The sequence below is a fragment of the Lissotriton vulgaris genome, chromosome 2_2, assembly GCF_964263255.1.
Source record: "Lissotriton vulgaris chromosome 2_2, aLisVul1.2, whole genome shotgun sequence".
Taxonomy (NCBI): domain Eukaryota; kingdom Metazoa; phylum Chordata; class Amphibia; order Caudata; family Salamandridae; genus Lissotriton; species Lissotriton vulgaris.
The window spans coordinates 175,791,245-175,863,333 of record NC_141688.1 but is presented as its reverse complement, the minus strand read 5'-3'; positions in this window follow the sequence as shown (position 1 = coordinate 175,863,333).

The window sequence follows — 72,089 nt, the reverse complement described above, 5'->3', positions numbered from 1 at the left end:
ATCCAAAAACGAAATTTAAATCAACTTTTTTGCAGTAACACACACACTTTTCATTAAACAAACACATTTTTTTGTCAGGAATCTACTCTCTGAAACCTAAAACTAGTTTTAAATAAACTTCTTTCTAGGCATCCACTCTCCCTAATCTTGCAAGAAAATTTCAATTAACTTGTTGAAATGATGCATTCACGCCTATCCTGAAACTAAATTTAAATCAACTTTTTTGCAGTAACACACTCAAATTTTTCATAAAACAAACATTTTTTTTTCAGGAATCCACTCGCTGGAACCTAAAACTAATTTTTAAAAAACATCTTTCTAGGCATCCACTCTCCCTAATCTTGCAAGAAAATTTCAATTAACTTGTTGAAATATGGCGATCACCCTTATCCAAAAACGAAATTTAAATCAACCTTTTTGCAGTAACACACTCAAATTTTTCATAAAACAAACACATTTTTTTTCAGGAATCTACTCTCTGAAACCTAAAACTAGTTTTAAATAAACTTTTTTCTAGGCATCCACTCTCCCTAATCTTGCAAGAAAATTTCAATTAACTTGTTGAAATGATGCATTCACGCCTATCCAAAAACGAAATTTAAATCAACTTTTTTGCAGTAACACACTCACATTTTTCATAAAACAAACACATTTTTTTCAGGAATCTACTCTCTGAAACCTAAAACTAGTTTTAAATAAACTTCTTTCTAGGCATCCACTCTCCCTAATCTTGCAAGAAAATTTCAATTAACTTGTTGAAATGATGCATTCACGCCTATCCTGAAACTAAATTTAAATCAACTTTTTTGCAGTAACACACTCACATTTTTCATAAAACAAACATTTTTTTTTTTGGAATCCACTCGCTAGAACCTAAAACTAATTTTTAAAAACATCTTTCTAGGCATCCACTCTCCCTAATCTTGCAAGAAAATTTCAATTAACTTGTTGAAATATTGCAATCACCCTTATCCAAAAACGAAATTTAAATCAAATTTTTTGCATTAACACTCACATTTTTCATAAAACAAACACATTGTTTTTTCAGGAATCAACTCTCTGGAACATAAAACGAATTTAAAAAAAATATCATTCTATGCATCCACTCTCCCTAAACGTGCAATAACATGTCAATTCACTTATTGAAATAATGCAATCAACCTTATCCTGAAACTACATTTAAATCAACTTTTTGCTTTAACACCTCACATTTTTCATAAAATAAACAATTTTTTTTCCAGGAATCCACTCTCTGGAACCTAAAACTAATTTTTAAAAAACATCTTTCTAGGCATCCACTGTCCCTAATCTTGCAAGAAAATGTCAATTAACTTGTTGAAATATTGCAATCACCCTTATCCAAAAACGAAATTTAAATCAACTTTTTTGCAGTAACACACTCACATTTTCCATAAAACAAACAATTTTTTTTTCAGGAACCCATTCTCTGGACCCTAAAACTAATTTTTAAAAAACATCTTTCTAGGCATCCACTCTCCCTAATCTTGCAAGAAAATTTCAATTAACTTGTTGAAATATTGCAATCACCCTTATCCTAAAACTAAATTTAAATCAACTTTTTTGCAGTAACACACACACATTTTTCATAAAATGACCAGATTTTATTTCAGGAATACACTCTCTGAAACCTAAAACTAATTTTAAATAAACTTCTTTCTAGGCATCCACTCTCCCTAATCTTGCAAGATAATGTCAATTAACTTGTTGAAATAATGCATTCACGCCTATCCTGAAACTAAATTTAAATCATCTTTTTTGCAGTAACACACTCACATTTTTCATAAAACAAACACATTTTTTTTCAGGAATCCACTCTCTGAAACCTTCTACTCATTTTTTTTAAATTTCTTTCTAGGCATCCACTCTCCCTAATCTTGCAAGAAAATTTCAATTAACTTGTTGAAATGATGCATTCACGCCTATCCTAAAACTAAATGTAAATCAACTTTTTTGCAGTAACACACTCACATTTTTCATAAAACAAACAATTTTTTTTTCAGGAATCAACTCTCTGGAACCTAAAACTAGTTTTAAATAAACTTCTTTCAAGGCATCCACTCTCCTTAATCTTGCAAGAAAATTTGAATTAACTTGTTGAAATACTGCGATCACCCTTATCCTAAAACTAAATTTAAATCAACTTTTTTGCAGTAACACACACACATTTTTCATAAAATGACCAGATTTTATTTCAGGAATACACTCTCTGAAACCTAAAACTAATTTTAAATAAACTTCTTTCTAGGCATCCACTCTCCCTAATCTTGCAAAATAATGTCAATTAACTTGTTGAAATAATGCATTCACGCCTATCCTGAAACTAAATTTAAATCATCTTTTTTGCAGTAACACACTCACATTTTTCATTAAACAAACACATTTTTTTGTCAGGAATCTACTGTCTGAAACCTAAAACTAGTTTTAAATAAACTTCTTTCTAGGCATCCACTCTCCCTAATCTTGCAAGAAAATTTAAATTAACTTGTTGAAATATTGCAATCACCCTTATCCAAAAACGAAATTTAAATCAACTTTTTTGCAGTAACACACTCACATTTTTCATAAAACAAACACATTTTTTTCAGGAATCTACTCTCTGAAACCTAAAACTAGTTTTAAATAAACTTCTTTCTAGGCATCCACTCTCCCTAATCTTGCAAGAAAATTTCAATTAACTTGTTGAAATGATGCATTCACGCCTATCCTGAAACTAAATTAAAATCAACTTTTTTGCAGTAACACACTCACATTTTTCATAAAACAAACATTTTTTTTTTGGAATCCACTCGCTAGAACCTAAAACTAATTTTTAAAAAACATCTTTCTAGGCATCCACTCTCCCTAATCTTGCAAGAAAATTTCAATTAACTTGTTGAAATATGGAAATCACCCTTATCCAAAAACGAAATTTAAATCAACCTTTTTGCAGTAACACACTCAAATTTTTCATAAAACAAATACATTTTTTTTCAGGAATCTACTCTCTGAAACCTAAAACTAGTTTTAAATAAACTTCTTTCAAGGCATCCACTCTCCCTAATCCGGCAAGAAAATTTGAATTAACTTGTTGAAATACTGCGATCACCCTTATCCTAAAACTAAATTTAAATCAACTTTTTTGCAGTAACACACACACATTTTTCATAAAATGACCAGATTTTATTTCAGGAATACACTCTCTGAAACCTAAAACTAATTTTAAATAAACTTCTTTCTAGGCATCCACTCTCCCTAATCTTGCAAAATAATGTCAATTAACTTGTTGAAATAATGCATTCACGCCTATCCTGAAACTAAATTTAAATCATCTTTTTTGCAGTAACACACTCACATTTTTCATAAAACAAACACATTTTTTTTTCAGGAATCCACTCTCTGAAACCTTCTACTCATTTTTTTTAAATTTCTTTCTAGGCATCCACTCTCCCTAATCTTGCAAGAAAATTTCAATTAACTTGTTGAAATGATGCATTCACGCCTATCCTGAAACTAAATTTAAATCAACTTTTTTGCAGTAACACACTCACATTTTTCATAAAACAAACAATTCTTTTTCAGGAATCCACTCGCTGGAACCTAAAAATAATAAAAAACATCTTTCCAGGCATCCACTCTCCCTAATCTTGCAAGAAAATTTCAATTAACTTGTTGAAATATTGCAATCACCCTTATCCAAAAACGAAATTTAAATCAAATGTTTTTGCATTAACACTCACATCTTCATAAAACAAACACATTGTTTTTTCAGGAATCAACTCTCTGGAACATAAAACGAATTTTAAAAAAATATCATTCCATGCATCCACTCTCTCTAAACGTGCAATAACATGTCAATTCACTTATTGAAATAATGCAATCAACCTTATCCTGAAACTACATTTAAATCAACTTTTTGCTTTAACACCTCCCATTTTTCATAAAATAAACAATTTTTTTTCAGGAATCCACTCTCTGGAACCTGAAACTAATTTTTAAAAAACATCTTTCTAGGCATCCACTGTCCCTAATCTTGCAAGAATTTGTCAATTAACTTGTTGAAATATTGCAATCACCCTTATCCAAAAACAAAATTTAAATCAACTTTTTTGCAGTAACACACTCACATTTTCCATAAAACAAACAATTTTTTTTCAGGAACCCATTCTCTGGACCCTACAACTAATTTTTAAAAAACATCTTTCTAGGCATCCAGTCTCCCTAATCTTGCAAGAAAATTTCAATTAACTTGTTGAAATATTGCAATCACCCTTATCCAAAAACGAAATTTAAATCAACTTTTTTGCAGTAACACACTCACATTTTTCATTAAACAAACACATTTTTTGTCAGGAATCTACTGTCTGAAACCTAAAACTAGTTTTAAATAAACTTCTTTCTAGGCATCCACTCTCCCTAATCTTGCAAGAAAATTTCAATTAACTTGTTGAAATATTGCAATCACCCTTATCCAAAAACGAAATTTAAATCAACTTTTTTGCAGTAACACACTCACATTTTTCATAAAACAAACACATTTTTTTTCAGGAATCTACTCTCTGAAACCTAAAACTAGTTTTAAATAAACTTCTTTCTAGGCATCCACTCTCCCTAATCTTGCAAGAAAATTTCAATTAACTTGTTGAAATGATGCATTCACGCCTATCCTAAAACTAAATTTAAATCATCTTTTTTGCAGTAACACACTCACATTTTTCATAAAACAAACACATTTTTTTTCAGGAATCCACTCTCTGAAACCTTCTACTCATTTTTTTTTAAATTTCTTTCTAGGCATCCACTCTCCCTAATCTTGCAAGAAAATTTCAATTAACTTGTTGAAATGATGCATTCACGCCTATCCTAAAACTAAATGTAAATCAACTTTTTTGCAGTAACACACTCACATTTTTCATAAAACAAACACTTTTTTTTTCAGGAATCAACTCTCTGGAACCTAAAACTAGTTTTAAATAAACTTCTTTCAAGGCATCCACTCTCCCTAATCTTGCAAGAAAATTTGAATTAACTTGTTGAAATACTGCGATCACCCTTATCCTAAAACTAAATTTAAATCAACTTTTTTGCAGTAACACACACACATTTTTCATAAAATGTCCAGATTTTATTTCAGGACTACACTCTCTGAAACCTAAAACTAATTTTAAATAAACTTCTTTCTAGGCATCCACTCTCCCTAATCTTGCAAAATAATGTCAATTAACCTGTTGAAATAATGCATTCACGCCTATCCTGAAACTAAATTTAAATCATCTTTTTTGCAGTAACACACTCACATTTTTCAAGAAACAAACACATTTTTTTTCAGGAATCCACTCTCTGAAACCTTCTACTCATTTTTTTTTAATTTCTTTCTAGGCATCCACTCTCCCTAATCTTGCAAGAAAATTTCAATTAACTTGTTGAAATGATGCATTCACGCCTATCCTGAAACTAAATTTAAATCAACTTTTTTGCAGTAACACACTCACATTTTTCATAAAACAAACAATTTTTTTTCAGGAATCCACTCGCTGGAACCTAAAAATAATAAAAAACATCTTTCCAGGCATCCACTCTTCCTAATCTTGCAAGAAAATTTCAATTAACTTGTTGGAATATTGCAATCACCCTTATCCAAAAACGAAATTTAAATCACATTTTTTTTGCATGAACACTCACATTTTTCATAAAACAAACACATTGTTTTTTCAGGAATCAACTCTCTGGAACATAAAACGAATTTAAAAAAAATATCATTCTATGCATCCACTCTCCCTAAATGTGCAATAACATGTCAATTCACTTATTGAAATAATGCAATCAACCTTATCCTGAAACTACATTTAAATCAACTTTTTGCTTTAACACCTCCCATTTTTCATAAAATAAACAATTTTTTTTCAGGAATCCACTCTCTGGAACCTAAAACTAATTTTTAAAAAACATCTTTCAGGGCATCCACTGTCCCTAATCTTGCAAGAAAATGTCAATTAACTTGTTGAAATATTGCAATCACCCTTATCCAAAAACAAAATTTAAATCAACTTTTTTGCAGTAACACACTCACATTTTCCATAAAACAAACAAGTTTTTTTTTCAGGAACCCATTCTCTGGACCCTACAACTAATTTTTAAAAAACATCTTTCTAGGCATCCACTCTCCCTAATCTTGCAAGAAAATTTCAATTAACTTGTTGAAATATTGCAATCACCCTTATCCAAAAACGAAATTTAAATCAACTTTTTTGCAGTAACACACTCACATTTTTCATTAAACAAACACATTTTTTTGTCAGGAATCTACTCTCTGAAACCTAAAACTAGTTTTAAATAAACTTCTTTCTAGGCATCCACTCTCCCTAATCTTGCAAGAAAATTTCAATTAACTTGTTGAAATGATGCATTCACGCCTATCCTGAAACTAAATTTAAATCAACTTTTTTGCAGTAACACACTCACATTTTTCATAAAACAAACATTTTTTTTTCAGGAATCCACTCGCTGGAACCTAAAACTAATTTTTAAAAAATATCTTTCTAGGCATCCACTCTCCCTAATCTTGCAAGAAAATTTCAATTAACTTGTTGAAATATGGCGATCACCCTTATCCAAAAACGAAATTTAAATCAACCTTTTTGCAGTAACACACTCAAATTTTTCATAAAACAAACACATTTTTTTTCAGGAATCTACTCTCTGAAACCTAAAACTAGTTTTAAATAAACTTTTTTCTAGGCATCCACTCTCCCTAATCTTGCAAGAAAATTTCAATTAACTTGTTGAAATGATGCATTCACGCCTATCCAAAAACGAAATTTAAATCAACTTTTTTGCAGTAACACACTCACATTTTTCATAAAACAAACACATTTTTTTCAGGAATCTACTCTCTGAAACCTAAAACTAGTTTTAAATAAACTTCTTTCTAGGCATCCACTCTCCCTAATCTTGCAAGAAAATTTCAATTAACTTGTTGAAATGATGAATTCACGCCTATCCTGAAACTAAATTTAAATCAACTTTTTTGCAGTAACACACTCACATTTTTCATAAAACAAACATTTTTTTTTTTGGAATCCACTCGCTAGAACCTAAAACTAATTTTTAAAAACATCTTTCTAGGCATCCACTCTCCCTAATCTTGCAAGAAAATTTCAATTAACTTGTTGAAATATTGCAATCACCCTTATCCAAAAACGAAATTTAAATCAAATTTTTTGCATTAACACTCACATTTTTCATAAAACAAACACATTGTTTTTTCAGGAATCAACTCTCTGGAACATAAAACGAATTTAAAAAAAATATCATTCTATGCATCCACTCTCCCTAAACGTGCAATAACATGTCAATTCACTTATTGAAATAATGCAATCAACCTTATCCTGAAACTACATTTAAATCAACTTTTTGCTTTAACACCTCACATTTTTCATAAAATAAACAATTTTTTTTCCAGGAATCCACTCTCTGGAACCTAAAACTAATTTTTAAAAAACATCTTTCTAGGCATCCACTGTCCCTAATCTTGCAAGAAAATGTCAATTAACTTGTTGAAATATTGCAATCACCCTTATCCAAAAACGAAATTTAAATCAACTTTTTTGCAGTAACACACTCACATTTTCCATAAAACAAACAATTTTTTTTTCAGGAACCCATTCTCTGGACCCTAAAACTAATTTTTAAAAAACATCTTTCTAGGCATCCACTCTCCCAAATCTTGCAAGAAAATTTCAATTAACTTGTTGAAATATTGCAATCACCCTTATCCTAAAACTAAATTTAAATCAACTTTTTTGCAGTAACACACACACATTTTTCATAAAATGACCAGATTTTATTTCAGGAATACACTCTCTGAAACCTAAAACTAATTTTAAATAAACTTCTTTCTAGGCATCCACTCTCCCTAATCTTGCAAGATAATGTCAATTAACTTGTTGAAATAATGCATTCACGCCTATCCTGAAACTAAATTTAAATCATCTTTTTTGCAGTAACACACTCACATTTTTCATAAAACAAACACATTTTTTTTCAGGAATCCACTCTCTGAAACCTTCTACTCATTTTTTTTAAATTTCTTTCTAGGCATCCACTCTCCCTAATCTTGCAAGAAAATTTCAATTAACTTGTTGAAATGATGCATTCACGCCTATCCTAAAACTAAATGTAAATCAACTTTTTTGCAGTAACACACTCACATTTTTCATAAAACAAACAATTTTTTTTTCAGGAATCAACTCTCTGGAACCTAAAACTAGTTTTAAATAAACTTCTTTCAAGGCATCCACTCTCCTTAATCTTGCAAGAAAATTTGAATTAACTTGTTGAAATACTGCGATCACCCTTATCCTAAAACTAAATTTAAATCAACTTTTTTGCAGTAACACACACACATTTTTCATAAAATGACCAGATTTTATTTCAGGAATACACTCTCTGAAACCTAAAACTAATTTTAAATAAACTTCTTTCTAGGCATCCACTCTCCCTAATCTTGCAAAATAATGTCAATTAACTTGTTGAAATAATGCATTCACGCCTATCCTGAAACTAAATTTAAATCATCTTTTTTGCAGTAACACACTCACATTTTTCATAAAACAAACAATTCTTTTTCAGGAATCCACTCGCTGGAACCTAAAAATAATAAAAAACATCTTTCCAGGCATCCACTCTCCCTAATCTTGCAAGAAAATTTCAATTAACTTGTTGAAATATTGCAATCACCCTTATCCAAAAACGAAATTTAAATCAAATTTTTTTGCATTAACACTCACATTTTTCATAAAACAAACACATTGTTTTTTCAGGAATCAACTCTCTGGAACATAAAACGAATTTTAAAAAAATATCATTCCATGCATCCACTCTCCCTAAACGTGCAATAACATGTCAATTCACTTATTGAAATAATGCAATCAACCTTATCCTGAAACTACATTTAAATCAACTTTTTGCTTTAACACCTCCCATTTTTCATAAAATAAACAATTTTTTTTCAGGAATCCACTCTCTGGAACCTGAAACTAATTTTTAAAAACATCTTTCTAGGCATCCACTGTCCCTAATCTTGCAAGAATTTGTCAATTAACTTGTTGAAATATTGCAATCACCCTTATCCAAAAACGAAATTTAAATCAACTTTTTTGCAGTAACACACTCACATTTTTCATTAAACAAACACATTTTTTTGTCAGGAATCTACTGTCTGAAACCTAAAACTAGTTTTAAATAAACTTCTTTCTAGGCATCCACTCTCCCTAATCTTGCAAGAAAATTTAAATTAACTTGTTGAAATATTGCAATCACCCTTATCCAAAAACGAAATTTAAATCAACTTTTTTGCAGTAACACACTCACATTTTTCATAAAACAAACACATTTTTTTCAGGAATCTACTCTCTGAAACCTAAAACTAGTTTTAAATAAACTTCTTTCTAGGCATCCACTCTCCCTAATCTTGCAAGAAAATTTCAATTAACTTGTTGAAATGATGCATTCACGCCTATCCTGAAACTAAATTAAAATCAACTTTTTTGCAGTAACACACTCACATTTTTCATAAAACAAACATTTTTTTTTTGGAATCCACTCGCTAGAACCTAAAACTAATTTTTAAAAAACATCTTTCTAGGCATCCACTCTCCCTAATCTTGCAAGAACATTTCAATTAACTTGTTGAAATATGGAAATCACCCTTATCCAAAAACGAAATTTAAATCAACCTTTTTGCAGTAACACACTCAAATTTTTCATTAAACAAATACATTTTTTTTCAGGAATCTACTCTCTGAAACCTAAAACTAGTTTTAAATAAACTTCTTTCAAGGCATCCACTCTCCCTAATCCAGCAAGAAAATTTGAATTAACTTGTTGAAATACTGCGATCACCCTTATCCTAAAACTAAATTTAAATCAACTTTTTTGCAGTAACACACACACATTTTTCATAAAATGACCAGATTTTATTTCAGGAATACACTCTCTGAAACCTAAAACTAATTTTAAATAAACTTCTTTCTAGGCATCCACTCTCCCTAATCTTGCAAGATAATGTCGATTAACTTGTTGAAATAATGCATTCACGCCTATCCTGAAACTAAATTTAAATCATCTTTTTTGCAGTAACACACTCACATTTTTCATAAAACAAACACATCTTTTTTTCAGGAATCCACTCTCTGAAACCTTCTACTCATTTTTTTTTAATTTCTTTCTAGGCATCCACTCTCCCTAATCTTGCAAGAAAATTTCAATTAACTTGTTGAAATGATGCATTCACGCCTATCCTAAAACTAAATGTAAATCAACTTTTTTGCAGTAACACACACACATTTTTCATAAAATGACCAGATTTTATTTCAGGAATACACTCTCTGAAACCTAAAACTAATTTTAAATAAACTTCTTTCTAGGCATCCACTCTCCCTAATCTTGCAAAATAATGTCAATTAACTTGTTGAAATAATGCATTCACGCCTATCCTGAAACTAAATTTAAATCATCTTTTTTGCAGTAACACACTCACATTTTTCATAAAACAAACAATTCTTTTTCAGGAATCCACTCGCTGGAACCTAAAAATAATAAAAAACATCTTTCCAGGCATCCACTCTCCCTAATCTTGCAAGAAAATTTCAATTAACTTGTTGAAATATTGCAATCACCCTTATCCAAAAACGAAATTTAAATCAAATTTTTTTGCATTAACACTCACATTTTTCATAAAACAAACACATTGTTTTTTCAGGAATCAACTCTCTGGAACATAAAACGAATTTTAAAAAAATATCATTCCATGCATCCACTCTCCCTAAACGTGCAATAACATGTCAATTCACTTATTGAAATAATGCAATCAACCTTATCCTGAAACTACATTTAAATCAACTTTTTGCTTTAACACCTCCCATTTTTCATAAAATAAACAATTTTTTTTCAGGAATCCACTCTCTGGAACCTGAAACTAATTTTTAAAAACATCTTTCTAGGCATCCACTGTCCCTAATCTTGCAAGAATTTGTCAATTAACTTGTTGAAATATTGCAATCACCCTTATCCAAAAACGAAATTTAAATCAACTTTTTTGCAGTAACACACTCACATTTTTCATTAAACAAACACATTTTTTTGTCAGGAATCTACTGTCTGAAACCTAAAACTAGTTTTAAATAAACTTCTTTCTAGGCATCCACTCTCCCTAATCTTGCAAGAAAATTTAAATTAACTTGTTGAAATATTGCAATCACCCTTATCCAAAAACGAAATTTAAATCAACTTTTTTGCAGTAACACACTCACATTTTTCATAAAACAAGCACATTTTTTTCAGGAATCTACTCTCTGAAACCTAAAACTAGTTTTAAATAAACTTCTTTCTAGGCATCCACTCTCCCTAATCTTGCAAGAAAATTTCAATTAACTTGTTGAAATGATGCATTCACGCCTATCCTGAAACTAAATTAAAATCAACTTTTTTGCAGTAACACACTCACTTTTTTCATAAAACAAACATTTTTTTTTTGGAATCCACTCGCTAGAACCTAAAACTAATTTTTAAAAAACATCTTTCTAGGCATCCACTCTCCCTAATCTTGCAAGAAAATTTCAATTAACTTGTTGAAATATGGAAATCACCCTTATCCAAAAACGAAATTTAAATCAACCTTTTTGCAGTAACACACTCAAATTTTTCATAAAACAAATACATTTTTTTTCAGGAATCTACTCTCTGAAACCTAAAACTAGTTTTAAATAAACTTCTTTCAAGGCATCCACTCTCCCTAATCCGGCAAGAAAATTTGAATTAACTTGTTGAAATACTGCGATCACCCTTATCCTAAAACTAAATTTAAATCAACTTTTTTGCAGTAACACACACACATTTTTCATAAAATGACCAGATTTTATTTCAGGAATACACTCTCTGAAACCTAAAACTAATTTTAAATAAACTTCTTTCTAGGCATCCACTCTCCCTAATCTTGCAAGATAATGTCGATTAACTTGTTGAAATAATGCATTCACGCCTATCCTGAAACTAAATTTAAATCATCTTTTTTGCAGTAACACACTCACATTTTTCATAAAACAAACACATTTTTTTTCAGGAATCCACTCTCTGAAACCTTCTACTCATTTTTTTTTAATTTCTTTCTAGGCATCCACTCTCCCTAATCTTGCAAGAAAATTTCAATTAACTTGTTGAAATGATGCATTCACGCCTATCCTAAAACTAAATGTAAATCAACTTTTTTGCAGTAACACACTCACATTTTTCATAAAACAAACAATTTTTTTTTCAGGAATCAACTCTCTGGAACCTAAAACTAGTTTTAAATAAACTTCTTTCAAGGCATCCACTCTCCCTAATCTTGCAAGAAAATTCGAATTAACTTGTTGAAATACTGCGATCACCCTTATCCTAAAACTAAATTTAAATCAACTTTTTTGCAGTAACACACACACATTTTTCATAAAATGACCAGATTTTATTTCAGGAATACACTCTCTGAAACCTAAAACTAATTTTAAATAAACTTCTTTCTAGGCATCCACTCTCCCTAATCTTGCAAAATAATGTCAATTAACTTGTTGAAATAATGCATTCACGCCTATCCTGAAACTAAATTTAAATCATCTTTTTTGCAGTAACACACTCACATTTTTCATAAAACAAACACATTTTTTTTTCAGGAATCCACTCTCTGAAACCTTCTACTCATTTTTTAAAATTTCTTTCTAGGCATCCACTCTCCCTAATCTTGCAAGAAAATTTCAATTAACTTGTTGAAATGATGCATTCACGCCTATCCTGAAACTAAATTTAAATCAACTTTTTTGCAGTAACACACTCACATTTTTCATAAAACAAACAATTCTTTTTCAGGAATCCACTCGCTGGAACCTAAAAATAATAAAAAACATCTTTCCAGGCATCCACTCTCCCTAATCTTGCAAGAAAATTTCAATTAACTTGTTGAAATATTGCAATCACCCTTATCCAAAAACGAAATTTAAATCAAATTTTTTTGCATTAACACTCACATCTTCATAAAACAAACACATTGTTTTTTCAGGAATCAACTCTCTGGAACATAAAACGAATTTTAAAAAAATATCATTCCATGCATCCACTCTCTCTAAACGTGCAATAACATGTCAATTCACTTATTGAAATAATGCAATCAACCTTATCCTGAAACTACATTTAAATCAACTTTTTGCTTTAACACCTCCCATTTTTCATAAAATAAACAATTTTTTTTCAGGAATCCACTCACTGGAACCTGAAACTAATTTTTAAAAAACATCTTTCTAGGCATCCACTCTCCCTAATCTTGCAAGAAAATTTCAATTAACTTGTTGAAATATTGCAATCACCCTTATCCAAAAACGAAATTTAAATCAACTTTTTTGCAGTAACACACTCACATTTTTCATAAAACAAACAATTTTTTTTCAGGAATCAACTCTCTGGAACCTAAAACTAGTTTTAAATAAACTTCTTTCAAGGCATCCACTCTCCCTAATCTTGCAAGAAAATTTGAATTAACTTGTTGAAATACTGCGATCACCCTTATCCTAAAACTAAATTTAAATCAACTTTTTTGCAGTAACACACACACATTTTTCATAAAATGACCAGATTTTATTTCAGGAATACACTCTCTGAAACCTAAAACTAATTTTAAATAAACTTCTTTCTAGGCATCCACTCTCCCTAATCTTGCAAGATAATGTCAATTAACCTGTTGAAATAATGCATTCACGCCTATCCTGAAACTAAATTTAAATCATCTTTTTTGCAGTAACACACTCACATTTTTCAAAAAACAAACACATTTTTTTACAGGAATCCACTCTCTGAAACCTTCTACTCATTTTTTTTAAATTTCTTTCTAGGCATCCACTCTCCCTAATCTTGCAAGAAAATTTCAATTAACTTGTTGAAATGATGCATTCACGCCTATCCTGAAACTAAATTTAAATCAACTTTTTTGCAGTAACACACTCACATTTTTCATAAAACAAACAATTTTTTTTCAGGAATCCACTCGCTGGAACCTAAAAATAATAAAAAACATCTTTCTAGGCATCCACTGTCCCTAATCTTGCAAGAAAATGTCAATTAACTTGTTGAAATATTGCAATCACCCTTATCCAAAAACGAAATTTAAATCAACTTTTTTGCAGTAACACACTCACATTTTTCATTAAACAAACACATTTTTTTGTCAGGAATCTACTCTCTGAAACCTAAAACTAGTTTTAAATAAACTTCTTTCTAGGCATCCACTCTCCCTAATCTTGCAAGAAAATTCCAATTAACTTGTTGAAATGATGCATTCACGCCTATCCTGAAACTAAATTTAAATCAACTTTTTTGCAGTAACACACTCACATTTTTCATAAAACAAACATTTTTTTTTCAGGAATCCACTCGCTGGAACCTAAAACTAATTTTTAAAAAACATCTTTCTAGGCATCCACTCTCCCTAATCTTGCAAGAAAATTTCAATTAACTTGTTGAAATATGGCAATCACCCTTATCCAAAAACGAAATTTAAATCAACCTTTTTGCAGTAACACACTCAAATTTTTCATAAAACAAACACATTTTTTTTCAGGAATCTACTCTCTGAAACCTAAAACTAGTTTTAAATAAACTTTTTTCTAGGCATCCACTCTCCCTAATCTTGCAAGAAAATTTCAATTAACTTGTTGAAATGATGCATTCACGCCTATCCTGAAACTAAATTTAAATCAACTTTTTTGCAGTAACACACTCACATTTTTCATAAAACAAACATTTTTTTTTTTGGAATCCACTCGCTAGAACCTAAAACTAATTTTTAAAAAACATCTTTCTAGGCATCCACTCTCCCTAATCTTGCAAGAAAATTTCAATTAACTTGTTGAAATATTGCAATCACCCTTATCCAAAAACGAAATTTAAATCAAATTTTTTGCATTAACACTCACATTTTTCATAAAACAAACACATTGTTTTTTCAGGAATCAACTCTCTGGAACATAAAACGAATTTAAAAAAAATATCATTCTATGCATCCACTCTCCCTAAACATGCAATAACATGTCAATTCACTTATTGAAATAATGCAATCAACCTTATCCTGAAACTACATTTAAATCAACTTTTTGCTTTAACACCTCACATTTTTCATAAAATAAACAATTTTTTTTCCAGGAATCCACTCTCTGGAACCTAAAACTAATTTTTAAAAAACATCTTTCTAGGCATCCACTGTCCCTAATCTTGCAAGAAAATGTCAATTAACTTGTTGAAATATTGCAATCACCCTTATCCAAAAACGAAATTTAAATCAACTTTTTTGCAGTAACACACTCACATTTTCCATAAAACAAACAATTTTTTTTTCAGGAACCCATTCTCTAGACCCTAAAACTAATTTTTAAAAAACATCTTTCTAGGCATCCACTCTCCCTAATCTTGCAAGAAAATTTCAATTAACTTGTTGAAATATTGCAATCACCCTTATCCTAAAACTAAATTTAAATCACCTTTTTTGCAGTAACACACACACATTTTTCATAAAATGACCAGATTTTATTTCAGGAATACACTCTCTGAAACCTAAAACTAATTTTAAATAAACTTCTTTCTAGGCATCCACCCTCCCTAATCTTGCAAGATAATGTCAATTAACTTGTTGAAATAATGCATTCACGCCTATCCTGAAACTAAATTTAAATCATCTTTTTTGCAGTAACACACTCACATTTTTCATAAAACAAACACATTTTTTTTCAGGAATCCACTCTCTGAAACCTTCTACTCATTTTTTTTAAATTTCTTTCTAGGCATCCACTCTCCCTAATCTTGCAAGAAAATTTCAATTAACTTGTTGAAATGATGCATTCACGCCTATCCTAAAACTAAATGTAAATCAACTTTTTTGCAGTAACACACTCACATTTTTCATAAAACAAACAATTTTTTTTTCAGGAATCAACTCTCTGGAACCTAAAACTAGTTTTAAATAAACTTCTTTCAAGGCATCCACTCTACCTAATCTTGCAAGAAAATTTGAATTAACTTGTTGAAATACTGCGATCACCCTTATCCTAAAACTAAATTTAAATCAACTTTTTTGCAGTAACACACACACATTTTTCATAAAATGACCAGATTTTATTTCAGGAATACACTCTCTGAAACCGAAAACTAATTTTAAATAAACTTCTTTCTAGGCATCCACTCTCCCTAATCTTGCAAAATAATGTCAATTAACTTGTTGAAATAATGCATTCACGCCTATCCTGAAACTAAATTTAAATCATCTTTTTTGCAGTAACACACTCACATTTTTCATAAAACAAACAATTCTTTTTCAGGAATCCACTCGCTGGAACCTAAAAATAATAAAAAACATCTTTCCAGGCATCCACTCTCCCTAATCTTGCAAGAAAATTTCAATTAACTTGTTGAAATATTGCAATCACCCTTATCCAAAAACGAAATTTAAATCAAATTTTTTTGCATTAACACTCACATTTTTCATAAAACAAACACATTGTTTTTTCAGGAATCAACTCTCTGGAACATAAAACGAATTTTAAAAAAATATCATTCCATGCATCCACTCTCCCTAAACGTGCAATAACATGTCAATTAACTTGTTGAAATATTGCAATCACCCTTATCCAAAAACAAAATTTAAATCAACTTTTTTGCAGTAACACACTCACATTTTCCATAAAACAAACAATTTTTTTTTCAGGAACCCATTCTCTGGACCCTACAACTAATTTTTAAAAAACATCTTTCTAGGCATCCACTCTCCCTAATCTTGCAAGAAAATTTCAATTAACTTGTTGAAATATTGCAATCACCCTTATCCAAAAACGAAATTTAAATCAACTTTTTTGCAGTAACACACTCACATTTTTCATTAAACAAACACATTTTTTTGTCAGGAATCTACTGTCTGAAACCTAAAACTAGTTTTAAATAAACTTCTTTCTAGGCATCCACTCTCCCTAATCTTGCAAGAAAATTTCAATTAACTTGTTGAAATATTGCAATCACCCTTATCCAAAAACGAAATTTAAATCAACTTTTTTGCAGTAACACACTCACATTTTTCATAAAACAAACACATTTTTTTTCAGGAATCTACTCTCTGAAACCTTCTACTCATTTTTTTTTAATTTCTTTCTAGGCATCCACTCTCCCTAATCTTGCAAGAAAATTTCAATTAACTTGTTGAAATGATGCATTCACGCCTATCCTGAAACTAAATTTAAATCAACTTTTTTGCAGTAACACACTCACATTTTTCATAAAACAAACAATTCTTTTTCAGGAATCCACTCGCTGGAACCTAAAAATAATAAAAAACATCTTTCCAGGCATCCACTCTCCCTAATCTTGCAAGAAAATTTCAATTAACTTGTTGAAATATTGCAATCACCCTTATCCAAAAACGAAATTTAAATCAAATTTTTTTGCATTAACACTCACATTTTTCATAAAACAAACACATTGTTTTTTCAGGAATCAACTCTCTGGAACATAAAACGAACTTTAAAAAAATATCATTCTATGCATCCACTCTCCCTAAACGTGCAATAACATGTCAATTCACTTATTGAAATAATGCAATCAACCTTATCCTGAAACTACATTTAAATCAACTTTTTGCTTTAACACCTCCCATTTTTCATAAAATAAACAATTTTTTTCAGGAATCCACTCTCTGGAACCTGAAACTAATTTTTAAAAAACATCTTTCTAGGCATCCACTGTCCCTAATCTTGCAAGAATTTGTCAATTAACTTGTTGAAATATTGCAATCACCCTTATCCAAAAACAAGATTTAAATCAACTTTTTTGCAGTAACACACTCACATTTTCCATAAAAGAAACAATTTTTTTTTCAGGAACCCATTCTCTGGACCCTACAACTAATTTTTAAAAAACATCTTTCTAGGCATCCACTCTCCCTAATCTTGCAAGAAAATTTCAATTAACTTGTTGAAATATTGCAATCACCCTTATCCAAAAACGAAATTTAAATCAACTTTTTTGCAGTAACACACTCACATTTTTCATTAAACAAACACATTTTTTTGTCAGGAATCTACTGTCTGAAACCTAAAACTAGTTTTAAATAAACTTCTTTCTAGGCATCCACTCTCCCTAATCTTGCAAGAAAATTTCAATTAACTTGTTGAAATATTGCAATCACCCTTATCCAAAAACGAAATTTAAATCAACTTTTTTGCAGTAACACACTCACATGTTTCATAAAACAAACACATTTTTTTCAGGAATCTACTCTCTGAAACCTAAAACTAGTTTTAAATAAACTTCTTTCTAGGCATCCACTCTCCCTAATCTTGCAAGAAAATTTCAATTAACTTGTTGAAATGATGCATTCACGCCTATCCTGAAACTAAATTAAAATCAACTTTTTTGCAGTAACACACTCACATTTTTCATAAAACAAACATTTTTTTTTTTGGAATCCACTCGCTAGAACCTAAAACTAATTTTTAAAAAACATCTTTCTAGGCATCCACTCTCCCTAATCTTGCAAGAAAATTTCAATTAACTTGTTGAAATATGGCAATCACCCTTATCCAAAAACGAAATTTAAATCAACCTTTTTGTAGTAACACACTCAAATTTTTCATAAAACAAATACATTTTTTTTCAGGAATCTACTCTCTGAAACCTAAAACTAGTTTTAAATAAACTTCTTTCAAGGCATCCACTCTCCCTAATCCGGCAAGAAAATTTGAATTAACTTGTTGAAATACTGCGATCACCCTTATCCTAAAACTAAATTTAAATCAACTTTTTTGCAGTAACACACACACATTTTTCATAAAATGACCAGATTTTATTTCAGGAATACACTCTCTGAAACCTAAAACTAATTTTAAATAAACTTCTTTCTAGGCATCCACTCTCCCTAATCTTGCAAGATAATGTCGATTAACTTGTTGAAATAATGCATTCACGCCTATCCTGAAACTAAATTTAAATCATCTTTTTTGCAGTAACACACTCACATTTTTCATAAAACAAACACATTTTTTTTCAGGAATCCACTCTCTGAAACCTTCTACTCATTTTTTTTTAATTTCTTTCTAGGCATCCACTCTCCCTAATCTTGCAAGAAAATTTCAATTAACTTGTTGAAATGATGCATTCACGCCTATCCTAAAACTAAATGTAAATCAACTTTTTTGCAGTAACACACTCACATTTTCCATAAAACAAACAATTTTTTTTTCAGGAACCCATTCTCTAGACCCTAAAACTAATTTTTAAAAAACATCTTTCTAGGCATCCACTCTCCCTAATCTTGCAAGAAAATTTCAATTAACTTGTTGAAATATTGCAATCACCCTTATCCTAAAACTAAATTTAAATCACCTTTTTTGCAGTAACACACACACATTTTTCATAAAATGACCAGATTTTATTTCAGGAATACACTCTCTGAAACCTAAAACTAATTTTAAATAAACTTCTTTCTAGGCATCCACCCTCCCTAATCTTGCAAGATAATGTCAATTAACTTGTTGAAATAATGCATTCACGCCTATCCTGAAACTAAATTTAAATCATCTTTTTTGCAGTAACACACTCACATTTTTCATAAAACAAACACATTTTTTTTCAGGAATCCACTCTCTGAAACCTTCTACTCATTTTTTTTAAATTTCTTTCTAGGCATCCACTCTCCCTAATCTTGCAAGAAAATTTCAATTAACTTGTTGAAATGATGCATTCACGCCTATCCTAAAACTAAATGTAAATCAACTTTTTTGCAGTAACACATTCACATTTTTCATAAAACAAACAATTTTTTTTTCAGGAATCAACTCTCTGGAACCTAAAACTAGTTTTAAATAAACTTCTTTCAAGGCATCCACTCTCCCTAATCTTGCAAGAAAATTTGAATTAACTTGTTGAAATACTGCGATCACCCTTATCCTAAAACTAAATTTAAATCAACTTTTTTGCAGTAACACACACACATTTTTCATAAAATGACCAGATTTTATTTCAGGAATACACTCTCTGAAACCTAAAACTAATTTTAAATAAACTTCTTTCTAGGCATCCACTCTCCCTAATCTTGCAAAATAATGTCAATTAACTTGTTGAAATAATGCATTCACGCCTATCCTGAAACTAAATTTAAATCATCTTTTTTGCAGTAACACACTCACATTTTTCATAAAACAAACAATTCTTTTTCAGGAATCCACTCGCTGGAACCTAAAAATAATAAAAAACATCTTTCCAGGCATCCACTCTCCCTAATCTTGCAAGAAAATTTCAATTAACTTGTTGAAATATTGCAATCACCCTTATCCAAAAACGAAATTTAAATCAAAATTTTTTGCATTAACACTCACATTTTTCATAAAACAAACACATTGTTTTTTCAGGAATCAACTCTCTGGAACATAAAACGAATTTTAAAAAAATATCATTCCATGCATCCACTCTCCCTAAACGTGCAATAACATGTCAATTAACTTGTTGAAATATTGCAATCACCCTTATCCAAAAACAAAATTTAAATCAACTTTTTTGCAGTAACACACTCACATTTTCCATAAAACAAACAATTTTTTTTTCAGGAACCCATTCTCTGGACCCTACAACTAATTTTTAAAAAACATCTTTCTAGGCATCCACTCTCCCTAATCTTGCAAGAAAATTTCAATTAACTTGTTGAAATATTGCAATCACCCTTATCCAAAAACGAAATTTAAATCAACTTTTTTGCAGTAACACACTCACATTTTTCATTAAACAAACACATTTTTTTGTCAGGAATCTACTGTCTGAAACCTAAAACTAGTTTTAAATAAACTTCTTTCTAGGCATCCACTCTCCCTAATCTTGCAAGAAAATTTCAATTAACTTGTTGAAATATTGCAATCACCCTTATCCAAAAACGAAATTTAAATCAACTTTTTTGCAGTAACACACTCACATTTTTCATAAAACAAACACATTTTTTTTCAGGAATCTACTCTCTGAAACCTTCTACTCATTTTTTTTTAATTTCTTTCTAGGCATCCACTCTCCCTAATCTTGCAAGAAAATTTCAATTAACTTGTTGAAATGATGCATTCACGCCTATCCTGAAACTAAATTTAAATCAACTTTTTTGCAGTAACACACTCACATTTTTCATAAAACAAACAATTCTTTTTCAGGAATCCACTCGCTGGAACCTAAAAATAATAAAAAACATCTTTCCAGGCATCCACTCTCCCTAATCTTGCAAGAAAATTTCAATTAACTTGTTGAAATATTGCAATCACCCTTATCCAAAAACGAAATTTAAATCAAATTTTTTTGCATTAACACTCACATTTTTCATAAAACAAACACATTGTTTTTTCAGGAATCAACTCTATGGAACATAAAACGAACTTTAAAAAAATATCATTCTATGCATCCACTCTCCCTAAACGTGCAATAACATGTCAATTCACTTATTGAAATAATGCAATCAACCTTATCCTGAAACTACATTTAAATCAACTTTTTGCTTTAACACCTCCCATTTTTCATAAAATAAACAATTTTTTTCAGGAATCCACTCTCTGGAACCTGAAACTAATTTTTAAAAAACATCTTTCTAGGCATCCACTGTCCCTAATCTTGCAAGAATTTATCAATTAACTTGTTGAAATATTGCAATCACCCTTATCCAAAAACAAAATTTAAATCAACTTTTTTGCAGTAACACACTCACATTTTCCATAAAAGAAACAATTTTTTTTTCAGGAACCCATTCTCTGGACCCTACAACTAATTTTTAAAAAACATCTTTCTAGGCATCCACTCTCCCTAATCTTGCAAGAAAATTTCAATTAACTTGTTGAAATATTGCAATCACCCTTATCCAAAAACGAAATTTAAATCAACTTTTTTGCAGTAACACACTCACATTTTCCATTAAACAAACACATTTTTTTGTCAGGAATCTACTGTCTGAAACCTAAAACTAGTTTTAAATAAACTTCTTTCTAGGCATCCACTCTCCCTAATCTTGCAAGAAAATTTCAATTAACTTGTTGAAATATTGCAATCACCCTTATCCAAAAACGAAATTTAAATCAACTTTTTTGCAGTAACACACTCACATTTTTCATAAAACAAACACATTTTTTTCAGGAATCTACTCTCTGAAACCTAAAACTAGTTTTAAATAAACTTCTTTCTAGGCATCCACTCTCCCTAATCTTGCAAGAAAATTTCAATTAACTTGTTGAAATGATGCATTCACGCCTATCCTGAAACTAAATTAAAATCAACTTTTTTGCAGTAACACACTCACATTTTTCATAAAACAAACATTTTTTTTTTGGAATCCACTCGCTAGAACCTAAAACTAATTTTTAAAAAACATCTTTCTAGGCATCCACTCTCCCTAATCTTGCAAGAAAATTTCAATTAACTTGTTGAAATATGGCAATCACCCTTATCCTAAAACTAAATTTAAATCAACTTTTTTGCAGTAACACACACACATTTTTCATAAAATGACCAGATTTTATTTCAGGAATACACTCTCTGAAACCTAAAACTAATTTTAAATAAACTTCTTTCTAGGCATCCACTCTCCCTAATCTTGCAAGATAATGTCGATTAACTTGTTGAAATAATGCATTTACGCCTATCCTGAAACTAAATTTAAATCATCTTTTTTGCAGTAACACACTCACATTTTTCATAAAACAAACACATTTTTTTTCAGGAATCCACTCTCTGAAACCTTCTACTCATTTTTTTTTAATTTCTTTCTAGGCATCCACTCTCCCTAATCTTGCAAGAAAATTTCAATTAACTTGTTGAAATGATGCATTCACGCCTATCCTAAAACTAAATGTAAATCAACTTTTTTGCAGTAACACACTCACATTTTCCATAAAACAAACAATTTTTTTTTCAGGAACCCATTCTCTAGACCCTAAAACTAATTTTTAAAAAACATCTTTCTAGGCATCCACTCTCCCTAATCTTGCAAGAAAATTTCAATTAACTTGTTGAAATATTGCAATCACCCTTATCCTAAAACTAAATTTAAATCACCTTTTTTGCAGTAACACACACACATTTTTCATAAAATGACCAGATTTTATTTCAGGAATACACTCTCTGAAACCTAAAACTAATTTTAAATAAACTTCTTTCTAGGCATCCACCCTCCCTAATCTTGCAAGATAATGTCAATTAACTTGTTGAAATAATGCATTCACGCCTATCCTGAAACTAAATTTAAATCATCTTTTTTGCAGTAACACACTCACATTTTTCATAAAACAAACACATTTTTTTTCAGGAATCCACTCTCTGAAACCTTCTACTCATTTTTTTTAAATTTCTTTCTAGGCATCCACTCTCCCTAATCTTGCAAGAAAATTTCAATTAACTTGTTGAAATGATGCATTCACGCCTATCCTAAAACTAAATGTAAATCAACTTTTTTGCAGTAACACACTCACATTTTTCATAAAACAAACAATTTTTTTTTCAGGAATCAACTCTCTGGAACCTAAAACTAGTTTTAAATAAACTTCTTTCAAGGCATCCACTCTCCCTAATCTTGCAAGAAAATTTGAATTAACTTGTTGAAATACTGCGATCACCCTTATCCTAAAACTAAATTTAAATCAACTTTTTTGCAGTAACACACACACATTTTTCATAAAATGACCAGATTTTATTTCAGGAATACACTCTCTGAAACCTAAAACTAATTTTAAATAAACTTCTTTCTAGGCATCCACTCTCCCTAATCTTGCAAAATAATGTCAATTAACTTGTTGAAATAATGCATTCACGCCTATCCTGAAACTAAATTTAAATCATCTTTTTTGCAGTAACACACTCACATTTTTCATAAAACAAACAATTCTTTTTCAGGAATCCACTTGCTGGAACCTAAAAATAATAAAAAACATCTTTCCAGGCATCTACTCTCCCTAATCTTGCAAGAAAATTTCAATTAACTTGTTGAAATATTGCAATCACCCTTATCCAAAAACAAAATTTAAATCAAATTTTTTTGCATTAACACTCACATTTTTCATAAAACAAACACATTGTTTTTTCAGGAATCAACTCTCTGGAACATAAAACGAATTTTAAAAAAATATCATTCCATGCATCCACTCTCCCTAAACGTGCAATAACATGTCAATTAACTTGTTGAAATATTGCAATCACCCTTATCCAAAAACAAAATTTAAATCAACTTTTTTGCAGTAACACACTCACATTTTCCATTAAACAAACATTTTTTTTTTCAGGAACCCATTCTCTGGACCCTACAACTAATTTTTAAAAAACATCTTTCTAGGCATCCACTCTCCCTAATCTTGCAAGAAAATTTCAATTAACTTGTTGAAATATTGCAATCACCCTTATCCAAAAACGAAATTTAAATCAACTTTTTTGCAGTAACACACTCACATTTTTCATTAAACAAACACATTTTTTTGTCAGGAATCTACTGTCTGAAACCTAAAACTAGTTTTAAATAAACTTCTTTCTAGGCATCCACTCTCCCTAATCTTGCAAGAAAATTTCAATTAACTTGTTGAAATATTGCAATCACCCTTATCCAAAAACGAAATTTAAATCAACTTTTTTGCAGTAACACACTCACATTTTTCATAAAACAAACACATTTTTTTTCAGGAATCTACTCTCTGAAACCTTCTACTCATTTTTTTTTAATTTCTTTCTAGGCATCCACTCTCCCTAATCTTGCAAGAAAATTTCAATTAACTTGTTGAAATGATGCATTCACGCCTATCCTGAAACTAAATTTAAATCAACTTTTTTGCAGTAACACACTCACATTTTTCATAAAACAAACAATTCTTTTTCAGGAATCCACTCGCTGGAACCTAAAAATAATAAAAAACATCTTTCCAGGCATCCACTCTCCCTAATCTTGCAAGAAAATTTCAATTAACTTGTTGAAATATTGCAATCACCCTTATCCAAAAACGAAATTTAAATCAAATTATTTTGCATTAACACTCACATTTTTCATAAAACAAACACATTGTTTTTTCAGGAATCAACTCTCTGGAACATAAAACGAACTTTAAAAAAATATCATTCTATGCATCCACTCTCCCTAAACGTGCAATAACATGTCAATTCACTTATTGAAATAATGCAATCAACCTTATCCTGAAACTACATTTAAATCAACTTTTTGCTTTAACACCTCCCATTTTTCATAAAATAAACAATTTTTTTCAGGAATCCACTCTCTGGAACCTGAAACTAATTTTTAAAAAACATCTTTCTAGGCATCCACTGTCCCTAATCTTGCAAGAATTTGTCAATTAACTTGTTGAAATATTGCAATCACCCTTATCCAAAAACAAAATTTAAATCAACTTTTTTGCAGTAACACACTCACATTTTCCATAAAACAAACAATTTTTTTTTCAGGAACTCATTCTCTGGACCCTACAACTAATTTTTAAAAAACATCTTTCTAGGCATCCACTCTCCCTAATCTTGCAAGAAAATTTCAATTAACTTGTTGAAATATTGCAATCACCCTTATCCAAAAACGAAATTTAAATCAACTTTTTTGCAGTAACACACTCACATTTTTCATTAAACAAACACATTTTTTTTGTCAGGAATCTACTGTCTGAAACCTAAAACTAGTTTTAAATAAACTTCTTTCTAGGCATCCACTCTCCCTAATCTTGCAAGAAAATTTAAATTAACTTGTTGAAATATTGCAATCACCCTTATCCAAAAACGAAATTTAAATCAACTTTTTTGCAGTAACACACTCACATTTTTCATAAAACAAACACATTTTTTTCAGGAATCTACTCTCTGAAACCTAAAACTAGTTTTAAATAAACTTCTTTCTAGGCATCCACTCTCCCTAATCTTGCAAGAAAATTTCAATTAACTTGTTGAAATGATGCATTCACGCCTATCCTGAAACTAAATTAAAATCAACTTTTTTGCAGTAACACACTCACATTTTTCATAAAACAAACATTTTTTTTTTGGAATCCACTCGCTAGAACCTAAAACTAATTTTTAAAAAACATCTTTCTAGGCATCCACTCTCCCTAATCTTGCAAGAAAATTTCAATTAACTTGTTGAAATATGGAAATCACCCTTATCCAAAAACGAAATTTAAATCAACCTTTTTGCAGTAACACACTCAAATTTTTCATAAAACAAATACATTTTTTTTCAGGAATCTACTCTCTGAAACCTAAAACTAGTTTTAAATAAACTTCTTTCAAGGCATCCACTCTCCCTAATCCGGCAAGAAAATTTGAATTAACTTGTTGAAATACTGCGATCACCCTTATCCTAAAACTAAATTTAAATCAACTTTTTTGCAGTAACACACACACATTTTTCATAAAATGACCAGATTTTATTTCAGGAATACACTCTCTGAAACCTAAAACTAATTTTAAATAAACTTCTTTCTAGGCATCCACTCTCCCTAATCTTGCAAGATAATGTCGATTAACTTGTTGAAATAATGCATTCACGCCTATCCTGAAACTAAATTTAAATCATCTTTTTTGCAGTAACACACTCACATTTTTCATAAAACAAACACATTTTTTTTCAGGAATCCACTCTCTGAAACCTTCTACTCATTTTTTTTTAATTTCTTTCTAGGCATCCACTCTCCCTAATCTTGCAAGAAAATTTCAATTAACTTGTTGAAATGATGCATTCACGCCTATCCTAAAACTAAATGTAAATCAACTTTTTTGCAGTAACACACTCACATTTTTCATAAAACAAACAATTTTTTTTTCAGGAATCAACTCTCTGGAACCTAAAACTAGTTTTAAATAAACTTCTTTCAAGGCATCCACTCTCCCTAATCTTGCAAGAAAATTTGAATTAACTTGTTGAAATACTGCGATCACCCTTATCCTAAAACTAAATTTAAATCAACTTTTTTGCAGTAACACACACACATTTTTCATAAAATGACCAGATTTTATTTCAGGAATACACTCTCTGAAACCTAAAACTAATTTTAAATAAACTTCTTTCTAGGCATCCACTCTCCCTAATCTTGCAAAATAATGTCAATTAACTTGTTGAAATAATGCATTCACGCCTATCCTGAAACTAAATTTAAATCATCTTTTTTGCAGTAACACACTCACATTTTTCATAAAACAAACACATTTTTTTTTCAGGAATCCACTCGCTGGAACCTAAAAATAATAAAAAACATCTTTCCAGGCATCCACTCTCCCTAATCTTGCAAGAAAATTTCAATTAACTTGTTGAAATATTGCAATCACCCTTATCCAAAAACGAAATTTAAATCAAATTTTTTTGCATTAACACTCACATTTTTCATAAAACAAACACATTGTTTTTTCAGGAATCAACTCTCTGGAACATAAAACGAACTTTAAAAAAATATCATTCTATGCATCCACTCTCCCTAAACGTGCAATAACATGTCAATTCACTTATTGAAATAATGCAATCAACCTTATCCTGAAACTACATTTAAATCAACTTTTTGCTTTAACACCTCCCATTTTTCATAAAATAAACAATTTTTTTCAGGAATCCACTCTCTGGAACCTGAAACTAATTTTTAAAAAACATCTTTCTAGGCATCCACTGTCCCTAATCTTGCAAGAATTTGTCAATTAACTTGTTGAAATATTGCAATCACCCTTATCCAAAAACAAAATTTAAATCAACTTTTTTGCAGTAACACACTCACATTTTCCATAAAACAAACAATTTTTTTTTCAGGAACCCATTCTCTGGACCCTACAACTAATTTTTAAAAAACATCTTTCTAGGCATCCACTCTCCCTAATCTTGCAAGAAAATTTCAATTAACTTGTTGAAATATTGCAATCACCCTTATCCAAAAACGAAATTTAAATCAACTTTTTTGCAGTAACACACTCACATTTTTCATTAAACAAACACATTTTTTTGTCAGGAATCTACTGTCTGAAACCTAAAACTAGTTTTAAATAAACTTCTTTCTAGGCATCCACTCTCCCTAATCTTGCAAGAAAATTTAAATTAACTTGTTGAAATATTGCAATCACCCTTATCCAAAAACGAAATTTAAATCAACTTTTTTGCAGTAACACACTCACATTTTTCATAAAACAAACACATTTTTTTCAGGAATCTACTCTCTGAAACCTAAAACTAGTTTTAAATAAACTTCTTTCTAGGCATCCACTCTCCCTAATCTTGAAAGAAAATTTCAATTAACTTGTTGAAATGATGCATTCACGCCTATCCTGAAACTAAATTAAAATCAACTTTTTTGCAGTAACACACTCACATTTTTCATAAAACAAACATTTTTTTTTTGGAATCCACTCGCTAGAACCTAAAACTAATTTTTAAAAAACATCTTTCTAGGCATCCACTCTCCCTAATCTTGCAAGAAAATTTCAATTAACTTGTTGAAATATGGAAATCACCCTTATCCAAAAACGAAATTTAAATCAACCTTTTTGCAGTAACACACTCAAATTTTTCATAAAACAAATACATTTTTTTCAGGAATCTACTCTCTGAAACCTAAAACTAGTTTTAAATAAACTTCTTTCAAGGCATCCACTCTCCCTAATCCGGCAAGAAAATTTGAATTAACTTGTTGAAATACTGCGATCACCCTTATCCTAAAACTAAATTTAAATCAACTTTTTTGCAGTAACACACACACATTTTTCATAAAATGACCAGATTTTATTTCAGGAATACACTCTCTGAAACCTAAAACTAATTTTAAATAAACTTCTTTCTAGGCATCCACTCTCCCTAATCTTGCAAGATAATGTCGATTAACTTGTTGAAATAATGCATTCACGCCTATCCTGAAACTAAATTTAAATCATCTTTTTTGCAGTAACACACTCACATTTTTCATAAAACAAACACATTTTTTTTCAGGAATCCACTCTCTGAAACCTTCTACTCATTTTTTTTAAATTTCTTTCTAGGCATCCACTCTCCCTAATCTTGCAAGAAAATTTCAATTAACTTGTTGAAATGATGCATTCACGCCTATCCTAAAACTAAATGTAAATCAACTTTTTTGCAGTAACACACTCACATTTTTCATAAAACAAACAATTTTTTTTTCAGGAATCAACTCTCTGGAACCTAAAACTAGTTTTAAATAAACTTCTTTCAAGGCATCCACTCTCCCTAATCTTGCAAGAAAATTTGAATTAACTTGTTGAAATACTGCGATCACCCTTATCCTAAAACTAAATTTAAATCAACTTTTTTGCAGTAACACACACACATTTTTCATAAAATGACCAGATTTTATTTCAGGAATACACTCTCTGAAACCTAAAACTAATTTTAAATAAACTTCTTTCTAGGCATCCACTCTCCCTAATCTTGCAAAATAATGTCAATTAACTTGTTGAAATAATGCATTCACGCCTATCCTGAAACTAAATTTAAATCATCTTTTTTGCAGTAACACACTCACATTTTTCATAAAACAAACACATTTTTTTTTCAGGAATCCACTCTCTGAAACCTTCTACTCATTTTTTTTAAATTTCTTTCTAGGCATCCACTCTCCCTAATCTTGCAAGAAAATTTCAATTAACTTGTTGAAATGATGCATTCACGCCTATCCTGAAACTAAATTTAAATCAACTTTTTTGCAGTAACACACTCACATTTTTCATAAAACAAACAATTCTTTTTCAGGAATCCACTCGCTGGAACCTAAAAATAATAAAAAACATCTTTCCAGGCATCCACTCTCCCTAATCTTGCAAGAAAATTTCAATTAACTTGTTGAAATATTGCAATCACCCTTATCCAAAACCGAAATTTAAATCAAATTTTTTTGCATTAACACTCACATCTTCATAAAACAAACACATTGTTTTTTCAGGAATCAACTCTCTGGAACATAAAACGAATTTTAAAAAAATATCATTCCATGCATCCACTCTCTCTAAACGTGCAATAACATGTCAATTCACTTATTGTAATAATGCAATCAACCTTATCCTGAAACTACATTTAAATCAACTTTTTGCTTTAACACCTCCCATTTTTCATAAAATAAACAATTTTTTTTCAGGAACCCATTCTCTGGACCCTACAACTAATTTTTAAAAAACATCTTTCTAGGCATCCAGTCTCCCTAATCTTGCAAGAAAATTTCAATTAACTTGTTGAAATATTGCAATCACCCTTATCCAAAAACGAAATTTAAATCAACTTTTTTGCAGTAACACACTCACATTTTTCATTAAACAAACACATTTTTTGTCAGGAATCTACTGTCTGAAACCTAAAACTAGTTTTAAATAAACTTCTTTCTAGGCATCCACTCTCCCTAATCTTGCAAGAAAATTTCAATTAACTTGTTGAAATATTGCAATCACCCTTATCCAAAAACGAAATTTAAATCAACTTTTTTGCAGTAACACACTCACATTTTTCATAAAACAAACACATTTATTTTCAGGAATCTACTCTCTGAAACCTAAAACTAGTTTTAAATAAACTTCTTTCTAGGCATCCACTCTCCCTAATCTTGCAAGAAAATTTCAATTAACTTGTTAAAATGATGCATTCACGCCTATCCTGAAACTAAATTTAAATCATCTTTTTTGCAGTAACACACTCACATTTTTCATAAAACAAACACATTTTTTTTCAGGAATCCACTCTCTGAAACCTTCTACTCATTTTTTTTAAAATTTCTTTCTAGGCATCCACTCTCCCTAATCTTGCAAGAAAATTTCAATTAACTTGTTGAAATGATGCATTCACGCCTATCCTAAAACTAAATGTAAATCAACTTTTTTGCAGTAACACACTCACATTTTTCATAAAACAAACACTTTTTTTTTTTCAGGAATCAACTCTCTGGAACCTAAAACTAGTTTTAAATAAACTTCTTTCAAGGCATCCACTCTCCCTAATCTTGCAAGAAAATTTGAATTAACTTGTTGAAATACTGCGATCACCCTTATCCTAAAACTAAATTTAAATCAACTTTTTTGCAGTAACACACACACATTTTTCATAAAATGACCAGATTATATTTCAGGACTACACTCTCTGAAACCTAAAACTAATTTTAAATAAACTTCTTTCTAGGCATCCACTCTCCCTAATCTTGCAAAATAATGTCAATTAACTTGTTGAAATAATGCATTCACGCCTATCCTGAAACTAAATTTAAATCATCTTTTTTGCAGTAACACACTCACATTTTTCATAAAACAAACACATTTTTTTTTCAGGAATCCACTCTCTGAAACCTTCTACTCATTTTTTTTAAATTTCTTTCTAGGCATCCACTCTCCCTAATCTTGCAAGAAAATTTCAATTAACTTGTTGAAATGATGCATTCACGCCTATCCTGAAACTAAATTTAAATCAACTTTTTTGCAGTAACACACTCACATTTTTCATAAAACAAACAATTCTTTTTCAGGAATCCACTCGCTGGAACCTAAAAATAATAAAAAACATCTTTCCAGGCATCCACTCTCCCTAATCTTGCAAGAAAATTTCAATTAACTTGTTGAAATATTGCAATCACCCTTATCCAAAACCGAAATTTAAATCAAATTTTTTTGCATTAACACTCACATCTTCATAAAACAAACACATTGTTTTTTCAGGAATCAACTCTCTGGAACATAAAACGAATTTTAAAAAAATATCATTCCATGCATCCACTCTCTCTAAACGTGCAATAACATGTCAATTCACTTATTGTAATAATGCAATCAACCTTATCCTGAAACTACATTTAAATCAACTTTTTGCTTTAACACCTCCCATTTTTCATAAAATAAACAATTTTTTTTCAGGAACCCATTCTCTGGACCCTACAACTAATTTTTAAAAAACATCTTTCTAGGCATCCAGTCTCCCTAATCTTGCAAGAAAATTTCAATTAACTTGTTGAAATATTGCAATCACCCTTATCCAAAAACGAAATTTAAATCAACTTTTTTGCAGTAACACACTCACATTTTTCATTAAACAAACACATTTTTTGTCAGGAATCTACTGTCTGAAACCTAAAACTAGTTTTAAATAAACTTCTTTCTAGGCATCCACTCTCCCTAATCTTGCAAGAAAATTTCAATTAACTTGTTGAAATATTGCAATCACCCTTATCCAAAAACGAAATTTAAATCAAATTTTTTTGCATTAACACTCACATTTTTCATAAAACAAACACATTGTTTTTTCAGGAATCAACTCTCTGGAACATAAAACGAATTTTAAAAAAATATCATTCCATGCATCCACTCTCCCTAAACGTGCAATAACATGTCAATTCACTTATTGAAATAATGCAATCAACCTTATCCTGAAACTACATTTAAATCAACTTTTTGCTTTAACACCTCCCATTTTTCATAAAATAAACAATTTTTTTTCAGGAATCCACTCTCTGGAACCTGAAACTAATTTTTAAAAAACATCTTTCTAGGCATCCACTGTCCCTAATCTTGCAAGAATTTGTCAATTAACTTGTTGAAATATTGCAATCACCCTTATCCAAAAACAAAATTTAAATCAACTTTTTTGCAGTAACACACTCACATTTTCCATAAAACAAACAATTTTTTTTTCAGGAACCCATTCTCTGGACCCTACAACTAATTTTTAAAAAACATCTTTCTAGGCATCCACTCTCCCTAATCTTGCAAGAAAATTTCAATTAACTTGTTGAAATATTGCAATCACCCTTATCCAAAAACGAAACTTAAATCAACTTTTTTGCAGTAACACACTCACATTTTTCATTAAACAAACACATTTTTTTGTCAGGAATCTACTGTCTGAAACCTAAAACTAGTTTTAAATAAACTTCTTTCTAGGCATCCACTCTCCCTAATCTTGCAAGAAAATTTCAATTAACTTGTTGAAATATTGCAATCACCCTTATCCAAAAACGAAATTTAAATCAACTTTTTTGCAGTAACACACTCACATTTTTCATAAAACAAACACATTTTTTTTCAGGAATCTACTCTCTGAAAGCTAAAACTAGTTTTAAATAAACTTCTTTCTAGGCATCCACTCTCCCTAATCTTGCAAGAAAATTTCAATTAACTTGTTGAAATGATGCATTCACGCCTATCCTGAAACTAAATTTAAATCAACTTTTTTGCAGTAACACACTCACATTTTTCATAAAACAAACATTTTTTTTTCAGGAATCCACTCGCTGGAACCTAAAACTAATTTTTAAAAAACATCTTTCTAGGCATCCACTCTCCCTAATCTTGCAAGAAAATTTCAATTAACTTGTTGAAATATGGCAATCACCCTTATCCAAAAACGAAATTTAAATCAACCTTTTTTGCAGTAACACACCTCCATTTTTCATAAAACAAACACATTTTTTTCAGGAATCCACTCTCTGAAACCTTCTACTCATTTTAAAAAAAATTCTTTCTAGGCATCCACTCTCCCTAATCGTGCAAGAAAATTTCAATTAACTTGTTGAAATGATGCATTCACGCCTATCCTGAAACTAAATTTAAATCAACTTTTTTGCAGTAACACACACACATTTTTCATAAAATGACCAGATTTTATTTCAGGAATACACTCTCTGAAACCTAAAACTAATTTTAAATAAACTTCTTTCTAGGCATCCACTCTCCCTAATCTTGCAAGATAATGTCAATTACCTTGTTGAAATAATGCATTCACGCCTATCCTGAAACTAAATTTAAATAATCTTTTTTGCAGTAACACACTCACATTTTTCATAAAACAAACACATTTTTTTTCAGGAATCCACTCTCTGAAACCTTCTACTCATTTTTTTTTAATTTCTTTCTAGGCATCCACTCTCCCTAATCTTGCAAGAAAATGTCAATTAACTTGTTGAAATGATGCATTCACGCCTATCCTGAAACTAAATTTAAATCAACTTTTTTGCAGTAACACACTCACATTTTTCATAAAACAAATTTTTTTTTTTCAGGAATCCACTCGCTGGAACCTAAAACTAATTTTTAAAAAACATCTTTCTAGGCATCCACTCTCCCTAATCTTGCAAGAAAATTTCAATTAACTTGTTGAAATATTGCAATCACCCTTATCCAAAAACGAAATTTAAATCAAATTTTTTGCATTAACACTCACATTTTTCATAAAACAAACACATTGTTTTTTCAGGAATCAACTCTCTGGAACATAAAATGAATTTAAAAAAAATATCATTCAATGCATCCACACTCCCTAAACGTGCAATAACATGTCAATTCACTTATTGAAATAATGCAATCAACCTTATCCTGAAACTACATTTAAATCAACTTTTTGCTTTAACACCTCACATTTTTCATAAAATAAACAATTTTTTTTCCAGGAATCCACTCCCTGGAACCTAAAACTAATTTTTAAAAAAACATCTTTCTAGACATCCACTGTCCCTAATCTTGCAAGAAAATGTCAATTAACTTTTTGAAATATTGCAATCACCCTTATCCAAAAACGAAATTTATATCAACTTTTTTGCAGTAACACACTCACATTTTCCATAAAACAAACAATTTTTTTTCAGGAACCCATTCTCTGGACCCTAAAACTAATTTTTAAAAAACATCTTTCTAGGCATCCACTCTCCCTAATCTTGCAAGAAAATTTCAATTAACTTGTTGAAATATTGCAATCACCCTTATCCAAAAACGAAATTTAAATCAACTTTTTTGCAGTAACACACTCACATTTTTCATTAAACAAACACATTTTTTTCAGGAATCTACTCTCTGAAACCTAAAACTAGTTTTAAATAAACTTCTTTCTAGGCATCCACTCTCCCTAATCTTGCAAGAAAATTTCAATTAACTTGTTGAAATGATGCATTCACGCCTATCCTGAAACTAAATTTAAATCAACTTTTTTGCAGTAACACACTCACATTTTTCATAAAACAAACATTTTTTTTTTGGAATCCACTCGCTAGAACCTAAAACTAGTTTTAAATAAACTTCTTTCAAGGCATCCACTCTCCCTAATCTTTCAAGAAAATTTGAATTAATTTGTTGAAATACTGCGATCACCCTTATCCTAAAACTAAATTTAAATCAACTTTTTTGCAGTAACACACACACATTTTTCATAAAATGACCAGATTTTATTTCAGGAATACACTCTCTGAAACCTAAAACTAATTTTAAATAAACTTCTTTCTAGGCATCCACTCTCCCTAATCTTGCAAGATAATGTCAATTAACTTGTTGAAATAATGCATTCACGCCTATCCTGAAACTAAATTTAAATCATCTTTTTTGCAGTAACACACTCACATTTTTCATAAAACAAACACATTTTTTTTCAGGAATCCACTCTCTGAAACCTTCTACTCATTTTTTTTAAATTTCTCTCTAGGCATCTACTCTCCCTAATCTTGCAAGAAAATTTCAATTAACTTGTTGAAATGATGCATTCACGCCTATCCTAAAACTAAATGTAAATCAACTTTTTTGCAGTAACACACTCACATTTTTCATAAAACAAACAATTTTTTTTTCAGGAATCAACTCTCTGGAACCTAAAACTAGTTTTAAATAAACTTCTTTCAAGGCATCCACTCTCCCTAATCTTGCAAGAAAATTTGAATTAACTTGTTGAAATACTGCGATCACCCTTATCCTAAAACTAAATTTAAATCAACTTTTTTGCAGTAACACACACACATTTTTCATAAAATGACCAGATTTTATTTCAGGAATACACTCTCTGAAACCTAAAACTAATTTTAAATAAACTTCTTTCTAGGCATCCACTCTCCCTAATCTTGCAAGATAATGTCAATTAACCTGTTGAAATAATGCATTCACGCCTATCCTGAAACTAAATTTAAATCATCTTTTTTGCAGTAACACACTCACATTTTTCAAGAAACAAACACATTTTTTTTCAGGAATCCACTCTCTGAAACCTTCTACTCATTTTTTTTAAATTTCTTTCTAGGCATCCACTCTCCCTAATCTTGCAAGAAAATTTCAATTAACTTGTTGAAATGATGCATTCACGCCTATCCTGAAACTAAATTTAAATCAACTTTTTTGCAGTAACACACTCACATTTTTCATAAAACAAACAATTTTTTTTCAGGAATCCACTCGCTGGAACCTAAAAATAATAAAAAACATTTTTCTAGGCATCCACTCTCCCTAATCTTGCAAGAAAATTTCAATTAACTTGTTGAAATATTGCAATCACCCTTATCCAAAAACGAAATTTAAATCACATTTTTTTTGCATGAACACACATTTTTCATAAAACAAACACATTTATTTTCAGGAATCAACTCTCTGGAACATAAAACGAATTTAAAAAAAATATCATTCTATGCATCCACTCTCCCTAAATGTGCAATAACATGTCAATTCACTTATTGAAATAATGCAATCAACCTTATCCTGAAACTACATTTAAATCAACTTTTTGCTTTAACACCTCCCATTTTTCATAAAATAAACAATTTTTTTTCCAGGAATCCACTCTCTGGAACCTAAAACTAATTTTTAAAAAACATCTTTCAGGGCATCCACTGTCCCTAATCTTGCAAGAAAATGTCAATTAACTTGTTGAAATATTGCAATCACCCTTATCCAAAAACAAAATTTAAATCAACTTTTTTGCAGTAACACACTCACATTTTCCATAAAACAAACAATTTTTTTTTCAGGAACCCATTCTCTGGACCCTAAAACTAATTTTTAAAAAACATCTTTCTAGGCATCCACTCTCCCTAATCTTGCAAGAAAATTTCAATTAACTTGTTGAAATATTGCAATCACCCTTATCCTAAAACTAAATTTAAATCAACTTTTTTGCAGTAACACACACACATTTTTCATAAAATGACCAGATTTTATTTCAGGAATACACTCTCTGAAACCTAAAACTAATTTTAAATAAACTTCTTTCTAGGCATCCACTCTCCCTAATCTTGCAAGATAATGTCAATTAACTTGTTGAAATAATGCATTCACGCCTATCCTGAAACTAAATTTAAATCATCTTTTTTGCAGTAACACACTCACATTTTTCATAAAACAAACACATTTTTTTTCAGGAATCCACTCTCTGAAACCTTCTACTCATTTTTTTTAAATTTCTTTCTAGGCATCCACTCTCCCTAATCTTGCAAGAAAATTTCAATTAACTTGTTGAAATGATGCATTCACGCCTATCCTAAAACTAAATGTAAATCAACTTTTTTGCAGTAACACACTCACATTTTTCATAAAACAAACAATTTTTTTTTCAGGAATCAACTCTCTGGAACCTAAAACTAGTTTTAAATAAACTTCTTTCAAGGCATCCACTCTCCCTAATCTTGCAAGAAAATTTGAATTAACTTGTTGAAATACTGCGATCACCCTTATCCTAAAACTAAATTTAAATCAACTTTTTTGGAGTAACACACACACATTTTTCATAAAATGACCAGATTTTATTTCAGGAATACACTCTCTGAAACCTAAAACTAATTTTAAATAAACTTCTTTCTAGGCATCCACTCTCCCTAATCTTGCAAAATAATGTCAATTAACTTGTTGAAATAATGCATTCACGCCTATCCTGAAACTAAATTTAAATCAACATTTTTGCAGTAACACACTCACATTTTTCATAAAACAAACACATTTTTATTCAGGAATCCACTCTCTGGAACCTAAAACGAATTTGTAAAAAACATCTTTCTAGGCATCCACTCTCCCTAATCTTGCAAGAAAAATTCAAGTAACTTGTTGAAGTATGGCAATCACCCTTATCCAAAAACAAAATTTAAATCAACTTTTTTGCAGTAACACACTCACATTTTTCATAAAACAAACACATTTTTTTTTCAAGAATCTACTCTCTAAAACCTAAAACTAATTTTAAATAAACTTCTTTCTAGGCATCCCTTCTCCCTAATCATACAAGAAAATGTCAATTAACTTGTTGAAATATTGCAATCCCCCTTATCCAAAAACGAAATTTAAATCAACTTTTTTGCAGTAACACACTCACATTTTTCATTAAACAAACACATTTTTTTGTCAGGAATCTACTGTCTGAAACCTAAAACTAGTTTTAAATAAACTTCTTTCTAGGCATCCACTCTCCCTAATCTTGCAAGAAAATTTCAATTCACTTGTTGAAATATTGCAATCACCCTTATCTAAAAACGAAATTTAAATCAACTTTTTTGCAGTAACACACTCACATTTTTCATAAAACAAACACATTTTTTTTCAGGAATCTACTCTCTGAAACCTTCTACTCATTTTTTTTTAATTTCTTTCTAGGCATCCACTCTCCCTAATCTTGCAAGAAAATTTCAATTAACTTGTTGAAATGATGCATTCACGCCTATCCTGAAACTAAATTTAAATCAACTTTTTTGCAGTAACACACTCACATTTTTCATAAAACAAACAATTCTTTTTCAGGAATCCACTCGCTGGAACCTAAAAATAATAAAAAACATCTTTCCAGGCATCCACTCTCCCTAATCTTGCAAGAAAATTTCAATTAACTTGTTGAAATATTGCAATCACCCTTATCCAAAAACGAAATTTAAATCAAATTTTTTTGCATTAACACTCACATTTTTCATAAAACAAACACATTGTTTTTTCAGGAATCAACTCTCTGGAACATAAAACGAATTTTAAAAAAATATCATTCTATGCATCCACTCTCCCTAAACGTGCAATAACATGTCAATTCACTTATTGAAATAATGCAATCAACCTTATCCTGAAACTACATTTAAATCAACTTTTTGCTTTAACACCTCCCATTTTTCATAAAATAAACAATTTTTTTTCAGGAATCCACTCTCTGGAACCTGAAACTAATTTTTAAAAAACATCTTTCTAGGCATCCACTGTCCCTAATCTTGCAAGAATTTGTCAATTAACTTGTTGAAATATTGCAATCACCCTTATCCAAAAACAAAATTTAAATCAACTTTTTTGCAGTAACACACTCACATTTTCCATAAAACAAACAATTTTTTTTTCAGGAACCCATTCTCTGGACCCTACAACTATTTTTAAAAAAACATCTTTCTAGGCATCCACTCTCCCTAATCTTGCAAGAAAATTTCAATTAACTTGTTGAAATATTGCAATCACCCTTATCCAAAAACGAAATTTAAATCAACTTTTTTGCAGTAACACACTCACATTTTTCATAAAACAAACACATTTTTTTCAGGAATCTACTCTCTGAAACATAAAACTAGTTTTAAATAAACTTCTTTCTAGGCATCCACTCTCCCTAATCTTGCAAGAAAATGTCAATTGACTTGTTGAAATATTGCAATAACCCTTATCCAAAAACAAAATTTAAATCAACTTTTTTGCAGTAACACACTCACATTTTCCATAAAACAAACAATTTTGTTTTCAGGAACCCATTCTCTGGACCCTACAACTAATTTTTAAAAAACATCTTTCTAGGCATCCACTCTCCCTAATCTTGCAAGAAAATTTCTATTAACTTGTTGAAATATTGCAATTACCCTTATTCAAAAACGAAATTTAAATCAAATTTTTTGCAGTAACACACTCACATTTTTCATAAAACAAACACATTTTTTTTCAGGAATCTACTCTCTGAAACCTAAATCTAATTTTTAAAAAAGATCTTTCTCGGCATCCACTCTCCCTAATCTTGCAAGAAAATTTCAATTAACTTGTTGAAATGATGCATTCACGCTTATCCTGAAACTAAATTTAAATCAAATTTTTGCAGTAACACACTCAAATTTTTTATAAAACAAACAATTTTTTTTCAGGAATCCACTCGCTGGAACCTAAATCTAATTTTTAAAAAACATCTTTCTCGGCATCCACTCTCCCTAATCTTGCAAGATAAAGTCAATTAACTTGTTGAAATAATGCATTCACGTATATCCTGAAACTAAATTTAAATCAACTTTTTTGCAGTAACACACTCACATTTTTCATAAAACAAACACATTTTTTTCAGGAATCCACTCTTTGAAACCTTCTACTCATTTTTTTAAATTTCTTTCTAGGCATCCACTCTCCCTAATCTTGCAAAAAAAATTCAATTAACTTGTTGAAATGATGCATTCATGCCTATCCTGAAACGAAATTTAAATCAACTTTTTTGCAGTAACACTCACATTTTTCATAAAACAAACAATTTTTTTTTCAGGAATCCACTATCTGGAACCTAAAACTATTTTTTTAAAAACATCTTTCTAGGCATCCACTCTCCCTAATCTTGCAAGAAAATTTCAATTAACTTGTTGAAATATTGCAATCACCCTTATCCAAAAACGAAATTTAAATCAACTTTTTTGCAGTAGCACACTCACATTTTTCATAAAACAAACACATTTTTTTCAGGAATCCACTCTCTGAAACCTTCTACTCATTTTTTTAAAATTTGTTTCTGGGCATCCACTCTCCCTAATCTTGCAAGAAAATTTCAATTAACTTGTTGAAATGATACATTCACGCCTATCCTGAAACGAAATTTAAATAAACTTTTTTGCAGTAACACTCACATTTTTCATAAAACAAACACATTGTTTTTTCAGGAATCAACTCTCTGGAACATAAAACGAATTTTAAAAAAATATCATTCCATGCATCCACTCTCCCTAAACGTGCAATAACATGTCAATTAACTTGTTGAAATATTGCAATCACCCTTATCCAAAAACAAAATTTAAATCAACTTTTTTGCAGTAACACACTCACATTTTCCATAAAACAAACATTTTTTTTTCAGGAACCCATTCTCTGGACCCTACAACTAATTTTTAAAAAACATCTTTCTAGGCATCCACTCTCCCTAATCTTGCAAGAAAATTTCAATTAACTTGTTGAAATATTGCAATCACCCTTATCCAAAAACGAAATTTAAATCAACTTTTTTGCAGTAACACACTCACATTTTTCATTAAACAAACACATTTTTTTGTCAGGAATCTACTGTCTGAAACCTAAAACTAGTTTTAAATAAACTTCTTTCCAGGCATCCACTCTCCCTAATCTTGCAAGAAAATTTCAATTAACTTGTTGAAATATTGCAATCACCCTTATCCAAAAACGAAATTTAAATCAACTTTTTTGCAGTAACACACTCACATTTTTCATAAAACAAACACATTTTTTTCAGGAATCTTCTCTCTGAAACATAAAACTAATTTTAAATAAACTTCTTTCTAGGCATCCACTCTCCCTAATCTTGCAAGAAAATTTCAATTAACTTGCTGAAATATTGCAATCACCCTTATCCAAAAACGAAATTTAAATCAACTTTTTTGCAGTAACACACACACATTTTTCATAAAACAAACACATTTTTTTCAGGAATCTACTCTCTGAAACCTAAAACTAATTTTAAATAAACTTCTTTCTAGGCATCCACTCTCCCTAATCTTGCAAGAAAATGTCAATAACTTGTTGAAATAATGCATTCACGCCTATCCTGAAACTAAATTTGAATCAACATTTTTGCAGTAACACACTCACATTTTTCATAAAACAAATGTTTTTTTTTTTTCAGGAATCGACTCTCTGGAACCTAAAACGAATTTGTAAAAAACATCTTTCTAGGCATCCACTCTCCCTAATCTTGCAAGAAAATTTCAATAAACTTGTTGAAATATTGCAATCACCCTTATCCAAAAACAAAATTTAAATCAACTTTTTTGCAGTAACACACTCACATTTTTCATAATACAAACACATTTTTTTCAGGAATCTACTCTCTGAAACCTAAAACTAATTTTAAATAAACTTCTTTCTAGGTATCCACTCTCCCTAATCTTGCAAGAAAATTTCAATTAACTTGTTGAAATATTGCAATCACCCTTATCCAAAAACAAAACTTAAATCAACTTTTTTGCAGTAACACACTCACATTTTTCATAATACAAACACATTTTTTTGAGGAATCTACTCTCTGAAACCTAAAACTAATTTTAAATAAACTTCTTTCTAGGTATCCACTCTCTCTAAACTTGCAAGAAAATTTCAATTAACTTGTTGAAATATTGCAATCCCCCTTATCCAAAAATGAAATTTAAATCAACTTTTTTGCAGGAGCACACTCACATTTTTCATAAAACAAACACATTTTTTTCTGGAATCCACTCTCTGAAACCTTCGACTCATTTTTTTAAAATTTGTTTCTGGGCATCCACTCTCCCTGTCCTTGCCAGAAAATTTCAATTAACTTGTTGAAATGATGCATTCACGCCTATCCTGAAACGAAATTTAAATAAACTTTTTTGCAGTAACACACTCACATTTTCTATAAAACAAACAATTTTTTTTCAGGAATCCACTCTCTGGAACCTACACCTAATTTTTAAAAAACATCTTTCTAGGCATCCCCTCTCCCTAATCTTGCAAGAAAATTTCTATTAACTTGTTGAAATATTGCAATTACCCTTATTCAAAAACGAAATTTAAATCAACTTTTTTGCAGTAACACACTCACATTTTTCATAAAACAAACACATTTTTTTTCAGGAATCTACTCTCTTAAACCTAAAACTAGTTTTAAATAAACTTCTTTCTAGGCATCCACTCTCCCTAATCTTGCAAGAAAATTTCAATTAACTTGTTGAAATGATGCATTCACGCTTATCCTGAAACTAAATTTAAATCAACTTTTTTGCAGTAACACACTCAAATTTTTTATAAAACAAACAATTTTTTTTCAGGAATCCACTCGCTGGAACCTAAATCTAATTTTTTAAAAACATCTTTCTCGGCATCCACTCTCCCTAATCTTGCAAGATAAAGTCAATTAACTTGTTGAAATAATGCATTCACGTATATCCTGAAACTAAATTTAAATCAACTTTTTTGCAGTAACAGACTCACATTTTTCATAAAACAAACACATTTTTTTCAGGAATCCACTCTTTGAAACCGTCTACTCATTTTTTTAAATTTCTTTCTAGGCATCCACTCTCACTAATCTTGCAAAAAAAATTCAATTAACTTGTTGAAATGATGCATTCATGCCTATCCTGAAACGAAATTTAAATCAACTTTTTTGCAGTAACACTCACATTTTTCATAAAACAAACAATTTTTTTTTCAGGAATCCACTATCTGGAACCTAAAACTATTTTTTAAAAAACATCTTTCTAGGCATCCACTCTCCCTAATCTTGCAATAAAATTTCAATTAACTTGTTGAAATATTGCAATCACCCTTATCCAAAAACGAAATTTAAATCAACTTTTTTGCAGTAACACACTCACATTTTTCATAAAACAAACACATTTTTTTCAGGAATCTTCTCTCTGAAACATAAAACTAATTTTAAATAAACTTCTTTCTAGGCATCCACTCTCCCTAATCTTGCAAGAAAATTTCAATTAACTTGCTGAAATATTGCAATCACCCTTATCCAAAAACGAAATTTAAATCAACTTTTTTGCAGTAACACACACACATTTTTCATAAAACAAACACATTTTTTTCAGGAATCTACTCTCTGAAACCTAAAACTAATTTTAAATAAACTTCTTTCTAGGCATCCACTCTCCCTAATCTTGCAAGAAAATGTCAATTAACTTGTTGAAATAATGCATTCACGCCTATCCTGAAACTAAATTTGAATCAACATTTTTGCAGTAACACACTCACATTTTTCATAAAACAATTTTTTTTTTTTTCAGGAATCCACTCTCTGGAACCTAAAACGAATTTGTAAAAACATCTTTCTAGGCATCCACTCTCCCTAATCTTGCAAGAAAATTTCAATTAACTTGTTGAAATGATGCATTCACGCCTATCCTGAAACTAAATTTAAATCAACTTTTTTGCAGTAACACACTCACATTTTTCATAAAACAAACATTTTTTTTTTCAGGAATCCACTCTCTGGAACCTAAAACGAATTTGTAAAAAACATCTTTCTAGGCATCCACTCTCCCTAATCTTGCAAGAAAATTTCAATTAACTTGTTGAAATATTGCAATCACCCTTATCCAAAAACGAAATTTAAATCAACTTTTTTGCAGTAACACACTCACATTTTTCATAAAACAAACACATTTTTTTCAGGAATCTTCTCTCTGAAACATAAAACTAATTTTAAATAAACTTCTTTCTAGGCATCCACTCTCCCTAATCTTGCAAGAAAATTGCAATTAACTTGCTGAAATATTGCAATCACCCTTATCCAAAAACGAAATTTAAATCAACTTTTTTGCAGTAACACACACACATTTTTCATAAAACAAACACATTTTTTTCAGGAATCTACTCTCTGAAACCTAAAACTAATTTTAAATAAACTTCTTTCTAGGCATCCACTCTCCCTAATCTTGCAAGAAAATGTCAATTAACTTGTTGAAATAATGCATTCACGCCTATCCTGAAACTAAATTTGAATCAACATTTTTGCAGTAACACACTCACATTTTTCATAAAACAATTTTTTTTTCAGGAATCCACTCTCTGGAACCTAAAACGAATTTGTAAAAAACATCTTTCTAGGCATCCACTCTCCCTAATCTTGCAAGAAAATTTCAATAAACTTGTTGAAATATTGCAATCACCCTTATCCAAAAACAAAACTTAAATCAACTTTTTTGCAGTAACACACTCACATTTTTCATAATACAAACACATTTTTTTCAGGAATCTACTCTCTGAAACCTAAAACTAATTTTAAATAAACTTCTTTCTAGGTATCCACTCTCTCTAATCTTGCAAGAAAATTTCAATTAACTTGTTGAAATATTGCAATCCCCCTTATCCAAAAATGAAATTTAAATCAACTTTTTTGCAGTAGCACACTCACATTTTTCATAAAACAAACACATTTTTTTCAGGAATCCACTCTCTGAAACCTTCTACTCATTTTTTTAAAATTTGTTTCTGGGCATCCACTCTCCCTAATCTTGCAAGAAAATTTCAATTAACTTGTTGAAATGATGCATTCACGCCTATCCTGAAACGAAATTTAAATAAACTTTTTTGCAGTAACACACTCACATTTTTTATAAAACAAACAATTTTTTTTTCAGGAATCCACTCTCTGGTACCTACACCTAATTTTTAAAAAACATCTTTCTAGGCATCCCCTCTCCCTAATCTTGCAAGAAAATTTCTATTAACTTGTTGAAATATTGCAATTACCCTTATTCAAAAACGAAATTTAAATCAAATTTTTTGCAGTAACACACTCACATTTTTCATAAAACAAACACATTTTTTTTCAGGAATCTACTGTCTGAAACCTAAATCTAATTTTTAAAAAACATCTTTCTCGGCATCCACTCTCCCTAATCTTGCAAGAAAATTTCAATTAACTTGTTGAAATGATGCATTCACGCTTATCCTGAAACTAAATTTAAATCAACTTTTTTGCAGTAACACACTCAAATTTTTTATAAAACAAACAATTTTTTTTCAGGAATCCACTCGCTGGAACCTAAATCTAATTTTTAAAAAACATCTTTCTCGGCATCCACTCTCCCTAATCTTGCAAGATAAAGTCAATTAACTTGTTGAAATATTGCAATCACCCTTATCCAAAAACGAAATTTAAATCAACTTTTTTGCAGTAGCACACTCACATTTTTCATAAAACAAACACATTTTTTTCAGGAATCCACTCTCTGAAACCTTCTACTCATTTTTTTAAAATTTGTTTCTGGGCATCCACTCTCCCTAATCTTGCAAGAAAATTTCAATTAACTTGTTGAAATGATACATTCACGCCTATCCTGAAACGAAATTTAAATAAACTTTTTTGCAGTAACACACTCACATTTTCTATAAAACAAACAATTTTTTTTCAGGAATCCACTCTCTGGAACCTACACCTAATTTTTAAAAAACATCTTTCTAGGCATCCCCTCTCCCTAATCTTGCAAGAAAATTTCTATTAACTTGTTGAAATATTGCAATTACCCTTATTCAAAAACGAAATTTAAATCAACTTTTTTGCAGTAACACACTCACATTTTTCATAAAACAAACACATTTTTTTCAGGAATCTACTCTCTGAAACCTAAAAATAGTTTTAAATAAACTTCTTTCTAGGCATCCACTCTCCCTAATCTTGCAAGAAAATTTCAATTAACTTGTTGAAATGATGCATTCACGCTTATCCTGAAACTAAATTTAAATCAACTTTTTTGCAGTAACACACTCACATTTTTCATAAAACAAACACATTTTTTTCAGGAATCTACTCTCTGAAACCTAAAACTAGTTTTAAATAAACTTCTTTCTAGGCATCCACTCTCCCTAATCTTGCAAAAAAAATTCAATTAACTTGTTGAAATGATGCATTCATGCCTATCCTGAAACGAAATTTAAAACAACTTTTTTGCAGTAACACTCACATTTTTCATAAAACAAACAATGTTTTTTTTCAGGAATCCACTATCTGGAACCTAAAACTATTTTTTAAAAAACATCTTTCTAGGCATCCACTCTCCCTAATCTTGCAAGAAAATTTCAATTAACTTGTTGAAATATTGCAATCACCCTTATCCAAAAACGAAATTTAAATCAACTTTTTTGCAGTAACACACTCACATTTTTCATAAAACAAACACATTTTTTTCAGGAATCTTCTCTCTGAAACATAAAACTAATTTTAAATAAACTTCTTTCTAGGCATCCACTCTCCCTAATCTTGCAAGAAAATTGCAATTAACTTGCTGAAATATTGCAATCACCCTTATCCAAAAACGAAATTTAAATCAACTTTTTTGCAGTAACACACACACATTTTTCATAAAACAAACACATTTTTTTCAGGAATCTACTCTCTGAAACCTAAAACTAATTTTAAATAAACTTCTTTCTAGGCATCCACTCTCCCTAATCTTGCAAGAAAATGTCAATTAACTTGTTGAAATAATGCATTCACGCCTATCCTGAAACTAAATTTGAATCAACATTTTTGCAGTAACACACTCACATTTTTCATAAAACAATTTTTTTTTTCAGGAATCCACTCTCTGGAACCTAAAACGAATTTGTAAAAAACATCTTTCTAGAGATCCACTCTCCCTAATCTTGCAAGAAAATTTCAATAAACTTGTTGAAATATTGCAATCACCCTTATCCAAAAACAAAACTTAAATCAACTTTTTTGCAGTAACACACTCACATTTTTCATAATACAAACACATTTTTTTCAGGAATCTACTCTCTGAAACCTAAAACTAATTTTAAATAAACTTCTTTCTAGGTATCCACTCTCTCTAATCTTGCAAGAAAATGTCAATTAACTTGTTGAAATATTGCAATCCCCCTTATCCAAAAATGAAATTTAAATCAACTTTTTTGCAGTAGCACACTCACATTTTTCATAAAACAAACACATTTTTTTCAGGAATCCACTCTCTGAAACCTTCTACTCATTTTTTTAAAATTTGTTTCTGGGCATCCACTCTCCCTAATCTTGCAAGAAAATTTCAATTAACTTGTTGAAATGATGCATTCACGCCTATCCTGAAACGAAATTTAAATAAACTTTTTTGCAGTAACACACTCACATTTTCTATAAAACAAACAATTTTTTTTCAGGAATCCACTCTCTGGAACCTACACCTAATTTTTAAAAAACATCTTTCTAGGCATCCCCTCTCCCTAATCTTGCAAGAAAATTTCTATTAACTTGTTGAAATATTGCAATTACCCTTATTCAAAAACGAAATTTAAATCAACTTTTTTGCAGTAACACACTCACATTTTTCATAAAACAAACATATTTTTTTTCAGGAATCTACTCTCTGAAACCTAAAAATAGTTTTAAATAAACTTCTTTCTAGGCATCCACTCTCCCTAATCTTGCAAGAAAATTTCAATTAACTTGTTGAAATGATGCATTCACGCTTATCCTGAAACTAAATTTAAATCAACTTTTTTGCAGAAACACACTCAAATTTTTTATAAAACAAACAATATTTTTCAGGAATCAACTCGCTGGAACCTAAATCTAATTTTTAAAAAACATCTTTCTCGGCATCCACTCTCCCTAATCTTGCAAGATAAAGTCAATTAACTTGTTGAAATAATGCATTCACGTATATCCTGAAACTAAATTTAAATCAACTTTTTTGCAGTAACACACTCACATTTTTCATAAAACAAACACATTTTTTTTCAGGAATCCACTCTTTGAAAGCTTCTACTCATTTTTTTTAAATTTCTTTCTAGGCATCCACTCTCCCTAATCTTGCAAAAAAAATTCAATTAACTTGTTGAAATGATGCATTCATGCCTATCCTGAAAAGAAATTTAAAACAACTTTTTTGCAGTAACACTCACATTTTTCATAAAACAAACAATTTTTTTTTCAGGAATCCACTATCTGGAACCTAAAACTATTTTTTAAAAAACATCTTTCTAGGCATCCACTCTCCCTAATCTTGCAAGAAAATTTCAATTAACTTGCTGAAATATTGCAATCACCCTTATCCAAAAACGAAATTTAAATCAACTTTTTTGCAGTAACACACACACATTTTTCATAAAACAAACACATTTTTTTCAGGAATCTACTCTCTGAAACCTAAAACTAATTTTAAATAAACTTCTTTCTAGGCATCCACTCTCCCTAATCTTGCAAGAAAATGTCAATTAACTTGTTGAAATAATGCATTCACGCCTATCCTGAAACTAAATTTGAATGAACATTTTTGCAGTAACACACTCACATTTTTCATAAAACAATTTTTTTTTTTTTTCAGGAATCCACTCTCTGGAACCTAAAACGAATTTGTAAAGAACATCTTTCTAGGCATCCACTCTCCCTAATCTTGCAAGAAAATTTCAATTAACTTGTTGAAATGATGCATTCACGCCTATCCTGAAACTAAATTTAAATCAACTTTTTTGCAGTAACACACTCACATTTTTCATAAAACAAACATTTTTTTTTTCAGGAATCCACTCTCTGGAACCTAAAACGAATTTGTAAAAAACATCTTTCTAGGCATCCACTCTCCCTAATCTTGCAAGAAAATTTCAATTAACTTGTTGAAATATTGCAATCACCCTTATCCAAAAACGAAATTTAAATCAACTTTTTTGCAGTAACACACTCACATTTTTCATAAAACAAACACATTTTTTTCAGGAATCTTCTCTCTGAAACATAAAACTAATTTTAAATAAACTTCTTTCTAGGCATCCACTCTCCCTAATCTTGCAAGAAAATTTCAATTAACTTGCTGAAATATTGCAATCACCCTTATCCAAAAACGAAATTTAAATCAACTTTTTTGCAGTAACACACACACATTTTTCATAAAACAAACACATTTTTTTCAGGAATCTACTCTCTGAAACCTAAAACTAATTTTAAATAAACTTCTTTCTAGGCATCCACTCTCCCTAATCTTGCAAGAAAATGTCAATTAACTTGTTGAAATAATGCATTCACGCCTATCCTGAAACTAAATTTGAATGAACATTTTTGCAGTAACACACTCACATTTTTCATAAAACAATTTTTTTTTTTTTCAGGAATCCACTCTCTGGAACCTAAAACGAATTTGTAAAGAACATCTTTCTAGGCATCCACTCTCCCTAATCTTGCAAGAAAATTTCAATTAACTTGTTGAAATGATGCATTCACGCCTATCCTGAAACTAAATTTAAATCAACTTTTTTGCAGTAACACACTCACATTTTTCATAAAACAAACATTTTTTTTTTCAGGAATCCACTCTCTGGAACCTAAAACGAATTTGTAAAAAACATCTTTCTAGGCATCCACTCTCCCTAATCTTGCAAGAAAATTTCAATAAACTTGTTGAAATATTGCAATCACCCTTATCCAAAAACAAAACTTAAATCAACTTTTTTGCAGTAACACACTCACATTTTTCATAATACAAACACATTTTTTTCAGGAATCTACTCTCTGAAACCTAAAACTAATTTTAAATAAACTTCTTTCTAGGTATCCACTCTCTCTAATCTTGCAAGAAAATTTCAATTAACTTGTTGAAATATTGCAATCCCCCTTATCCAAAAATGAAATTTAAATCAACTTTTTTGCAGTAGCACACTCACATTTTTCATAAAACAAACACATTTTTTTCAGGAATCCACTCTCTGAAACCTTCGACTCATTTTTTTAAAATTTGTTTCTGGGCATCCACTCTCCCTAATCTTGCAAGAAAATTTCAATTAACTTGTTGAAATGATGCATTCACGCCTATCCTGAAACGAAATTTAAATAAACTTTTTTGCAGTAACACACTCACATTTTCTATAAAACAAACAATTTTTTTTCAGGAATCCACTCTCTGGAACCTACACCTAATTTTTAAAAAACATCTTTCTAGGCATCCCCTCTCCCTAATCTTGCAAGAAAATTTCTATTAACTTGTTGAAATATTGCAATTACCCTTATTCAAAAACGAAATTTAAATCAACTTTTTTGCAGTAACACACTCACATTTTTCATAAAACAAACACATTTTTTTTCAGGAATCTACTCTCTTAAACCTAAAACTAGTTTTAAATAAACTTCTTTCTAGGCATCCACTCTCCCTAATCTTGCAAGAAAATTTCAATTAACTTGTTGAAATGATGCATTCACGCTTATCCTGAAACTAAATTTAAATCAACTTTTTTGCAGTAACACACTCAAATTTTTTATAAAACAAACAATTTTTTTTCAGGAATCCACTCGCTGGAACCTAAATCTAATTTTTTAAAAACATCTTTCTCGGCATCCACTCTCCCTAATCTTGCAAGATAAAGTCAATTAACTTGTTGAAATAATGCATTCACGTATATCCTGAAACTAAATTTAAATCAACTTTTTTGCAGTAACAGACTCACATTTTTCATAAAACAAACACATTTTTTTCAGGAATCCACTCTTTGAAACCGTCTACTCATTTTTTTAAATTTCTTTCTAGGCATCCACTCTCACTAATCTTGCAAAAAAAATTCAATTAACTTGTTGAAATGATGCATTCATGCCTATCCTGAAACGAAATTTAAATCAACTTTTTTGCAGTAACACTCACATTTTTCATAAAACAAACAATTTTTTTTTCAGGAATCCACTATCTGGAACCTAAAACTATTTTTTAAAAAACATCTTTCTAGGCATCCACTCTCCCTAATCTTGCAATAAAATTTCAATTAACTTGTTGAAATATTGCAATCACCCTTATCCAAAAACGAAATTTAAATCAACTTTTTTGCAGTAACACACTCACATTTTTCATAAAACAAACACATTTTTTTCAGGAATCTTCTCTCTGAAACATAAAACTAATTTTAAATAAACTTCTTTCTAGGCATCCACTCTCCCTAATCTTGCAAGAAAATTTCAATTAACTTGCTGAAATATTGCAATCACCCTTATCCAAAAACGAAATTTAAATCAACTTTTTTGCAGTAACACACACACATTTTTCATAAAACAAACACATTTTTTTCAGGAATCTACTCTCTGAAACCTAAAACTAATTTTAAATAAACTTCTTTCTAGGCATCCACTCTCCCTAATCTTGCAAGAAAATGTCAATTAACTTGTTGAAATAATGCATTCACGTATATCCTGAAACTAAATTTAAATCAACTTTTTTGCAGTAACAGACTCACATTTTTCATAAAACAAACACATTTTTTTCAGGAATCCACTCTTTGAAACCGTCTACTCATTTTTTTAAATTTCTTTCTAGGCATCCACTCTCACTAATCTTGCAAAAAAAATTCAATTAACTTGTTGAAATGATGCATTCATGCCTATCCTGAAACGAAATTTAAATCAACTTTTTTGCAGTAACACTCACATTTTTCATAAAACAAACAATTTTTTTTTCAGGAATCCACTATCTGGAACCTAAAACTATTTTTTAAAAAACATCTTTCTAGGCATCCACTCTCCCTAATCTTGCAATAAAATTTCAATTAACTTGTTGAAATATTGCAATCACCCTTATCCAAAAACGAAATTTAAATCAACTTTTTTGCAGTAACACACTCACATTTTTCATAAAACAAACACATTTTTTTCAGGAATCTTCTCTCTGAAACATAAAACTAATTTTAAATAAACTTCTTTCTAGGCATCCACTCTCCCTAATCTTGCAAGAAAATTTCAATTAACTTGCTGAAATATTGCAATCACCCTTATCCAAAAACGAAATTTAAATCAACTTTTTTGCAGTAACACACACACATTTTTCATAAAACAAACACATTTTTTTCAGGAATCTACTCTCTGAAACCTAAAACTAATTTTAAATAAACTTCTTTCTAGGCATCCACTCTCCCTAATCTTGCAAGAAAATGTCAATTAACTTGTTGAAATAATGCATTCACGCCTATCCTGAAACTAAATTTGAATCAACATTTTTGCAGTAACACACTCACATTTTTCATAAAACAATTTTTTTTTCAGGAATCCACTCTCTGGAACCTAAAACGAATTTGTAAAAAACATCTTTCTAGGCATCCACTCTCCCTAATCTTGCAAGAAAATTTCAATAAACTTGTTGAAATATTGCAATCACCCTTATCCAAAAACAAAACTTAAATCAACTTTTTTGCAGTAACACACTCACATTTTTCATAATACAAACACATTTTTTTCAGGAATCTACTCTCTGAAACCTAAAACTAATTTTAAATAAACTTCTTTCTAGGTATCCACTCTCTCTAATCTTGCAAGAAAATTTCAATTAACTTGTTGAAATATTGCAATCCCCCTTATCCAAAAATGAAATTTAAATCAACTTTTTTGCAGTAGCACACTCACATTTTTCATAAAACAAACACATTTTTTTCAGGAATCCACTCTCTGAAACCTTCTACTCATTTTTTTAAAATTTGTTTCTGGGCATCCACTCTCCCTAATCTTGCAAGAAAATTTCAATTAACTTGTTGAAATGATGCATTCACGCCTATCCTGAAACGAAATTTAAATAAACTTTTTTGCAGTAACACACTCACATTTTTTATAAAACAAACAATTTTTTTTTCAGGAATCCACTCTCTGGAACCTACACCTAATTTTTAAAAAACATCTTTCTAGGCATCCCCTCTCCCTAATCTTGCAAGAAAATTTCTATTAACTTGTTGAAATATTGCAATTACCCTTATTCAAAAACAAAATTTAAATCAAATTTTTTGCAGTAACACACTCACATTTTTCATAAAACAAACACATTTTTTTTCAGGAATCTACTCTCTGAAACCTAAATCTAATTTTTAAAAAACATCTTTCTCGGCATCCACTCTCCCTAATCTTGCAAGAAAATTTCAATTAACTTGTTGAAATGATGCATTCACGCTTATCCTGAAACTAAATTTAAATCAACTTTTTTGCAGTAACACACTCAAATTTTTTATAAAACAAACAATTTTTTTTCAGGAATCCACTCGCTGGAACCTAAATCTAATTTTTAAAAAACATCTTTCTCGGCATCCACTCTCCCTAATCTTGCAAGATAAAGTCAATTAACTTGTTGAAATGATGCATTCACGTATATCCTGAAACTAAATTTAAATCAACTTTTTTGCAGTAACACACTCACATTTTTCATAAAACAAACACATTTTTTTCAGGAATCCACTCTTTGAAACCTTCTACTCATTTTTTTAAATTTCTTTCTAGGCATCCACTCTCCCTAATCTTGCAAAAAAAATTCAATTAACTTGTTGAAATGATGCATTCATGCCTATCCTGAAACGAAATTTAAATCAACTTTTTTGCAGTAACACTCACATTTTTCATAAAACAAACAATTTTTTTTTCAGGAATCCACTATCTGGAACCTAAAACTATTTTTTTTAAAACATCTTTCTACGCATCCACTCTCCCTAATCTTGCAAGAAAATTTCAATTAACTTGTTGAAATATTGCAATCACCCTTATCCAAAAACGAAATTTAAATCAACTTTTTTGCAGTAGCACACTCACATTTTTCATAAAACAAACACATTTTTTTCAGGAATCCACTCTCTGAAACCTTCTACTCATTTTTTTAAAATTTGTTTCTGGGCATCCACTCTCCCTAATCTTGCAAGAAAATTTCAATTAACTTGTTGAAATGATACATTCACGCCTATCCTGAAACGAAATTTAAATAAACTTTTTTGCAGTAACACACTCACATTTTCTATAAAACAAACAATTTTTTTTCAGGAATCCACTCTCTGGAACCTACACCTAATTTTTAAAAAACATCTTTCTAGGCATCCCCTCTCCCTAATCTTGCAAGAAAATTTCTATTAACTTGTTGAAATATTGCAATTACCCTTATTCAAAAACGAAATTTAAATCAACTTTTTTGCAGTAACACACTCACATTTTTCATAAAACAAACACATTTTTTTCAGGAATCTACTCTCTGAAACCTAAAAATAGTTTTAAATAAACTTCTTTCTAGGCATCCACTCTCCCTAATCTTGCAAGAAAATTTCAATTAACTTGTTGAAATGATGCATTCACGCTTATCCTGAAACTAAATTTAAATCAACTTTTTTGCAGTAACACACTCACATTTTTCATAAAACAAACACATTTTTTTCAGGAATCTACTCTCTGAAACCTAAAACTAGTTTTAAATAAACTTCTTTCTAGGCATCCACTCTCCCTAATCTTGCAAGAAAATAAATTTCAATTAACTTGTTGAAATGATGCATTCACGCTTATCCTGAAACTTAATTTAAATCAACTTTTTTGCAGAAACACACTCAAATTTTTTATAAAACAAACAATATTTTTCAGGAATCCACTCACTGGAACCTAAATCTAATTTTTAAAAAACATCTTTCTCGGCATCCACTCTCCCTAATCTTGCAAGATAAAGTCAATTAACTTGTTGAAATAATGCATTCACGTATATCCTGAAACTAAATTTAAATCAACTTTTTTGCAGTAACACACTCACATTTTTCATAAAACAAACACATTTTTTTTCAGGAATCCACTCTTTGAAAGCTTCTACTCATTTTTTTAAATTTCTTTCTAGGCATCCACTCTCCCGAATCTTGCAAAAAAAATTCAATTAACTTGTTGAAATGATGCATTCATGCCTATCCTGAAACGAAATTTAAAACAACTTTTTTGCAGTAACACTCACATTTTTCATAAAACAAACAATGTTTTTTTTCAGGAATCCACTATCTGGAACCTAAAACTATTTTTTAAAAAACATCTTTCTAGGCATCCACTCTCCCTAATCTTGCAAGAAAATTTCAATTAACTTGTTGAAATATTGCAATCACCCTTATCCAAAAACGAAATTTAAATCAACTTTTTTGCAGTAACACACTCACATTTTTCATAAAACAAACACATTTTTTTCAGGAATCTTCTCTCTGAAACATAAAACTAATTTTAAATAAACTTCTTTCTAGGCATCCACTCTCCCTAATCTTGCAAGAAAATTGCAATTAACTTGCTGAAATATTGCAATCACCCTTATCCAAAAACGAAATTTAAATCAACTTTTTTGCAGTAACACACACACATTTTTCATAAAAAAACACATTTTTTTCAGGAATCTACTCTCTGAAACCTAAAACTAATTTTAAATAAACTTCTTTCTAGGCATCCACTCTCCCTAATCTTGCAAGAAAATGTCAATTAACTTGTTGAAATAATGCATTCACGCCTATCCTGAAACTAAATTTAAATCAACATTTTTGCAGTAACACACTCACATTTTTCATAAAACAATTTTTTTTTTCAGGAATCCACTCTCTGGAACCTAAAACGAATTTGTAAAAAACATCTTTCTAGGCATCCACTCTCCCTAATCTTGCAAGAAAATTTCAATAAACTTGTTGAAATATTGCAATCACCCTTATCCAAAAACAAAACTTAAATCAACTTTTTTGCAGTAACACACTCACATTTTTCATAATACAAACACATTTTTTTCAGGAATCTACTCTCTGAAACCTAAAACTAATTTTAAATAAACTTCTTTCTAGGTATCCACTCTCTCTAATCTTGCAAGAAAATGTCAATTAACTTGTTGAAATATTGCAATCCCCCTTATCCAAAAATGAAATTTAAATCAACTTTTTTGCAGTAGCACACTCACATTTTTCATAAAACAAACACATTTTTTTCAGGAATCCACTCTCTGAAACCTTCTACTCATTTTTTTAAAATTTGTTTCTGGGCATCCACTCTCCCTAATCTTGCAAGAAAATTTCAATTAACTTGTTGAAATGATGCATTCACGCCTATCCTGAAACGAAATTTAAATAAACTTTTTTGCAGTAACACACTCACATTTTCTATAAAACAAACAATTTTTTTTCAGGAATCCACTCTCTGGAACCTACACCTAATTTTTAAAAAACATCTTTCTAGGCATCCCCTCTCCCTAATCTTGCAAGAAAATTTCTATTAACTTGTTGAAATATTGCAATTACCCTTATTCAAAAACGAAATTTAAATCAACTTTTTTGCAGTAACACACTCACATTTTTCATAAAACAAACATATTTTTTTTCAGGAATCTACTCTCTGAAACCTAAAAATAGTTTTAAATAAACTTCTTTCTAGGCATCCACTCTCCCTAATCTTGCAAGAAAATTTCAATTAACTTGTTGAAATGATGCATTCACGCTTATCCTGAAACTAAATTTAAATCAACTTTTTTGCAGAAACACACTCAAATTTTTTATAAAACAAACAATATTTTTCAGGAATCCACTCGCTGGAACCTAAATCTAATTTTTAAAAAACATCTTTCTCGGCATCCACTCTCCCTAATCTTGCAAGATAAAGTCAATTAACTTGTTGAAATAATGCATTCACGTATATCCTGAAACTAAATTTAAATCAACTTTTTTGCAGTAACACACTCACATTTTTCATAAAACAAACACATTTTTTTTCAGGAATCCACTCTTTGAAAGCTTCTACTCATTTTTTTAAATTTCTTTCTAGGCATCCACTCTCCCTAATCTTGCAAAAAAAATTCAATTAACTTGTTGAAATGATGCATTCATGCCTATCCTGAAAAGAAATTTAAAACAACTTTTTTGCAGTAACACTCACATTTTTCATAAAACAAACAATTTTTTTTTCAGGAATCCACTATCTGGAACCTAAAACTATTTTTTAAAAAACATCTTTCTAGGCATCCACTCTCCCTAATCTTGCAAGAAAATTTCAATTAACTTGTTGAAATATTGCAATCACCCTTATCCAAAAACGAAATTTAAATCAACTTTTTTGCAGTAACACACTCACATTTTTCATAAAACAAACACATTTTTTTCAGGAATCTTCTCTCTGAAACATAAAACTAATTTTAAATAAACTTCTTTCTAGGCATCCACTCTCCCTAATCTTGCAAGAAAATTTCAATTAACTTGCTGAAATATTGCAATCACCCTTATCCAAAAACGAAATTTAAATCAACTTTTTTGCAGTAACACACACACATTTTTCATAAAACAAACACATTTTTTTCAGGAATCTACTCTCTGAAACCTAAAACTAATTTTAAATAAACTTCTTTCTAGGCATCCACTCTCCCTAATCTTGCAAGAAAATGTCAATTAACTTGTTGAAATAATGCATTCAGGCCTATCCTGAAACTAAATTTGAATGAACATTTTTGCAGTAACACACTCACATTTTTCATAAAACAATTTTTTTTTTTCAGGAATCCACTCTCTGGAACCTAAAACGAATTTGTAAAGAACATCTTTCTAGGCATCCACTCTCCCTAATCTTGCAAGAAAATTTCAATTAACTTGTTGAAATGATGCATTCACGCCTATCCTGAAACTAAATTTAAATCAACTTTTTTGCAGTAACACACTCACATTTTTCATAAAACAAACATTTTTTTTTTCAGGAATCCACTCTCTGGAACCTAAAACGAATTTGTAAAAAACATCTTTCTAGGCATCCACTCTCCCTAATCTTGCAAGAAAATTTCAATAAACTTGTTGAAATATTGCAATCACCCTTATCCAAAAACAAAACTTAAATCAACTTTTTTGCAGTAACACACTCACATTTTTCATAATACAAACACATTTTTTTCAGGAATCTACTCTCTGAAACCTAAAACTAATTTTAAATAAACTTCTTTCTAGGTATCCACTCTCTCTAATCTTGCAAGAAAATTTCAATTAACTTGTTGAAATATTGCAATCCCCCTTATCCAAAAATGAAATTTAAATCAACTTTTTTGCAGTAGCACACTCACATTTTTCATAAAACAAACACATTTTTTTCAGGAATCCACTCTCTGAAACCTTCTACTCATTTTTTTAAAATTTGTTTCTGGGCATCCACTCTCCCTAATCTTGCAAGAAAATTTCAAGTAACTTGTTGAAATGATGCATTCACGCCTATCCTGAAACAAAATTTAAATAAACTTTTTTGCAGTAACACACTCACATTTTTTATAAAACAAACAATTTTTTTTTCAGGAATCCACTCTCTGGAACCTACACCTAATTTTTAAAAAACATCTTTCTAGGCGTCCCCTCTCCCTAATCTTGCAAGAAAATTTCTATTAACTTGTTGAAATATTGCAATTACCCTTATTCAAAAACGAAATTTAAATCAACTTTTTTGCAGTAACACACTCACATTTTTCATAAAACAAACACATTTTTTTTCAGGAATCTACTCTCTGAAACCTAAATCTAATTTTTAAAAAACATCTTTCTCGGCATCCACTCTCCCTAATCTTGCAAGAAAATTTCAATTAACTTGTTGAAATGATGCATTCACGCTTATCCTGAAACTAAATTTAAATCAACTTTTTTGCAGTAACACACTCAAATTTTTTATAAAACAAACAATTTTTTTTCAGGAATCCACTCGCTGGAACCTAAATCTAATTTTTAAAAAACATCTTTCTCGGCATTCACTCTCCCTAATCTTGCAAGATAAAGTCAATTAACTTGTTGAAATAATGCATTCACGTATATCCTGAAACTAAATTTAAATCAACTTTTTTGTAGTAACACACTCACATTTTTCATAAAACAAACACATTTTTTTCAGGAATCCACTCTTTGAAACCTTCTACTCATTTTTTTAAATTTCTTTCTAGGCATCCACTCTCCCTAATCTTGCAAAAAAAATTCAATTAACTTGTTGAAATGATGCATTCATGCCTATCCTGAAACGAAATTTAAATCAACTTTTTTGCAGTAACACTCACATTTTTCATAAAACAAACAATTTTTTTTTCAGGAATCCCCTATCTGGAACCTAAAACTATTTTTTTAAAAACATCTTTCTAGGCATCCACTCTCCCTAATCTTGCAAGAAAATTTCAATTAACTTGTTGAAATATTGCAATCACCCTTATCCAAAAACGAAATTTAAATCAACTTTTTTGCAGTAACACACTCACATTTTTCATAAAACAAACACATTTTTTCAGGAATATTCTCTCTGAAACATAAAACTAATTTTAAATAAACTTCTTTCTAGGCATCCACTCTCCCTAATCTTGCAAGAAAATTTCAATTAACTTGCTGAAATATTGCAATCACCCTTATTCAAAAACGAAATTTAAATCAACTTTTTTGCAGTAACACACACACATTTTTCATAAAACAAACACATTTTTTTCAGGAATCTACTCTCTGAAACCTAAAACTAATTTTAAATAAACTTCTTTCTAGGCATCCACTCTCCCTAATCTTGCAAGAAAATGTCAATTAACTTGTTGAAATAATGCATTCACGCCTATCCTGAAACTAAATTTGAATCAACATTTTTGCAGTAACACACTCACATTTTTCATAAAACAATTTTTTTTTTTTCAGGAATCCACTCTCTGGAACCTAAAACGAATTTGTAAAAACATCTTTCTAGGCATCCACTCTCCCTAATCTTGCAAGAAAATTTCAATTAACTTGTTGAAATGATGCATTCACGCCTATCCTGAAACTAAATTTAAATCAACTTTTTTGCAGTAACACACTCACATTTTTCATAAAACAAACATTTTTTTTTTCAGGAATCCACTCTCTGGAACCTAAAACGAATTTGTAAAAAAACATCTTTATAGGCATCCACTCTCCCTAATCTTGCAAGAAAATTTCAATAAACTTGTTGAAATATTGCAATCACCCTTATCCAAAAACAAAACTTAAATCAACTTTTTTGCAGTAACACACTCACATTTTTCATAATACAAACACATTTTTTTCAGGAATCTACTCTCTGAAACCTAAAACTAATTTTAAATAAACTTCTTTCTAGGTATCCACTCTCTCTAATCTTGCAAGAAAATTTCAATTAACTTGTTGAAATATTGCAATCCCCCTTATCCAAAAATGAAATTTAAATCAACTTTTTTGCAGTAGCACACTCACATTTTTCATAAAACAAACACATTTTTTTCAGGAATCCACTCTCTGAAACCTTCTACTCATTTTTTTAAAATTTGTTTCTGGGCATCCACTCTCCCTAATCTTGCAAGAAAATTTCAATTAACTTGTTGAAATGATGCATTCACGCCTATCCTGAAACGAAATTTAAATAAACTTTTTTGCAGTAACACACTCACATTTTTTATAAAACAAACAATTTTTTTTTCAGGAATCCACTCTCTGGAACCTACACCTAATTTTTAAAAAACATCTTTCTAGGCATCCCCTCTCCCTAATCTTGCAAGAAAATTTCTATTAACTTGTTGAAATATTGCAATTACCCTTATTCAAAAACGAAATTTAAATCAACTTTTTTGCAGTAACACACTCACATTTTTCATAAAACAAACACATTTTTTTTCAGGAATCTACTCTCTGAAACCTAAATCTAATTTTTAAAAAACATCTTTCTCGGCATCCACTCTCCCTAATCTTGCAAGAAAATTTCAATTAACTTGTTGAAATGATGCATCCACGCTTATCCTGAAACTAAATTTAAATCAACTTTTTTGCAGTAACACACTCAAATTTTTTATAAAACAAACAATTTTTTTTCAGGAATCCACTCGCTGGAACCTAAATCTAATTTTTAAAAAACATCTTTCTTGGCATCCACTCTCCCTAATCTTGCAAGATAAAGTCAATTAACTTGTTGAAATAATGCATTCACGTATATCCTGAAACTAAATTTAAATCAACTTTTTTGCAGTAACACACTCACATTTTTCATAAAACAAACACATTTTTTTCAGGAATCCACTCTTTGAAACCTTCTACTCATTTTTTTAAATTTCTTTCTAGGCATCCACTCTCCCTAATCTTGCAAAAAAAATTCAATTAACTTGTTGAAATGATGCATTCATGCCTATCCTGAAACGAAATTTAAATCAACTTTTTTGCAGTAACACTCACATTTTTCATAAAACAAACAATTTTTTTTTTCAGGAATCCACTATCTGGAACCTAAAACTATTTTTTTAAAAACATCTTTCTAGGCATCCACTCTCCCTAATCTTGCAAGAAAATTTCAATTAACTTGTTGAAATATTGCAATCACCCTTATCCAAAAACGAAATTTAAATCAACTTTTTTGCAGTAGCACACTCACATTTTTCATAAAACAAACACATTTTTTCAGGAATCTTCTCTCTGAAACATAAAACTAATTTTAAATAAACTTCTTTCTAGGCATCCACTCTCCCTAATCTTGCAAGAAAATTTCAATTAACTTGCTGAAATATTGCAATCACCCTTATCCAAAAACGAAATTTAAATCAACTTTTTTGCAGTAACACACACACATTTTTCATAAAACAAACACATTTTTTTCAGGAATCTACTCTCTGAAACCTAAAACTAATTTTAAATAAACTTCTTTCTAGGCATCCACTCTCCCTAATCTTGCAAGAAAATGTCAATTAACTTGTTGAAATAATGCATTCACGCCTATCCTGAAACTAAATTTGAATCAACATTTTTGCAGTAACACACTCACATTTTTCATAAAACAATTTTTTTTTTTCAGGAATCCACTCTCTGGAACCTAAAACGAATTTGTAAAAACATCTTTCTAGGCATCCACTCTCCCTAATCTTGCAAGAAAATTTCAATTAGCTTGTTGAAATGATGCATTCACGCCTATCCTGAAACTAAATTTAAATCAACTTTTTTGCAGTAACACACTCACATTTTTCATAAAACAAACATTTTTTTTTCAGGAATCCACTCTCTGGAACCTAAAACGAATTTGTAAAAAAACATCTTTATAGGCATCCACTCTCCCTAATCTTGCAAGAAAATTTCAATAAACTTGTTGAAATATTGCAATCACCCTTATCCAAAAACAAAACTTAAATCAACTTTTTTGCAGTAACACACTCACATTTTTCATAATACAAACACATTTTTTTCAGGAATCTACTCTCTGAAACCTAAAACTAATTTTAAATAAACTTCTTTCTAGGTATCCACTCTCTCTAATCTTGCAAGAAAATTTCAATTAACTTGTTGAAATATTGCAATCCCCCTTATCCAAAAATGAAATTTAAATCAACTTTTTTGCAGTAGCACACTCACATTTTTCATAAAACAAACACATTTTTTTCAGGAATCCACTCTCTGAAACCTTCTACTCATTTTTTTAAAATTTGTTTCTGGGCATCCACTCTCCCTAATCTTGCAAGAAAATTTCAATTAACTTGTTGAAATGATGCATTCACGCCTATCCTGAAACGAAATTTAAATAAACTTTTTTGCAGTAACACACTCACATTTTCTATAAAACAAACAATTTTTTTTTCAGGAATCCACTCTCTGGAACCTACACCTAATTTTTAAAAAACATCTTTCTAGGCATCCCCTCCCCCTAATCTTGCAAGAAAATTTCTATTAACTTGTTGAAATATTGCAATTACCCTTATTCAAAAACGAAATTTAAATCAACTTTTTTGCAGTAACACACTCACATTTTTCATAAAACAAACATATTTTTTTTCAGGAATCTACTCTCTGAAACCTAAAAATAGTTTTAAATAAACTTCTTTCTAGGCATCCACTCTCCCTAATCTTGCAAGAAAATTTCAATTAACTTGTTGAAATGATGCATTCACGCTTATCCTGAAACTAAATTTAAATCAACTTTTTTGCAGAAACACACTCAAATTTTTTATAAAACAAACAATATTTTTCAGGAATCCACTCGCTGGAACCTAAATCTAATTTTTAAAAAACATCTTTCTCGGCATCCACTCTCCCTAATTTTGCAAGATAAAGTCAATTAACTTGTTGAAATAATGCATTCACGTATAGCCTGAAACTAAATTTAAATCAACTTTTTTGCAGTAACACACTCACATTTTTCATAAAACAAACACATGTTTTTTTCAGGAATCCACTCTTTGAAAGCTTCTACTCATTTTTTTAAATTTCTTTCTAGGCATCCACTCTCCCTAATCTTGCAAAAAAAATTCAATTAACTTGTTGAAATGATGCATTCATGCCTATCCTGAAACGAAATTTAAAACAACTTTTTTGCAGTGACACTCACATTTTTCATAAAACAAACAATTTTTTTTCAGGAATCCACTATCTGGAACCTAAAACTATTTTTTAAAAAACATCTTTCTAGGCATCCACTCTCCCTAATCTTGCAAGAAAATTTCAATTAACTTGTTGAAATATTGCAATCACCCTTATCCAAAAACGAAATTTAAATCAACTTTTTTGCAGTAACACACTCACATTTTTCATAAAACAAACACATTTTTTTCAGGAATCTTCTCTCTGAAACATAAAACTAATTTTAAATAAACTTCTTTCCAGGCATCCACTCTCCCTAATCTTGCAAGAAAATTTCAATTAACTTGCTGAAATATTGCAATCACCCTTATCCAAAAACGAAATTTAAATCAACTTTTTTGCAGTAACACACACACATTTTTCATAAAACAAACACATTTTTTTCAGGAATCTACTCTCTGAAACCTAAAACTAATTTTAAATAAACTTCTTTCTAGGCATCCACTCTCCCTAATCTTGCAAGAAAATGTCAATTAACTTGTTGAAATAATGCATTCACGCCTATCCTGAAACTAAATTTGAATGAACATTTTTGCAGTAACACACTCACATTTTTCATAAAACAATTTTTTTTTTCAGGAATCCACTCTCTGGAACCTAAAACGAATTTGTAAAGAACATCTTTCTAGGCATCCACTCTCCCTAATCTTGCAAGAAAATTTCAATTAACTTGTTGAAATGATGCATTCACGCCTATCCTGAAACTAAATTTAAATCAACTTTTTTGCAGTAACACACTCACATTTTTCATAAAACAAACATTTTTTTTTTCAGGAATCCACTCTCTGGAACCTAAAACGAATTTGTAAAAAACATCTTTCTAGGCATCCACTCTCCCTAATCTTGCAAGAAAATTTCAATAAACTTGTTGAAATATTGCAATCACCCTTATCCAAAAACAAAACTTAAATCAACTTTTTTGCAGTAACACACTCACATTTTTCATAATACAAACACATTTTTTTCAGGAATCTACTCTCTGAAACCTAAAACTAATTTTAAATAAACTTCTTTCTAGGTATCCACTCTCTCTAATCTTGCAAGAAAATTTCAATTAACTTGTTGAAATATTGCAATCCCCCTTATCCAAAAATGAAATTTAAATCAACTTTTTTGCAGTAGCACACTCACATTTTTCATAAAACAAACACATTTTTTTCAGGAATCCACTCTCTGAAACCTTCTACTCATTTTTTTAAAATTTGTTTCTGGGCATCCACTCTCCCTAATCTTGCAAGAAAATTTCAATTAACTTGTTGAAATGATGCATTCACGCCTATCCTGAAACGAAATTTAAATAAACTTTTTTGCAGTAACACACTCACATTTTTTATAAAACAAACAATTTTTTTTTCAGGAATCTACTCTCTGAAACCTAAATCTAATTTTTAAAAAACATCTTTCTCGGCATCCACTCTCCCTAATCTTGCAAGAAAATTTCAATTAACTTGTTGAAATGATGCATTCACGCTTATCCTGAAACTAAATTTAAATCAACTTTTTTGCAGTAACACACTCAAATCTTTTATAAAACAAACAATTTTTTTTCAGGAATCCACTCGCTGGAACCTAAATCTAATTTTTAAAAAACATCTTTCTCGGCATTCACTCTCCCTAATCTTGCAAGATAAAGTCAATTAACTTGTTGAAATAATGCATTCACGTATATCCTGAAACTAAATTTAAATCAACTTTTTTGCAGTAACACACTCACATTTTTCATAAAACAAACACATTTTTTTCAGGAATCCACTCTTTGAAACCTTCTACTCATTTTTTTAAATTTCTTTCTAGGCATCCACTCTCCCTAATCTTGCAAAAAAAATTCAATTAACTTGTTGAAATGATGCAATCACCCTTATCCAAAAACGAAATTTAAATCAACTTTTTTGCAGTAACACACTCACATTTTTCATAAAACAAACACATTTTTTCAGGAATCTTCTCTCTGAAACATAAAACTAATTTTAAATAAACTTCTTTCTAGGCATCCACTCTCCCTAATCTTGCAAGAAAATTGCAATTAACTTGCTGAAATATTGCAATCACCCTTATCCAAAAACGAAATTTAAATCAACTTTTTTGCAGTAACACACACACATTTTTCATAAAACAAACACATTTTTTTCAGGAATCTACTCTCTGAAACCTAAAACTAATTTTAAATAAACTTCTTTCTAGGCATCCACTCTCCCTAATCTTGCAAGAAAATGTCAATTAACTTGTTGAAATAATGCATTCACGCCTATCCTGAAACTAAATTTGAATCAACATTTTTGCAGTAACACACTCACATTTTTCATAAAACAATTTTTTTTTTCAGGAATCCACTCTCTGGAACCTAAAACGAATTTGTAAAAAACATCTTTCTAGGCATCCACTCTCCCTAATCTTGCAAGAAAATTTCAATAAACTTGTTGAAATATTGCAATCACCCTTATCCAAAAACAAAACTTAAATCAACTTTTTTGCAGTAACACACTCACATTTTTCATAATACAAACACATTTTTTTCAGGAATCTACTCTCTGAAACCTAAAACTAATTTTAAATAAACTTCTTTCTAGGTATCCACTCTCTCTAATCTTGCAAGAAAATGTCAATTAACTTGTTGAAATATTGCAATCCCCCTTATCCAAAAATGAAATTTAAATCAACTTTTTTGCAGTAGCACACTCACATTTTTCATAAAACAAACACATTTTTTTCAGGAATCCACTCTCTGAAACCTTCTACTCATTTTTTTAAAATTTGTTTCTGGGCATCCACTCTCCCTAATCTTGCAAGAAAATTTCAATTAACTTGTTGAAATGATGCATTCACGCCTATCCTGAAACGAAATTTAAATAAACTTTTTTGCAGTAACACACTCACATTTTCTATAAAACAAACAATTTTTTTTCAGGAATCCACTCTCTGGAACCTACACCTAATTTTTAAAAAACATCTTTCTAGGCATCCCCTCTCCCTAATCTTGCAAGAAAATTTCTATTAACTTGTTGAAATATTGCAATTACCCTTATTCAAAAACGAAATTTAAATCAACTTTTTTGCAGTAACACACTCACATTTTTCATAAAACAAACATATTTTTTTTCAGGAATCTACTCTCTGAAACCTAAAAATAGTTTTAAATAAACTTCTTTCTAGGCATCCACTCTCCCTAATCTTGCAAGAAAATTTCAATTAACTTGTTGAAATGATGCATTCACGCTTATCCTGAAACTAAATTTAAATCAACTTTTTTGCAGAAACACACTCAAATTTTTTATAAAACAAACAATATTTTTCAGGAATCCACTCACTGGAACCTAAATCTAATTTTTAAAAAACATCTTTCTCGGCATCCACTCTCCCTAATCTTGCAAGATAAAGTCAATTAACTTGTTGAAATAATGCATTCACGTATAGCCTGAAACTAAATTTAAATCAACTTTTTTGCAGTAACACACTCACATTTTTCATAAAACAAACACATGTTTTTTTCAGGAATCCACTCTTTGAAAGCTTCTACTCATTTTTTTAAATGTCTTTCTAGGCATCCACTCTCCCTAATCTTGCAAAAAAAATTCAATTAACTTGTTGAAATGATGCATTCATGCCTATCCTGAAACGAAATTTAAAACAACTTTTTTGCAGTAACACTCACATTTTTCATAAAACAAACAATTTTTTTTCAGGAATCCACTATCTGGAACCTAAAACTATTTTTTAAAAAACATCTTTCTAGGCATCCACTCTCCCTAATCTTGCAAGAAAATTTCAATTAACTTGTTGAAATATTGCAATCACCCTTATCCAAAAACGAAATTTAAATCAACTTTTTTGCAGTAACACACTCACATTTTTCATAAAACAAACACATTTTTTTCAGGAATCTTCTCTCTGAAACATAAAACTAATTTTAAATAAACTTCTTTCTAGGCATCCACTCTCCCTAATCTTGCAAGAAAATTTCAATTAACTTGCTGAAATATTGCAATCACCCTTATCCAAAAACGAAATTTAAATCAACTTTTTTGCAGTAACACACACACATTTTTCATAAAACAAACACATTTTTTTCAGGAATCTACTCTCTGAAACCTAAAACTAATTTTAAATAAACTTCTTTCTAGGCATCCACTCTCCCTAATCTTGCAAGAAAATGTCAATTAACTTGTTGAAATAATGCATTCACGCCTATCCTGAAACTAAATTTGAATGAACATTTTTGCAGTATCACACTCACATTTTTCATAAAACAATTTTTTTTTTCAGGAATCCACTCTCTGGAACCTAAAACGAATTTGTAAAGAACATCTTTCTAGGCATCCACTCTCCCTAATCTTGCAAGAAAATTTCAATTAACTTGTTGAAATGATGCATTCATGCCTATCCTGAAACTAAATTTAAATCAACTTTTTTGCAGTAACACACTCACATTTTTCATAAAACAAACATTTTTTTTTTCAGGAATCCACTCTCTGGAACCTAAAACGAATTTGTAAAAAACATCTTTCTAGGCATCCACTCTCCCTAATCTTGCAAGAAAATTTCAATAAACTTGTTGAAATATTGCAATCACCCTTATCCAAAAACAAAACTTAAATCAACTTTTTTGCAGTAACACACACACATTTTTCATAATACAAACACATTTTTTTCAGGAATCTACTCTCTGAAACCTAAAACTAATTTTAAATAAACTTCTTTCTAGGTATCCACTCTCTCTAATCTTGCAAGAAAATTTCAATTAACTTGTTGAAATATTGCAATCCCCCTTATCCAAAAATGAAATTTAAATCAACTTTTTTGCAGTAGCACACTCACATTTTTCATAAAACAAACACATTTTTTTCAGGAATCCACTCTCTGAAACCTTCTACTCATTTTTTTAAAATTTGTTTCTGGGCATCCACTCTCCCTAATTTTGCAAGAAAATTTCAATTAACTTGTTGAAATGATGCATTCACGCCTATCCTGAAACGAAATTTAAATAAACTTTTTTGCAGTAACACACTCACATTTTTTATAAAACAAACAATTTTTTTTTCAGGAATCTACTCTCTGAAACCTAAATCTAATTTTTAAAAAACATCTTTCTCGGCATCCACTCTCCCTAATCTTGCAAGAAAATTTCAATTAACTTGTTGAAATGATGCATTCACGCTTATCCTGAAACTAAATTTAAATCAACTTTTTTGCAGTAACACACTCAAATTTTTTATAAAACAAACAATTTTTTTTCAGGAATCCACTCGCTGGAACCTAAATCTAATTTTTAAAAAACATCTTTCTCGGCATTCACTCTCCCTAATCTTGCAAGATAAAGTCAATTAACTTGTTGAAATAATGCATTCACGTATATCCTGAAACTAAATTTAAATCAACTTTTTTGCAGTAACACACTCAAATTTTTCATAAAACAAACACATTTTTTTCAGGAATCCACTCTTTGAAACCTTCTACTCATTTTTTTAAATTTCTTTCTAGGCATCCACTCTCCCTAATCTTGCAAAAAAAATTCAATTAACTTGTTGAAATGATGCATTCATGCCTATCCTGAAACGAAATTTAAATCAACTTTTTTGCAGTAACACTCACATTTTTCATAAAACAAACAATTTTTTTTTCAGGAATCCACTATCTGGAACCTAAAACTATTTTTTTTAAAACATCTTTCCAGGCATCCACTCTCCCTAATCTTGCAAGAAAATTTCAATTAACTTGTTGAAATATTGCATTGACCCTTATCCAAAAACGAAATTTAAATCAACTTTTTTGCAGTAACACACTCACATTTTTCATAAAACAAACACATTTTTTCAGGAATCTTCTCTCTGAAACATAAAACTAATTTTAAATAAACTTCTTTCTAGGCATCCACTCTCCCTAATCTTGCAAGAAAATTTCAATTAACTTGCTGAAATATTGCAATCACCCTTATCCAAAAACGAAATTTAAATCAACTTTTTTGCAGTAACACACACACATTTTTCATAAAACAAACACATTTTTTTCAGGAATCTACTCTCTGAAACCTAAAACTAATTTTAAATAAACTTCTTTCTAGGCATCCACTCTCCCTAATCTTGCAAGAAAATGTCAATTAACTTGTTGAAATAATGCATTCACGCCTATCCTGAAACTAAATTTGAATCAACATTTTTGCAGTAACACACTCACATTTTTCATAAAACAATTTTTTTTTTTCAGGAATCCACTCTCTGGAACCTAAAACGAATTTGTAAAAACATCTTTCTAGGCATCCACTCTCCCTAATCTTGCAAGAAAATTTCAATTAACTTGTTGAAATGATGCATTCACGCCTATCCTGAAACTAAATTTAAATCAACTTTTTTGCAGTAACACACTCACATTTTTCATAAAACAAACATTTTTTTTTTCAGGAATCCACTCTCTGGAACCTAAAACGAATTTGTAAAAAAACATCTTTATAGAAATCCACTCTCCCTAATCTTGCAAGAAAATTTCAATAAACTTGTTGAAATATTGCAATCACCCTTATCCAAAAACAAAACTTAAATCAACTTTTTTGCAGTAACACACTCACATTTTTCATAATACAAACACATTTTTTTCAGGAATCTACTCTCTGAAACCTAAAACTAATTTTAAATAAACTTCTTTCTAGGTATCCACTCTCCCTAATCTTGCAAGAAAATTTCAATTAACTTGTTGAAATATTGCAATCACCCTTATCCAAAAACAAAACTTAAATCAACTTTTTTGCAGTAACACACTCACATTTTTCATAATACAAACACATTTTTTTCAGGAATCTACTCTCTGAAACCTAAAACTAATTTTAAATAAACTTCTTTCTAGGTATCCACTCTCTCTAATCTTGCAAGAAAATTTCAATTAACTTGTTGAAATATTGCAATCCCCCTTATCCAAAAATGAAATTTAAATCAACTTTTTTGCAGTAGCACACTCACATTTTTCATAAAACAAACACATTTTTTTCAGGAATCCACTCTCTGAAACCTTCTACTCATTTTTTTAAAATTTGTTTCTGGGCATCCACTCTCCCTAATCTTGCAAGAAAATTTCAATTAACTTGTTGAAATGATGCATTCACGCCTATCCTGAAACGAAATTTAAATAAACTTTTTTGCAGTAACACACTCACATTTTCTATAAAACAAACAATTTTTTTTTCAGGAATCCACTCTCTGGAACCTACACCTAATTTTTAAAAAACATCTTTCTAGGCATCCCCTCTCCCTAATCTTGCAAGAAAATTTCTATTAACTTGTTGAAATATTGCAATTACCCTTATTCAAAAACAAAATTTAAATCAACTTTTTTGCAGTAACACACTCACATTTTTCATAAAACAAACACATTTTTTTTCAGGAATCTACTCTCTGAAACCTAAAACTAGTTTTAAATAAACTTCTTTCTAGGCATCCACTCTCCCTAATCTTGCAAGAAAATTTCAATTAACTTGTTGAAATGATGCATTCACGCTTATCCTGAAAACTAAATTTAAATCAACTTTTTTGCAGTAACACACTCACATTTTTCATAAAACAAACACATTTTTTTCAGGAATCTACTCTCTGAAACCTAAAACTAGTTTTAAATAAACTTCTTTCTAGGCATCCACTCTCCCTAATCTTGCAAGAAAATTTCAATTAACTTGTTGAAATGATGCATTCACGCTCATCCTGAAACTAAATTTAAATCAACTTTTTTGCAGAAACACACTCAAATTTTTTATAAAACAAACAATATTTTTCAGGAATCCACTCACTGGAACCTAAATCTAATTTTTAAAAAACATCTTTCTCGGCATCCACTCTCCCTAATCTTGCAAGATAAAGTCAATTAACTTGTTGAAATAATGCATTCACGTATATCCTGAAACTAAATTTAAATCAACTTTTTTGCAGTAACACACTCACATTTTTCATAAAACAAACACATTTTTTTTCAGGAATCCACTCTTTGAAAGCTTCTACTCATTTTTTTAAATTTCATTCTAGGCATCCACTCTCCCTAATCTTGCAAAAAAAATTCAATTAACTTGTTGAAATGATGCATTCATGCCTATCCTGAAACGAAATTTAAAACAACTTTTTTGCAGTAACACTCACATTTTTCATAAAACAAACAATGTTTTTTTTCAGGAATCCACTATCTGGAACCTAAAACTATTTTTTAAAAAACATCTTTCTAGGCATCCACTCTCCCTAATCTTGCAAGAAAATTTCAATTAACTTGTTGAAATATTGCAATCACCCTTATCCAAAAACGAAATTTAAATCAACTTTTTTGCAGTAACACACTCACATTTTTCATAAAACAAACACATTTTTTTCAGTAATCTTCTCTCTGAAACATAAAACTAATTTTAAATAAACTTCTTTTTAGGCATCCACTCTCCCTAATCTTGCAAGAAAATTGCAATTAACTTGCTGAAATATTGCAATCACCCTTATCCAAAAACGAAATTTAAATCAACTTTTTTGCAGTAACACACACACATTTTTCATAAAACAAACACATTTTTTTCAGGAATC